This window comes from Anguilla rostrata, chromosome 4 (genome assembly GCF_018555375.3).
Source record: "Anguilla rostrata isolate EN2019 chromosome 4, ASM1855537v3, whole genome shotgun sequence".
In the NCBI taxonomy this organism is placed as follows: Eukaryota; Metazoa; Chordata; class Actinopteri; order Anguilliformes; family Anguillidae; genus Anguilla; species Anguilla rostrata.
This window is the reverse complement of record NC_057936.1, coordinates 60,658,871-60,717,539: the sequence shown is the minus strand read 5'-3', so window position 1 is coordinate 60,717,539 and position 58,669 is coordinate 60,658,871. Positions and strand designations below refer to the sequence as shown.

General features: G+C 49.0%; 1 protein-coding gene across 2 annotated transcripts; it reads right to left on the bottom strand.

Moving 5' to 3' along the window:
- Positions 1-6,277: 6,277 nt before the first annotated feature.
- On the bottom strand, positions 6,278-56,955 carry LOC135253885 (matrix metalloproteinase-16-like). Of its 2 annotated transcripts, XM_064333714.1 has the most exons (11): positions 56,466-56,955; positions 44,856-45,004; positions 43,443-43,457; positions 41,330-41,452; positions 34,902-35,206; positions 23,956-24,117; positions 21,782-21,996; positions 14,651-14,789; positions 9,741-9,891; positions 9,124-9,239; positions 6,278-8,628 (listed from the first exon to the last, which is right to left on the bottom strand). In XM_064333714.1, the coding sequence occupies exons 1-11, from the start codon at positions 56,589-56,591 to the stop codon at positions 8,258-8,260; spliced, it is 1,872 nt and encodes a 623-aa protein (XP_064189784.1). In that variant the 5' UTR covers positions 56,592-56,955; the 3' UTR covers positions 6,278-8,257. The 2 variants fall into 2 exon arrangements, with proteins under 2 accessions (XP_064189784.1, XP_064189785.1); XM_064333715.1 differs by lacking the exon at positions 43,443-43,457.
- Positions 56,956-58,669: the final 1,714 nt, after the last annotated feature.

Sequence of the window (58,669 nt, the reverse complement as noted above, 5' to 3'; positions counted from 1 at the left end):
AAAAATTCCACACACGGTTACAATCAGCACTGTTTCTGCTGAATGCATTCCAGTACCTGCTGTGAATATGGTGCAGCAGTTTCTCTGTCTGGCATCTTTCTATTTAACATTCACAACACATTTATTACTGTGCATGAAATACAGCCCAGCGAATCGGTGGTGAGAGCTTTGTTTAATTTATTTATTTTATTTTGCACGAGATATTAAGCCAGGATACTGACTCACTGTAGCCATCAGTGATCTCATTTGTGACAAAAAAACTACAAGGACCAAGTTCCCCAAGTGTCCTGGTCCGTATAGCTCCTAAATTCGGGCCATTCAAATAAATTATATGACATTGATTAATGGGCCAGAACTGGACTTTTTTTTTACATGGGTAATTCGATGAGTACAAAAACACTGTTATAGGTAGAAAAGTGGTTGTGCCATAACTCAATGTCAGTCAGCATTGTTGCCACGACGCAGGTCGACAAAATGTTTGGGGGGAAAAGACTGAAGATTCACGTCACAAACCTCATTTAGTTTCTCTCTCTCTCTCTCTCTCTCTCTGACCAGATGAACCTGTGTCCGCAACTCCCTCCCCCTCCCCCCCACTGTATTTTTTTAAATGCCAGGTTAAATCAGGTGGAGATTATCCAATTACCCACCAGGGGGAGCCATACTGGAGAATGAGGTTTCCACAGAAGAGAGAGGTAAAAATCCCATTAAGAGCTATGTGCTCTATCCCCGGTCCACAATTGACAGTGAAAAGAAGAAGAAAAAAAAGGTTTAAAAAGCCAATGTTGTAAAAGAAAAAGAAAAAAGTGACAGATGAAGTTGGCGGGTCCTTTGTTCCAGGACATCAAAAATGTAAAATCTTGAAGAGAAAGAGAGAACGACGAAATGAAAGGCGTAGGAGGGCTGACCGGGGCGGTGGATTAAAACACAATCGGGCGAACAGAACACAATACGGACTCACAATAGGCTGCTCCTCCGCATGCCCAAAATTAGGGAACGCTTTTGTGACCGAAATAATGGAGGAAAAAATTATAGAACTTCCGCTGTCAACTTCATATTTCTTATATTTATAATATGCTTCTAGTTCAGAGGCTATTCCATGGTTATGTTACCATGACGTTACTGTTACCATGTGACTCAAGGCATCCGGTTGGTTCATTTTTGGCACTTCCTTCCTCAGTAAGACGAAGGTAGAAATGCAGTAACGAAACAAACATATTATATTGATGTATTTTTAATTCAGTAAACAACATTGTAAATATTGTTTAATATATTGCTAATGCTGTATATAAAACAATTGTAAATAGATTTTTTTGTCCCGTATATTGCTAATCTATCAAACAACATTTCTTTTATTGTTAATATTACAATGGCAGTCATGGAAGCCATGATAATTTAACATATACATCTCACTTTATGAATCAGGGTGTGCCCATTTAACCAGGACCTCATACAGATCAACATGTGCCACGCCGGTGATGCCAGGCTTGAGTTTGCCTACGCTGCCCGTTCACCGACATCACATACAGAGCAAAATGTGCCCCACTGGTGATGCCAGGGTTGAGCATGTCAACACCGTTTACAAAGTGTTTAGAAACATTAAGAGCTTGAAGAAACTATGCTGATTAAAAAACAAATTTTAAAAACAAGCTCAAAGTCTTATGAAACAACCTTCTCAGTTCATTGAAAAAAAAAAAAAAATATCAGAGAGAGGCTAGAGTAATTTCCATTACTCTATTCCATTTTCATTTTTATTTATTATCCTCTGTTTAATAAAGAAAAAATAGTGTTTTGAAAGAAAGGGTTTTGTGTCTTGTTGAGTCTTCAGTTCTGGGGGGGCGGGGGGGTGTTGGGGGGGAACAGAATTGAAGGATTATTCTTTTTTTTGTGTAGAAGCAGGTGTTAAAACTTGGCCAGCTGAGGAGTTGCTGGTTTAAGGGAAACGTTTTCAGCTGCAAAGCTGTCTGATCCTGAGCAGCAAGCACCAGCTGGAACATCTGGACAGCCCACTTCTGACCTCATATGATCGCTCTCCCTGTCCTTCTCTCTTTCTTTCACACTCTATTTTTCTTTGTTTTCTTCCCTTTATTTTCTGTTCCCCTGTCTCCCCTCTCTCTCTCTCTCTCTTTTGTTTCTCTTTGGCTGTCTGCCTGTCTCTCTCTCTCATTTTTTCTTTCTCTCTCCCTCTCTCTCATTCTGTCTGGCTCTTTCTCACTCTTTCTTTCACTTGTTCCTCTAGTTCAGACGTGGAAAATGTGCACTCTCTCTTTCTCTCTCTCAGTTGCCTGTTATTCTTGTATCATGTAAGCTTTCAGGCCCCCTGTTCCCACACTTACATAGCCAGGGAGGGGAGGGGGGAGAAGAGAGGGGGGGGGGAGTGGTGTCTGTACAACCAGCCAGGTCTTCTGAGTGCTGTCTCTACCTCCAGCATGAGTCTGATTCCATAGCCTCTTGTTCAAAGCAAGGGCAGATCACACTTACCTCAGGCAGGCTCTGTACCCCCCGTATGGAGAAAGAGGGGCAATTATATACACAATCTTGTGTCCAGAGAGGCATGTGGCTGGAAAAGATGATTTGGTGGAGATCAATGGTAAATGGACTGCCTTTATATTTATTTATCAAAGGTATAAAATTGAGCCTCTATTCACCAGGAGCTAGTTCCAGGGTTAGAGTGTTTGCTCAGGGACATACGGTAGCGCGTAGGCGGAACAACGACCTCATGCCAGACAACCGCTCTTACCTCCTGAGCTATGTCGCCTCAATCCCCCTGGTTGGCCCCGCCTCTCCCCTGAATATCATTACCAGTGATGGAAAAACAGAGAGAGGGAGCAGCTGTGGATCCCCGGGCGTGTTTGCCGCTCCGAGGAGCAGCCGCGATCAGCACCGCCGTGGCGATGGGGAAAAGAAGGACTGGCACGCAACTAACACCCCCCCAATACAGAGCCAGTTTTTAAACCTCAGTGCAGCAATTTTACTTACAGTTTAAGAGTATTTAACATGAATGCAACCAATTTTGGGCATCTAATTATAAAGCGAGAGTCTTCCTGGTTTTAAACCACACTTCATAATTTCCATGTGAGGACATTATTATTATTATTATTATTATTATTATTATTATTATTATTGTGATTATTATAAGTATTATTAGTAATAATAATAGTAATAATAATATTAAAATGCAGCTATGCTGAGTGCTGACATGGAGCCTGTTTCCCTCCTTAATGCTGTACTAGACCAGCCCTTTCGGATTTGCCTTCGGTAGCGCGGTAGCGCGGTAGCGCGGTAGCGCGGAACAATGACGCTCTTTTCAGTCGGGCCCGTTCACAGACAGGCGTCTCCATCAGCGGCAGACCCGGTGGCGGTTTTTTTTACGGCCGTCGCCAGGCAGAGGCGCCGCCGCTCCACCGGGCCGCGGCGGCCGGAGCTGTTCTCTCCCCTCCCGCCCCCCCCCCCCCGAACGCGGGGCCTGGTGCGTGTCGGACGTTTAATGGATGGCGAAAGCTTTTTTTCATTGGACGTCCCATGCATCACGCTGATAGGCGGACATCAATCAGGCCCCTCCAGAAAAAAAAAAAGTTTTAAAGTTTGCCCTATAAAAAAAAAAAAAAACAGTTTATGGATGTTGGTGTCAACTGCAAAGCCAGACTCTTAAGTGTTTGATTTCAGATGCAAGGAGAGAATGGGGAAGTGTGTGTGTGTATACATGTCTGATTGATTGGGTGCGTGTTTGTGTGTGTGTGTGTGTGTGAGTGCGTGTGTGTATGTGTGTGCGTGTATGCGTGTGTTTATCTAAATCTCATAGGTTTATTTCCATCGCTGTGAAAGTATAGCTCAATGTAGCACAATGCTAACATTCACCTGCTATGTGCTGCTTATGGTAAAACTCACTGCAGATTTACAGTGTGTGGGATCAGGCCAGCATTGCCTGATTTTCGAGTTTTTTCTTTTTTTTTTTTTTTAAAGACATAGATGCATGTGACACTGGAAGAAAAATACATGTTTGTCTGTGTACCCATAATGCATTTCTTTACGCGAGAAGACGACAAGCATTGTGTGAGGCCCATGCGTGAGTACCAAACTACCTGTGTGTGCGTGTGTGTGTCTGCATGAGAGAGAGAGAGAGAGCGAGAGAGATGGATATGAGAGAGAATGTGGGGGCATAAGTATGCTTGTGACTGTGCTTGTATACATGCATACATTTGTCCATATGTATATATCTATATAAGTGCACATGTATGTGCGTCTACTGCGTGTGGTGTGCACGCGTGTCGTTTCGTGTGCAGGTGTATGCGTGCGTGTTCACGTGTTAATGTGCATCACACTTTGCAGAAGAACGTGGATCGATACCGTGATTAATGGTGCTAATTTGCACTCTGGCCGCGGGATCATTAATGTGGGGCGCGTGCGTCTGTGACGGCGTCTCCAATCACTGCCCAGAGGACCTCTGGCTCCCCTGCCGCCGCTGCTGTTACTTAAACCGCCGAATTTGGGGAGGGGGAGCGCACTCCCCAGATTCGCACCAATGATGGAAATGAATCAGGTTCATCAGCAAAAAAGCCAAATCCAGCCGCTCACGCATCATGTGACCCAGCGCACGACTCTGGGCCTGCCACACGCCAGACGAAGCCCTTGCAGACGCAGCAAAACTGGCAGCCAACACACGGCCGAGGACGACGTGCAACCCCGACACGTCTCCACCGGGTCGATCAAAGACAGGCTGGAGTCCGCGTGGAATCTGAACTCCAGAAATTGGAACTGAGAACAAGGGACGTGGAACCTACAACCCAGCGCTTAGAACATGGTGTGCTCGGTGAGCTCTTTTGGTCTTGGTAAGAAATCCTCTGAAGCATTATAGATAGGAGTGAGGAAAACGTGACCATGCTGAATTCATTTTCATCTGCAAAGAACCATTAACCACAAACAGTCAGAGTCTTTGATTCCATGTCACCGTCTCCCTCCCCCTCTCCCCCCCCCCCTTGGTCATATCACAGGGTGAGGATTCTCTGAGCATTGACATGGAACCTTATGAAAGCAAGAGCGAATAGAAATCTCCCAGTGTGCACCTGTGTTCCTGGAGGCACAATGTGTAATCTTCTCACTATCTTCTCAACGACCCACTCCTGAGCTGTGAAAGTCTTCCTCCCTCTGTGATTTGTGGCGTGAGCAGACCATAGCACCCCCCCCCCACCCCACCGCACACCATTAATCAAGCCGTCTACACCCTCTCTCCAGAGCCAAACGGAAGTTGCCATCAGCGCAGTTTCCATTAAACGTGTGTTAGCCGCTGCGGTCAGGGCCGGGGCTAGAGCCGGGGCATGATGTGGGGTTAAGGAACACCTCCGGAATGGCTGAACAGTAAACGGAGAGGGCGGCTCAAGCTCGCCTTGCTGTGCTTTCACCTCCGCGAAAAGCCCGTTTGTTCCTCTAGCACTTTCATGTTGCACGTACCTCCATCCAGCAATGTTGTGCTTCGTATCATTGTCTTGATGTTGTAGCTTGTCATGTCTCCTAGACTGACTTAGCTTAGGTTAGGGCAGATAGTAATGTTCACTGTGTGAACTGGACTTACCGTGTTCATGGCCATGAATAACAGGTACAAAATGATTATTGTACCTCATTGGACCTGTGTTTTGTAATTGTTCCAACGACCTTCAGTATGCACTTATTGTACGTCGCTGTGGATAAAAGCTTCTGCCAAATGAATGTAATGTACACGTAATGTTTGTCCTGTTTCCACAGAATACCCACCGCTACTGGCTTTTGCCGTGTCCAGTCACACAAGACAACCGCTTTCCCAGAATGCTGTACTTCTCATGTAGAATATGACAACAGAAGACGCCGAATTTGTTGTGGTAGGAGTAAAGCGAGAAGCGTTCGTCTCCTCAGTTCTTTAGGTGAGGTACAGCAAAGAGTGTTAGCATGTCAGCCTAATACGTACTGTATGTTCCTAAGCAATTAAGTCCACTCTGAATCCATGCTAAGTACGTCCTACCCGTGTAAAGAACTTTCTTTTTTTTTGCTTTCTCCACAGATTTATAATTTCCCTCCAGACCTGCCTTTCCACTGACATCTGACATTTTTAGTCGACACCCTCAGCTCCCCTTGTTGCTCATGTTTTGATTGATCTTGGTTTGGCCACATTGAAATAAAATGCGAGTCAACATTTAGAAACTTGATGCCTATGTAACCATTTCCCCTGGACAGCTTCGTAGATTCCCTCATATTTTCAGTAAAAAAAATGGGTGTAGTGATGATGCAATAATTTAAAAAGTTTAAGGCATTTTTTAATCATGTACTGATCAATTTATTAATTCTCATAGGACTTTTCCAAAGAAGGGTCCCAACTTGAGTCTTACATGTAGAAGTAGAAGTCCACATGTGTCCCTCTCAACATAAAAAAAGAAAAAAAGAAATTGGCATAAAACAGACACACATTCAAACAATACCTTCCATTCAACAGTGACACAGAGTCCCAGGTTGAGTGACCTCTTTTGCTAGCATCTCACATGCTTCCATATCTGAGCTGAGCTGAGCTGTACCACTTGAATGCTGAGGTCTGATAATTACTCATTTTGTTGTACCAGGAAAAATAAAAGTGGTTAAAAAAGTTTTGAAATGCAGCAGTGATGGATCTAGTCATGCTCAAGCAAACAAGAACCTTACTGGAAAATGACTTGACAACTTATTACCACGGAAAACCTTTTTTTCTCTCTCTCTCTCTCTTGTTTATTTTGTCTGTATTGTTTCATTAACTTTTTCTCCCCTCAAATGAAAGGTCAAGATGATGGGTGGGTGGGAAAAAAAACGTGCCCGTGTACTACATCAGACTGCCATGACACTCCTGGTCAACAGAGGGCGCCAGAGGGAAGATCCTTCCTCGGAATGGAGCTGAACGGTATTCTGAGGCTCTTTAACATTAAAGGACACTAACCCAAATCCCACCCCTCAAATACAAATATAAAACGATAAAACAAAATGTTTGACGGATGACTAAAGCACAACCCTAGACAAACGTCTGAAAGAATGGTCCTTTTGGAAGTGAACTGTGATGATTTTGTTGGGGGAGGGTAAAGAGAGGGAGGATGAGGAAGGTGAATCATCATCATCAAGGATTTGTTTGTAGTCGTTCTCTTTGACCTCGCTCTGTCTGTCCGGCATAGGGAGCCAATGCAGCGTATCAGGCGGGCGCAGTGACACTCCTGCTTGAGTTAGTGGCTTCTCTGGAGAGCGGCTGGGTGCTCTCCCTGGCTGCTTGGACAGATATATTTCACTTTAAGTGCAGGTTAGACCGGTCTCCTTCCTCCCCTGGGACTGGCGGGCCGACTCTGAGGTCCCAGGCACGCGGCCACAAACCGCCAAAGGCTGTCAATCAAAACAAGAGACGCCATGGCGACGGACCCACCAGGTCTTTCAACGAACAAACAAAAACAATGCAAAAACATAAAAAAAATAAAAAGCATGAAAAAGATGATCTGTAATTAAGGCGGTTAAAAATATTGCAGTTTTGGCCCCTGTTTTAAGACAGACTGCCACAACAGTCAGTTTCCCACTCCTAATCAAGGACAAACAGACTCAGAGTGGAGAGAAAAGGAAAATGAAAAAAAGAATGATTCAAAAATTCCGAAAAATGGTGATCCTCTTTGGACAGAGTTTATTTATTTGGCTTGGGGGTTTTTTTTTTCTTCTTCTTCCGGAGTAAAATGCTCTAAAGCAAAATAAAAAAAATATCGTCATAAATTGTCCGTAAAAATAAATAATTTCAAAGACGAGATAAAACAGGAAGCTGATGACTCGCCAAATTGTAGGCAAGTTCAACTCGGGCGTTTTGTGTTTTTTTTTTTGTTGATAATTTTCTTTTTTTTCGGAGCGTGCAGAAAGGCTTAAGACTGAGATGTACTGGACGTCCTTTTTATCAGCAAAGAAAGACCTGATGTGAATTAGGAAGAGAACAACAAAGCAGTGCGCCATGGGAAGTATCCGAGCTGAAAGCCCTTCCTCTCTGGTTCATGGATGCACTGAGCTGTACTGAGTGGGGTAGATGGGGGGAGGGCCGATGCCCCTCCCTCCAATTTCAGGGGTGGGTGCGTGGGTGGGGTCTAGGCCCACATCAACCACCCACCCACCCCTAAATGTGCCCCCCCACAAAAAAGTGGGCAAAGGGAGGTCAGTAAGGGCTATAGTCTGCAAATTCAACATGGAGGCCCTGGAGGATATGGGGGTGGGGACAGGGGTGGTGGGCGGGGTTTAAGGGGTCGCGACCTCACACCCACTCCTGCATGGAGCGCTTGCAGTACAGTATGTGTCTGGGCGTGCCTTTCCTCTTGAACTGAAAGACGGTGTAGAGGAGCACCAGCAGGCAGAGGGCCAGGACGCAGGGGATGACGATGGCCACGGCCTTCACCGTTCCCGCCGTGTTGTCCAGCTTGATGACGATGTCCACGTCCTCCTGCGGGGGCCGTCGGTCCCGGTCCCGGTCCCTGTCCCGGTCCCGGTCCCGGTCGCGCTCCGGGTCCAGCGTGTCGTCGCAGCCCATGAAGTCCCTCAGGATGGACCTGGGGTAGCCCGGCTCCACCCTCAGCTTCTGGTTGCTGAACTTCCAGTACTCCTTCCCCTTGTAGAAGTAGGTGAACCCTGGAGCGCGGGGAGAGAGGAACAGGAGAGGACATAAAGATGGCCGCCAGCGACCCGACTCATTCAACATGCTTCTCCTTCTGCTGTGTCTCACCCGCTCCTCTACCCTCCATCTCTGACCAGCCACCAGCCAGTGAGGCACAGGCCAGCATGGTGTTTCTGTTTCACCTTAAACCCTTTGCGGTGTGAGGTCACAAATACGCGACTGGAACGTTCCCACCTGAACATTCTAATGCCGATGTAACAATCGCTACTGGTAACTGAAAGCAGAGGAGTTCCAGAACACTGACTTTTAAAAAAAATAAATAAATAATAATAAAAAACAAATGACATTCCAAAAAGCCTACTCCTTGAATCGGTTAAAATCAGGGGGGAAATAGGGACCCAGGTGAGGTGAGAGAGCTGCCTTAATTAATCAAAATTCTCAGACATAACAATTCCATTGAAAACGATAAAGCCCAGCTAGTCTGTGGAGAGAGAGCGGGGGATCCGCACCGTTGGCTTTGTCCACGAAGGCCCCCTGGGGCGACTCAGGGACGCCCTTCCACACGGAGATGGGTCTGGGGTAGCCCGGGTCCATGGTCCTCATCTCCTCATTGTACCGCCAGTACCTGAAACCGACCACAGAGAATTGGGAGGGTAGTACGGTCAAGACCCACAACTTCAGAAGAGAAAGTGAGATCGTTATACATAACACACAACAGTGAGATTATGATCACCATCCTGGGCCCTGTTTCACAAAGCAGGATTACTGAGTTAGTTGGATAACTGCGCTGAGTAAAACCCAGAACCCTCCCAATTCTGGAACACGGACTGAAGAAAAACAGAGCTGATCCGTGCTTTACTCAGAAATGAACGAATGAGTCGACGGTTCAGAGAACAGAGAGTCAAGACGGTACAGGAATGAGTTAGCAGTTCAGAGAACAGAGAGTCAAGACGGTACGGGAATGAGTCGGCAGTGTAGAGAACGTAATGAGTTGGTGGTTCAGAGAACAGAGAGTTAAGATGGTACAGGAATGAGTCGGCAGTGTAGAGAACGTAATGAGTTGGTGGTTTAGAGAACAGTGAGTTAAGACGGTGCAGGAATGATCTGACGAGTTGGCTCCACAGACCTGTCTCCCTTGAAGAAGTACGTTTTGGCCACGTCCTCCCACCAGACGGCTGTCTCGATGCTGTGCGTGGGCATGCCGCTGCCGAACATGGAGATGTCCTGGGGGTACGCGGGCTGCAGCGTGGTGTCCTTGAACACCCAGAACCGGTTCCCTGGCAACAGAGAGAACAGCAGGATCAGCCAAACCAGCCAAACCCAGGAACACTCAGAATCAGTTCCCTAGCAACAGAGACAATGGCAGGATCAGCCGAATGAGCCAGACCCCGGAAACAGTCAGAACCAGCTCTCTGGCAACAGAGAGAACAGCGGGATCAGCCAAACGAGCCAGACCCTGGGACACTCAGAACAGCTTCCCTAGCAACAGAGACAAGAAGAGCCTCAAGCAGCCACGCCCGGAGTCTTTTTTGCACAGTCCATGGATTTGATTGGTTGACCTGGCAAATGACAGCCGGCCATTCTTGTGTTTTTTTTTCTTCTTCTCAAGAGCACTTCCTGTCATATTCTGGAGAAGTTCTAGTGAAGTTTAGCGCCTGCTCAACTCCCAAAGTTTCCTTGATGTTCACAGGGTGAGACGTATATTCATTTTTCGTTTTTGTATGACAGCCGATTACCTGTAAAATTGGTAAGAAGAAGCAGAGCGATGCAATTTCCTCCTGGTTAACACAAGTGCATAAATTTCATTTATGTTTTGACCGCCTGCACTCTGTTCACGTCAGTGGTAATTTGTTGAGATCACGCAGTTCAGGTCACGGAGAGTCAATGCAATTAAAGCAAGGCTGTTCCGTGAGAACGTTCAACTCTGTGGACGGTCCCTAGCAGCATCCAGACCGCTTTCACGAAAACACATCAGCGAGCAGAGATAGATCCGGCAGGTGTTCTAAAGTTTTGAAAGAGGTTAGCTTGTGTTATTTCTCTCACAGAACCAATGGGTGGGGACAGGGGAGTAGGAGGGGGTGGGGTGGTAGGGATGTGGGGGGTTGGACAGGGCTACTAAGGGGAAGGAATGTCAAGGTCAAAACCAGACTTCCAGACGATAAATACACATGTGCACACGATATATATAATTGATCATACATTACAAGTTTGCACGCAAGCTGAAGCTAGAAAAAAAAAAAAAAATCTACTTCAGGGCGTTTGACTGTAGACCAGGAGAGCCGAAGTGTCCGTTGGCTTCTTGTGTTCTCCCACTCAGCTGCCAGCCGCAGAGGTGAAATTGTTCCCAGGCGAGTCAGCCAACTGCTTTAATTGGCTGAAGTGCTGGGTTAGAGAGGAACTCATTCACACCCGCGGGACACCAGGAAGTGCTGGGTTAGAGAGGAACTCATACACACCACGCGGGACACCAGGAAGTGCTGGGTTAGAGAGGAACTCATACACACCCGCGGGACACCAGGAAGTGCTGGGTTAGATAGGAGCTCATTCACACCCGCGGGACACCAGGAAGTGCTGGGTTAGAGAGGAACTCATACACACCCGCGGGACACCAGGAAGTGCTGGGTTAGAGGGGAACTCATACACACCCGCGGGACACCAGGACCAGGGTCCGCCACTGAGCCGTACGACAGAAACGAAATCACTGGGCTCAGCTTCGTATATTTGCTCACCTCTGTCTCTTTGCTGTGTTTGTCGGCGTTTAAAATGAAGTATTACATCAACAAACAAAAAAAACCTATGGGAGTGGAGGTTCATCGTCGCGGATTCACAGGTTTTCCGTTATGAACACGCAGCCCTTGGCTCCGACGTGCATTAGAATAAAAGGAATACGTGGCGGGGGAGCATTGATCTGTTTGGTGTTGGATCACGGATCACGCCACAGCTCGGATACGCGCAGCTCGGTCCAAACGGCGGGTAAACCCGGGATTACTGTCACGGCGCGAAGGCGGCGATCGGTACAGCTGGGAAGGTCTGTCAGACCCAGCTGTGCCCACTCGCACCAGAAAACATACATTCACACACACACACACCTACACAAACACATACTCACACACACACACACACACACACACTCATACAAACACATACTCACACACAAACACACACCCACATACTCTCTCTCTCTCTCACACACACAAACAAACTCACAAAAACCCACACTTACACAAACATGTACACACATGCACACACACACACCAAAAACCCACACACACACACACAAACACACACCCACATGCTCCCTCTCACACACACACACTCACACAAACCCACATAAACATACACACGCATACGCAAACAGACTTCAAAGCAGAAACACACTCAGGCATCGCATTACGTCACAGTTCATTAAACGAAACAGTGTGCGAATAATTATTAACAGTTCTTTCTCCTGTTTGTCAGCAGGTCCTCACTCTAAATGCCTTTCACCCACAAGATTCCACATTCTTTTATACTGTGGTAATGTGCAGGTGTAAAAGAGGGAACATCATGTAAGAAAAACACAAAATAAAATATCATTATTATTATCATCGTCATCATCGTCATCATCATCATCATCATCATCATCATCATCATCATCATCATCATCATTATCATTACACTGTCAAATTTCAGCCAGCAGAAACAGATCCTGGGGTGGCGGAATAGTACTATATATTAGGGGACTGGATTTAAAACTCCAGAGGTTGCAGGTTTGACTCCAGATTGTTAGTTATAACCGGGCATGACTGAAATGAGAGAGACCTACAGTGCACACTCTCAGTGCACTCTCTAAGTGCACTTTCTCAGTGGACTCTCTTCTTGGGGCTGCATACTGATTTCTTCCTGTCACAGACTCAATGAGCAGGCTGCAGTGTCACAGTTACATTCGCTCATTAGTCAGTGATGCTGATATAAGTCCACCGTGAGCAGCAGGATTTTGTTGAAGGCTCTTACCTCTTGAGAAATTACAGGATATGAACATAAATCTAAGCAAAGTTGTTTAATGCTCTCGTCTGGCACACATAACAATAAATTAATAATGTGCTCCTTCTTCTCTTGTTTCCTTTCAGTAGACAAGCTACAATTTGTAGCACCAACACTCACTTTTCGCACTAAGAGGGAATTCATCAAAAATAAATGCGTGGCTGAGAACGAAGGCAGTTTATAGTGGTTTAAATGGGCATCTGAGTGCATGTGTGATTGTTTTTAGACAGACCATTTATAAATGTCTGAGTGTATGTGTATTTGTTTAGAGACAGAGCATTCATAAATGTCTGAGTGCATATGTGTCTGTGTGTCTGCGTCTTGATGTGTTTGTGGCAGATGAGTCATGTTCTTCAGTCTCTGTCTCTCTCACTCTCTCTTTCTCAAACACACACACACAAACATACACACACACACAGGCACACACACACGCACACATACACACACAGACACAGACACACACACACACACACACAACACACACACACACACAGTCTAAACCTGAAGACACATTATCTCTCTCGGACTAATGTCCAGTTAGCACGTTAGCACGTTAGCAGCCTCAAGGCCAGTGCTAATTCTCCTCCTTTCCTATGGTAGTCCCCCTTCAGTAAATCCTGTCTATATTCTCTGGAAACAGGAAGTGGTAAAATCCCTCCAGCCTGCCTCTGAAGAGAGTGACACGGAAGGTTCTACATTGTCTCTGCAAGTTCTGGCCCCGCCCAAAAGGAAGGCCAAATAAGGTCATGTGGGCGGGGTTTAGAATGGTAACGGGAGAGTAACTCTCCACAAACCCAACTGGGGTTATTAACTTACTGATACCAACCAATCAGGGTATTCAGCTACGGGGAGGAAAGTCATTCCCATTGGTTAATGGGCGTGATTGACAGCTTATTGTAACTCCACCCCACGGGGTTCACAGAGTCTCTTGTCACTTTCTAAGAAAAAAAAAGGAAGTAAATGAAAAAACCTTCTTTTTTTCCCTCATTCAGAGATCTCATCTGGTCATACATCTTTGAACAGCAGGCTGGGGACTAATGGAAATAAAATGAATTGGTGTGAAATGGTGTTCTGGGTGTGTGGTCGCTGACGAGATTGGACCAGCTTTTGAGAGTCTCATGACTCCCCGCCGGGCTGCGTCGGAAGCAGCTCGCAGAAAGTAAAAACCCTTCCCAGAATTCTGTTCCAAATCAAGGACACGCTGTGGAAACAAAGAGCGTAGTCCTGTCTGTTTTTTTTCTGTCAGTCAAGTCGCTAAAAGAGCGATACTCCAATCTGGCCCTCGAGGCCAGAAGCACCTGCTGGTATTCTTTCCTACCTGGTAGATAATTGGCTGATTACTTTCACTGATTGGCCAGAGAATTATCTCGCCTGGGTTAACTCACGCATCCTGGGTTTAAATCGGTCCTGATGAGACGACGGAAGAATGAAAACCGGCAGAGGGGCAGATTTGAGGGGCAGTCCCAGTGTGACGTGGTTTGACTTGAGGACTGAGCCTCTTAAAGAGCGCCTAGTTTGGTCAGTTATTTACTCTCCTACAGGGGCTGCTGACCACAATCCTCAACGGCAGGGTTCAGCAGCAGGTCACGGGCCCATCCACACGCAAGGTTCCCCAAGGGAACGGCCAGTACCCCACCTGGGATTCAAACCTGCAACCTCTGGATCCCAAACCATTACGTTGCATTTCTTCGGCACAGCATTGTTCTTTCAATGCTGTATTTGTTATTATCTAATGAATTATACTTCACGGATGAATCGATCTGCTAGTGACTGGATGTTTGAATGACTTGATTCATTCACGCGTCAGTTGTAAGTGTGCCCATTACTCAGGGTTTGAAAAACACTGTCAGCTTCCATCGGGACCTACAGGAAGCAAACTCAATGCGAGGAAGCGAGGGAGGAAGGAGGAACAGGAAACAGCGGTAACCTTGGTGATCATCCCTCCGGCGGTGTTGTTGGACACCCCCACAACCCCCAAGCCCCCAACCTCCCAACCTCCCAACCCCCCCGTACCTTTGAAGAAGACAAATTTCCCCTCGCTGTTCTCGTACACGGCGTCAATCTTGGGGGGCAGGCCCCTCCAGAAGTAGGCTATCTGCATGGGGTAGCCAGGCATTACGGCGTTGTCCCGCACCCGCCAGAACCACTGGTCCTGAGAGAGAGAGAGGGAGAGAGATGGGAGGGGAGACAGTCTCTAAAAAACAGTTCTTTCAATGCCCTTACATTTATGTACACAACAGCTGTTTCAATGCACAAATGTTACAAACATATATGACAGTTCTTTCAATGCACAACCTGTATTAACATGTATATGACAGCTCTATAAAAGTACCATGCTTACAAACATGTAAATGACAGCTCTGTCAAAGTATAACTCACTAGCATGTAAAAAGCAGCTTACGTCAGCTTGTAAAGAGAGCTAATCTCAAATCAGCGGGAAAAATCATTCCTCAACACGAAATATTGAGCCACAGTGCTGTTACCACAGGAAGTAGAGACCCTGATAAAGCCCGACACAGTTTCCCTTTTTAAAATTTTTTTTTTTTTTACAGGAAGTACAGATAGTCAAATAAGGCCTTAGTGAAAACTGCCAGGAGGGAGAGACAGCAAATGGAAAGTGTTTTTTTTAAAGGAGTTTTTGGAAGCATGCTGGTTTCCACAGCTGGAATGACAACACGGAGAAAGGGCTGACAGGTTCTGCCACAGGATAAGGATGACATTCGGCGTGTCTGCGCAGAACACAGAGTGACTGACAGGTGTCCGTCGTTCTGAGTCCAACAAAAGCTCAGATATGTGGTACGGTAGCCTGACATGATGCCATTACTGTATCTTACTGTATCTGATCACTGGTGCCCCAACGCAGCCTGGTGCTAATTAGCCAGGCTCTTTATTTACCCTGTCAGATGGAAGCCCAAACTATGCGAAACCGAGCCGATCCGCTCCTGAGGTCCGTCCGCCTCTCGCTCAGCGGCAGAACCGCGAAGGTCGGGGCCTTGGGCCTGAGAGAGGACCAGCTGCAGCAGAACCAATCATGGGATCAGGACCGGGCTCGTCGCCACGTCAACAGTGGCGCTTGTGTCCAAGTGAATGACATCACAGGCATTAAGATTTTGGGACGGGAGGGGGGGAGAGAGGAAATCCCCCTGTTCCACTTCCAGGCCTGTTCTGATGTTCCAGCCAGGACCCTGGATCAACCCAGTAACCCCAACCCCCCCCACCCTAAATCATTACTGTTTATTCCCACACTCCAGCTGACCATGCTCTGCTTCCTTCTTCTATTTTTTCATTTCACTTTTCCACAAAAGTTCACAGGGCAGCCAAAACAGAATTTTATTCCTCCCAACTCAATATACTCTGTTTTATTATTTCCCTCTCCACGCCAAGCAGCCAATCAGAGCCAAATTAGGTCTGTGTCCCATTTCAAAGTCAAAATAACATAAATAAACAAACAGTAAGCCAACCAAAGAGCAACTGCACCCTGTTTGAAAGAAAGAAAAAGAGCATGACTTCTCCTGACATGTGACAGGGAACTGTGCTACAGTGCATTACATCATTCAGCGTAGCAGGAAAAGCCCTTCCAGGAAAACACACACACACACACACACACACACACGGAGGGATCTGCAGTTTATTCAGCTGGTGTCTGTCTGCAGCCCTCTCAGCCACAGCATCCTTCCAGCTGAAAGAAGGAGGCTGTGGCTTAGGACATTACATTACATTACATTACATTACATTACATTACATTACAGGCATTTAGCAGACTTATCCAGAGCAACCTACACAACTTCTACATTGTATCCATTTATACAGCTGGATATATATACTAAAGCAATGCAGGCCATGTACAAGGGTACCACGGCTGTGCCCCCACCCAGGAATCAAACCTGTGGCCTCTAAGTTACAAGGCCAGCTCCTTACCCTTTACACTACACTGTCGCCCTAGAACTTCCACACACGGGCAGTGCCGGGGCCTAAACCGGGCCCTAAACTGGGGCCTAACCCGGGGCCTAAACTGGGGCCTAAACCGGGGCCTAAACCAGGCCCTAAACCGGGGCCTAACCCGGGGCCTAAACCAGGGCCTAAACCGGGGCCTAAACCGGGGCCAAAACCAGGGCCTAACCCGGGGCCTAACCCGGGCCCTAAACCGGGGCCTAACCCGGGCCCTAAACCAGGGCCTAAACCGGGCCCTAAACCGGGGCCTAACCCGGGGCCTAAACTGGGGCCTAAACCGGGGCCTAAACCGGGCCCTAAACCGGGGCCTAACCGGGGCCAAAACCAGGGCCTAACCCGGGCCTAAACCGGGCCCTAAACCGGGCCTAACCCGGGCCCTAAACCAGGGCTAAACCGGGCCCTAAACCGGGGCCTAACCCGGGGCCTAAACCAGGGCCTAAACCGGGGCCTAAACCGGGGCCAAAACCAGGGCCTAACCCGGGGCCTAACCCGGGGCCTAAACCGGGGCCTAAACCGGGCCCTAAACCGGGCCCTAAACCGGGGCCTAAACCGGGGCCTAAACCGGGCCCTAAACCGGGGCCTAACCCGGGGCCAAAACCGTGGGCCGAAACCCGCTGGCGAGGTCGCGGGAGAGGGCGCGGTGGCTCGTGAGATGACGCATAAACAGACCTTTCTGTGCTCAGCGCACTTTCACCTGCAGACGAGGGTGCTCAGTGGCCTGCGGTGATCTGTTCCCACCGCCGTGTGCTCTTCTGCTCTTACGCCCACGCCCACACCAGTCTCAGCCGAGCGCTGCTTTCGCAGCACGCACCGCATCAGCTACAGCACTCGCGCAGTTGCGTCGACATTTTAATTGCAGTAATTCATTTGCGACGTTTTGTTTACACAAAAAATTTTAATATTTAAAAGATATTAATCACGTGTTAAGTCGGTAAGCCCACCTCCTGTGGCACCCGCAATCCCTCCCTCCCTCTCTGTCTCTCCCTGGTCCCCCTCTGTCTTTCTCTCTCCCTCTCTCTTCCCTCTTTCTCTCCCTGGTCCCCCTTTCTCTTTTTCTCTCTCCCTCTCTCTCTCCCCCTCTCCATCTCGCTGAGAAAAGCACAGGTGTGTGACGGAGGGGGGGGGAGGGGACCAGGCGCGGGTCCCAGAATAGAACAAAGGATGAGTGCCTCACACTCAGGAGGAGAGAGAACAAAGTGACCCTCCGTCACCCACTCCAAACGCTCTCACAGAGAGAGAGAGAGGGAGGGAGCGAGGGAGAGGAGCAGGAGAAGAGAGGAGGAGGCAGAGTGGAGAAATAGCGGCAGATGGAGAGGTGTATTTAGAGAAGGGGAAAAGGGCAAAGTAAGTGAAGGAGAGAGGGCACAGAAAGAGTGAATGAGAGAGAGAGAGATGGAGAGAAAGAAAGAAAGAAAGAAAGGGGGAGAAAAGAGAGTCGGGAAAAGATGGGAGGGGAGGGGAGGGGTTACTGATGAAAGGCTCGACTGGCAACCAGTGACAGGAAGTGATCTCATCAGCCCAGGAAGTGCACAGATGCCTCCTTATGCTTGAAAACAGAACCAACAAATTCCCCCTGCTGTCCTCCAATCAGAGGCACTCACTGGTTTTCATGTGGTTTTAATGGAATAATTTGTATTGTTGTTCTACGAATTATGCAAATCCATCCTTTGCAAAAGACTAATTAGGACAATGATTGGACACATTTGTTTCTGTTTTTCTTACTTTTTTTTTCCAACTGCTGTTTACATGTTTACAGATGTTCTGAAATGTGTTCTGTAAACATTTGTGTACAAATGTGCTCAAAACACGTGTGAAATGTGTTCTGCGTATATGTATAAAATCAAGTCTAATCTAATGCCGATGGGAGTTAATCATCGAGAAAAACAAACAAAGAAAAGGCAAACAAAGAAAAGTAAAATCAGACAGATGAAGCCTAACTGGAGGTTGGTCCTCGTGCTGACATGCTCAGAGGACGTGTGAGGAGTTTGTTGGGGGTGCAGGGGAGTGCTGCGCCCCCTAAAACTCCAGACAGGGGGCGCCCCAGCGGAGCCCTAAATCTGCCCTCTCACGCCGGGAGGAAGGCTTCATGAATGGAGCGGCTAAATTTGGCACCAGGAGCTGTCTGCCTGTTCTGGAGCAGGACGGATGGCCTCCTGCGTGCTGAGACAGCCCTATAGACACACACACACACACACATGCACGCACACACACACACACACACATGCATGCACACACACACACACACACGCAAGCAAACACACACGCGCGCGCGCGTGCACACACACACACACGCACACATACATACACGCACACCCACACACACAAATACACACACACACACGCATGCACACACACGCACACACACACACACACGCACACAGACACACACATACACGCACACACGCACACACACATGCACGCACACACACACACACACACGCGCACGCACGCACACACACACACACACACACACACATACATACACAAACCCCGACCTACAGGCAGGCAGACAGACCGCGGTATCAGGAGCAGTCTGTTGGTGAGGTGGGTTCAGGGGAAGCGGGGTTGGGGTGGGGGTGGAAGGTGGGGTGATAGAAGGGCGAACGAAAACAGACACCGTTCTGCGGGTGTGAAATCAGCCTCGCGTCCGCAGAGAGCCCCGTCCAGGAGGAGACCCGCAGGGCGCACCCCCCTAAATCACGCGGTGATGTCATCGCGGCGGAGTCGGACTCCTCTCCCCACCGCCCCTGTGTGTGTGCCTGTTTGTCCATGCGTGTGTGCTTGTGCATTTGTGTGTGTGTTTGTGTGTGTGCGTGTGTATGTGTGTAGGTGTGTTTGTGTGTGTGTACATGTTTTTTTTGCATGTGTGTGTGGATATTTGTCTAACAGTCTGTAGATGTTTATGTGCATGTATGTGTTTCCCATGCCTCTCACAGTGTTATTTCAGGGTTCTGTCCCCCCGCCCCCACAGAACCAGGCTGGGACTGAGCGTGTCTGTGTGCCCCCAGCCCCCCCCCCCACAGAACCAGGCTGGGACTGAGCGTGTCTGTGTCTCTCAGCCACTGAAGCCCCCTCTCTCACCAGCTCTGCATGGCATTACTGTGCTTATTTACACAGGACCTGTGAGAGTCCTTATGTGCATTCACACACACACACACACACAAACACCACACACATACAAATGCACACGCACACACACACACACTACACACAGACAGCCTTTTCCCCTTATCCCGTACCCTGTCCATACATGCCCCTCAAACTCAGCTCCTGTGCTCCTTCTGTCCTCTGTCCTCCGAAACCACAGCAGAGTTCAGGCTGGTGACAGTGAGCTCCCAGTGCTGTCTTACACAGCCCCCGCTGCCACAGCAGCGTACGTAGCCACTCCCCCCCCCCTTAACAAACTTCCACTACAAGCACGCGCGCGGAGGGCTTCAGCTTCAGCCACTGAGAGGAACACAAGCGATCCCGTCCCCGGCTCGAGCCCCCAGCCGAGCCTGAGACCGGCGTGAGGGAAGGAGAGCTCAGCACAGCAAAGCCTCCCGGCCTGGCACACATAAACATCCTGTCCCCAATCCCAGCGCTCCCTGGGTGAAACAGGACGGCGGGGCCGGAGGCGGGGTCGACTGATGTACGGCGGGCCCCAGCCCGAAGCCGCCGCTACAGAACACGGAGGATGGGGCGGGGGAGAGAGAGGAACGAGTGGAGCGAGGGGTGAGGAAGAAAAGGAACGAGTGGAAGAAGCAGAGGAGCGGGTGAGTGGGCGGGGCTCCAGACAGAAGAGAGAGATAACGCTGCTAATACGCCTCTCCCCGCTCTCCCGTGGTGTGTGTGTGTGGTAGTGTGTGTGTGAGTGTGTGTGCGTGTGTGTAGTGTGTGTGTGTGCATGTGTGTGTGTATGTGTGTGCGTGTGTGTGCGCATGTGTGTGTGTGTCTGTCTGTATGTGTGTGTGTGTGTGTGTGCGTGAATGTGTGTGTGTAAGTGTGTGTGTGTGTGTGTGTGTTGCGTGATGTGTGTGTGTGTGCGTGATGTGTGTGTGTAATGTGTGTGTGTGTGTGTGTCTGTCTGATGTGTGTGTGTTGCGTGTGTGGGTGTGTGTGCTTGCTCTACACACAAACACGCTGATTGTTGCAACAAAAAAAAACCACGAGGCCTGAGCAGAAAGGCTGGAGTCACAGAGGCGCAGCCGAAATGTAAGAAGGGCTCTGCGGCTCTCTCCTCCAGGCCCGCTCCGTTTATCCCACGAACACAAACCATTTCAGACCTATTTATAGCCAGGAGAGTTAAAAAAAGCCCTGACTGAGCGCGCAGCCATCGTCTCTCTGGGGGGAGGAAACAGCAGCACCTTTGTGAGGGCTGGAGCCGCCGGCCGCGTCCGGCGGGAGGCGGAGCCGCGATGGCGGAGGAAACGGGCGGGGGGCCGCGCGCGCGGACAGAGGCAGGACACACGCGCGCGCGTCACGGGATCCAAAGGTCGCCGCCGCCGCGGCCAGGACACGTGAAAACGAACGCGCCGGGTTTTTTCTCCCCCCCCCCCCCCGACGAAACCGACGTGACCCCCGCTTAACCCCTGCTTCCCATTCCCCCGCGTTTAGAGTCGCTCACGAGCTGTCACACACGCACCATTAAAGCCAGGGGGAAAAAAAAATCTGTTTCCTAAACTGCATTTAAAATGGACGCCTCATGCAAGGATGACGGTCGGAAACGTCGGCACAAACATTTCAGCGGGACAAACCGTTCCAACGGCACCGCACAACGTCAGTCAGGCTGCTTTTATGAACGCTCAGCGTGAGCGGAGAGCAGAAATATAATCAGCGCTTCTCAGAACTCAGCGTGCCTGATGTTGACCATGTGGTTGCCATGACAGTAACCGTTAGAAATGCGGCTCAACAGCCCTGTGCGGGCGGTACAGGTGGACGCGGCGGCTCTACCACTCGGTCGCTCTGAGAGCAGCTCTTCAGCATGGGGGCAAGGACACAGGCTCTGCTGTCTGCTTCCATTATGGGTCCCCTTCCCCCCGCTCCCTGACCTGTCAATCAGCGAACGCTGAAAGCCACCCTCTGTGTCGGTCTCTCTCTCTCTCTCTCTCTCTCTCTCTCTCTCTCCCTCTTGCCCTGACCCAGCGCCCTCCTAAACCTGTGGACCGGGACGTTGGCTAGCCCCCGCCCTGCCCCGCCCCGCCCTCTCCTCACCTTAAACACGAACATCTCGCGGCGCAGGATGGCCAGGGTGTTGAAGCCGCCGTCGCAGATGTCCGGCTTGCCGCTGGGGTAGGCCGGCCTGTCGCCCGTGGGCGGCCGCGGCGGGCGGGTCTGCCGGTCGTGCTTGCGGGGGTCCGAGGCCGGGGAGCGAGGGGGCGGGGCCGTGGGCAGCGGCTGGGTGGGCTGGGGAATCTTTTCGGGGGGCCCTGGAACCCAAAACAAAAAAGAGAGAGAAAAGGTTTTAAAATGATCGTGGCATTCAGACCGCTGCAGAAGCGGATTGGTCTTGGCAGGCTGGTGATGAGAGCACACGCACCTGGGCTGCGTTAGCTAAATCAGCCCAGGTGCTTACAGGTGTGCTGCTCTCCACAGTTCAGGGCAGAGACCGGGAGATCATACCGAGAGCATGTTTCTTTACTTAGTTTCTTTGTTTAGTTCTTGTTTACCTGTTTAACAGAGCACAGAACGAAAGTAAACTGGCAGTGCAAAGTAGGAGTAGCGGGTCTGGCTGGAGAGCGGGCCAGCTACGAGTGGAGAAAGCGTTCGTGCCGTGTTACGTTCTTTAGTGTCTGTTATATTAGTTTACTGTTTTTGCCCGGAGCCCGTGAGGAGGAAGGGTGAAGGTGTTCGTTCACTTCATTTTTGGGTTGACGTGGGTGCGCTCTCTCTCTCTCTCTCCATGCGGCAACCAACGGTGCTTCCCGGAACTGCCGCATCTCCCACCCATGGGTGTCATGCTGGAGTGTGACGATGATGTAATCCTGTTTGTCTTTGTACTTTTGTCTCTTTTTATTTTTTAACTGAAGCGGTGAATGCAGTGCGTGCCTGCTCAGTCCCGTGGTGTAGAAGGGGCCTGGCTCGATCACATGTTTAAAAAATAAAAAAAAACATATAACTCTTATAGATGGTGGTAAAATCACCAGTGAAAGAATAACTTTGTTCTGAACATTGGTGGAAACAGATGTTTCGTTTGAAATCATCAGTTAGCTGGAGGACTTTCACTGGTGTCTAAAAGAACTGAAGTCTTTCTAGCACAGCCCCAGGTGTAGTCTACAGAGCTGCCGGGTTAAATAAAGCTGCCTGTCTCTCGTAGTGGAGTGACTGCAGTATTCAAAGCTCAGGAGCTTCACGCTCTTCTCAGTGTAAACAGCTGCTATGTGGTGGGGGTTAGAGCGAGGAGAGCCAGGAGAGAGAGGAGAACCACAAAGTGGAGGAGACCTGGAGCTCAACCAATAACCACCCTAACCCCCGCTCTAACCTTAAACCTGAACGTTAACCATAACCCTGTCCGCTAACCATAGCTACCCTAACTCCAGCTCTAACCATAACTCTGACCACTAACCATAACCCTGACCGCTAACCATAACCATCCTAAACTCCACTCTAACCATAAATCTGGCCACCAACCATAAGCACCCTAACTCCAGCTCGAACCATAACCCTGTCCGCTAACCATAACTACCCTAAACTCCATCTCTAACCATAACCCTGACTGCTAACCATAGCCACCCTAAACTCCAGCTCTAACCATAACCCTGACCACTAACCACACCCTGAAGGAAGCTGAGATCTCCACGCTGCTTCAGTGCTTCCCTCCTGGTCTTCTCCCTCACGAGATCAACATCACGGAAACAAAAGCACCTCCCCATAAGCTAGCGAGAGCAGCACAGCCGGAGTACCGGAAACCCTCGCCGTGAGCTGAAGACCAGCGCTTTCAGATTCTACGATCAAAAACAAGCTCCTCGGAAGAGAGAGGATAATTACTCTGCGAATGTAATATTCGTTTAGGCGTAGTAATTAACAGCGCGCATTAACAATGCACGAAAGCGCTGTCATCACCATGGCCATATCAATTGCGTCAAATTCCAGGGTCGTGATGTGCGTCCTTATTGCATTAGCCCTTCAACCCTTGGAAGAAAGATTTTTTTTTTTTTTTAAATCGCATCTTCTTATCGACAGGGAGAAAAACTGAGATTTAAAAAATAAAATGAAGATGGAGAGAAATGGAGAGTTGCTCTTTAAAATGTTTAAAGAGCGGGGGGGGGGGGGGGTGTGCGTGCATTAGGTATCCCTCTTTGCCCCCCCCCCCCCTTTCTGTAAACACTGACTCCGCCCTCCGTACTGACCCATAGAGTTTGTGGGGGTTAGTGGGGGGGGTTCCCTACCGTATATCTTCTGGATCCCCTGCAGGTCATCAGACGGCAGCTTGAAGTTGTCCGTGTCCATGTACTGGTAGAAGGGAGCCATGATGGCAGTGGGCTCGTTGGAATGCTCCAGCCCGAGGGCGTGGCCGAGCTCGTGCACCGCCACCAGGAAGAGGTCATTTCCTGTCCAAACGCAACACGCACACACACACACACAAAAACACACAAACAAACACAAACCTTTAGCCACACCACAGTATAGACAAGTGCCACAGACCATGTGGGACGTAGGAAGTACGAATGGCCGGCGTTTGGGGGGAAAAGGGGGGGGGGGCAATGGTCTGTGAACTTGTAAATATTATTGCAAATTATATAATAATGTCGTTTTGACCTCGAGCCGGGCAGCCCTACGTAAGATGCATTTCAGTAAAACACAGTGACATCTCAAACACAAACACCGGCACTCAGACGCAGGGCAACAGCGGGGTTAGCGCTACGGCTGCATCTGAAAACCCGCTCAGCGGAGTTCGGACGGCAAAAAATCCACACAAATTATACGACAAGGCGGAGAGACATGTCATGACACCGGCGGAGTCGCACAGCATGCTGGGAACACCGCGTGCCGTGTCCGGATCAAACCCGCGGGAGCACGTGGGATGGGTCCAGAATGTTCCCGCGCAAAGACCACGCAGTTCACATCAAAACGTCTGTAAACATGTTAAACGGCTGTTTCCATAGCAATGATTTATCGAGTCAGTTGCGAGGGCCTGGATTGCGTGTGAGCTCTGGACTCCGGGTCCGACGTGCTGAATCCACAGCGGCTACCAGCAGTCAGGTTTCCTCCAGAAAACTACGTTCTGGTCTGGACTGGCCTTAATGCCTGTGCAGTCCACCCGTAGAACACAGAACACTGTAACAATCGGAAGAACCCTCTTACACTGCCAGTAGAACACAGAACACAGTAACAATGGAAGAACCCTCTTACACTGCATGTAGAACACAGAACACAGTTACAATGGAAGAACCCTCTTACACTGCCAGTAGAACACAGAACACAGTAACAATGGAAGAACCCTCTTACACTGCCAGTAGAACACAGAACACAGTAACAATGGAAGAACCCTCTTACACTGCATGTAGAACACAGAACACAGTAACAATGGAAGAACCCTCTTACACTGCATGTAGAACACAGAACACAGTAACAATGGAAGAACCCTCTTACACTGCATGTAGAACACATGACTAAAATAGGAGTTTGAAGTCCCTCTAAGAGCAGAACTTGATTGACTCTTAGAGGTGTAGGTGAGCTGGAAGGGACTGGAGGGTGGGGTTGGGAGGGTGGTGGGTAGGGACCATGCCCCCCTCCCCCCCCCCCGATTCCTGGCACATTGCGGCTTGCTAAAGTCGCGGTAAAGTCCCGTTTGGAGTGTCGCGGCTGTGGGCCGCGGTGTTGCTGGCCCGGCAGCACTTCGCCCCAGTCTGCAGCTAGCAATCACCCCGCCGAAATCCCTGGGTTTTATGCCGAGCGATCTTTTTTGAATCGCTAAAAAAAGACCCGTGGCAGAGAACCCTCGAGTCACGGTCTTCCCGGTTCCCAAACCAGAGGCTGGACCGACCGTAACTCGACCACACGGAACCGGCAACAGTTCACACAGCCACATCACCGCCACTCTCTCTCTCTCTCTCTCTCTCTTTCTCTCTATTTATTCTTCTCTCTGCCTCTCTCTGCATGTCTGTCTGCATGTAACTGCATGGCAAGAACCAGGACTGCGTTTTTTTGCCAAAGTATTTTAAAACACATAATGACAAGACACGCGCTCTGAAAGTAAACACCGCTGTCTCCTCCAGGCACATCCCTCCCCTTAACCCCTTAAGAACACAAAACCAGTGAAATATTACAAAAATACATACAGATCGAATTTCTGCAACTGAAAAGCACAAACCTGAAAATATTAACTTTGAAGAATAATCTCAGAAATTTGCAGGAGTGTTTCAAATTTGACCAGAAGAGGTGTTTATCTCTTTCTGCTACTCTATCTCTATATCTCTCAGGGATAAGATTCATTCTTTTTTCTTTTTTCAATGCAATACTTCTCTCCAGGTGTAAGATTAGACCCATGTGTCACATGACTGGCAGCCCGGGTGACAAGGTGCCGGAGCTGTTCAGCGGAGTCATGTGTTCAAGAGGGGCGGGGCTGGTGCCGAAAGACTCCGCGGGACGATTCTGTTACCCAACCCGTGTCACTTCCATTCAGCCGGAGGAAATGGCCAGGAAGAACGCAGCGTCTGTCTGACGCTCTCTGTCACTCCATCAATGGATCAATGGGAGAGACAGAGAGAGGGAGGGAGTGGTGAGGGAGAGAGAGAGAGGGGGGAGGGGGCAGAGAGGGGATAGAAGGAGAGAGGGGGAGAGAGAGGGAAAGAGGGAGAAGACAGACGGAGAGAGGGAGAGAGAGGGAGAGAGAGAGAGCGTGTGTGTGAGTAGTGGAGGCATATTGCTATGCAGATGTTGCATTAGCTCTGCCTGCTCTGCTCTGATTTGTCCCCCTGACGACAGCTGAAGAGGAACCTTACAGACAGGGCCTTCTCCGCTGGCCTGGCACATGCAGCACGCGCTGACACACCGATGCACACACACACTCGCACATACATGCATGGATGCACTCACACACGCACATGCACGCACGCACTCACACACGCATGCACACATGCATGTAAGCATGCACGCACATACACACACACACACGCACACACACACTCCTTTGTACATTAATTTGCGATGAGGAGGTGAGAACAGAACAGAAAGACACTTCTGCAGTGGGTGGAGATCTAGGCTGTGCAGATGAACTAGACTAAGGCACCGTTTTCCCATTCTGACAATGTAACCGTGCCAAAAACCGACAGGAACAGCCCACAGCAATGTCCTACTGCTGAAGAGAGAACGACTGAGACCCAGCCTCTCTTACCCCCTCCCCACCACCCCCACGCTTAAGGAGGGGTCACTGGGGGGCAAATCACGGGTCAGCACCCCTGACATTTCCCAGGGAGGTAGAGTGTGCTCTGAATGTGCTGCAGCCACGAACACAGCAGCTTTGCTTTTTTCACCGAAGCAGGGCAGCTAGAAAATAACACAGCAACTTCATCTATTTTTGGAATTGAGTACAAAGAGCTTGACTCCCCCCCCACCACTCCCCACCACCCCTTCCCCCCCACGCAGAATCACACTCTCAACCCTCACACTCTTATCCAGGTGGAGCTCCTAACCCACAATTCCCCAAAAACACAACACCCGGCTCAAAGTCCCGCCGAGCCCCGCCCAGTCATTTCAGCCAATTAGAGTACAGCTGACCGGCAGACAAACTCAAGGTGCTGGGGAAGAGAGAGACAGACAAAGAAGAATATTGCAGAGAAGGTGAAAGAGAGTGAGAGTGAGAGTGAGTGTGAGAGAGAGAGAGGGAGAGAATCATTCAGGATGGAAAAAACTGCTTTGGTGGCTGTTTTGCCAAACAAGTAAAAGCAATTTGCTGGCGCCTCTCCGAGGTAAATGTGTAGCAGAATCCTAAAGGGGATCGTAGCTGGTGAATCAGTCAGGGAGTCGGGGAGAGAGAGGGGAAAACCATCAATTTTAGGGGGCAGAGTTGTCCCAGAAACCCAGAGACACAGGAAGCTAAGGGTATAAACTATCTGTATGCGGGAAGACCTCATTTTAACACCATTAACATATATGCAAATGCAAGTTGAAATAATTCACACTGGTAAAAACATGTACAATATAAATGTTGAAATCCCTATCCCCCCCAGTTTTGCTCTTCCTACATTTTTACTTTCTTGCCTTGGTTTAATATTTTTGTGAACAAATATATAATTTTTGCCCGTTTTATCCCAGCCTCCTCCACCAAAAAAAACCGAAAACTAAACAGAAATATTTCATTTCCTTTTATATCTGACCACTTTCCCGCAAAGCCTTTTTGCCAGCACAGATGTGCTCTATAACAACGATTAAAAACTTAGGCCAGACCAAAGTGATTTCAAGCCCGTTGCACCCCCGCCCAGGAGAACCAGGGGCTATGTAAGACGCGACGTTCGATCAGAATAAACTCTTCTCTCTCCTGCCTCACCCGCACAGATCTGCTTTAGGGCATCTAATTCACATTTCCATATTTCCCTATTTTCATGCATTCATATTCCGCTCATACGCGGAGATATTTCTGGTGGACGAGCGTAGAAGCAGCAGGAAGAGACTGAAGGCTTAATATCGCCTTCATGCGATATTAAATGAAATGAACAAATGCACATCGAATGGTAACCTACGATGCTCCTGTACCTCCTGAGCTCTCCGAAACGCCAAGGTCACATGCTTCACACTAATTTATAATTCCACACACTGGCTCTGCTTGTGCAGATAGCCATCAGGAGAAGGCGGGGAGGGAGTGAGGGGGAGAGAGAGAGAGAGAGAGAGACAGACAGAGGGAAAGAGAGTGAGATAGAGAGGGAGGGAGAGATGAGAGGAGAGAGAGAGAGGAGCAGACAGAGGGAAGAGAGTGAGAGAGAGAGAGAGAGAGAGGAGAGGAGGAAGAGAAGAGAGGGTGAGGAGAGAGAGAGAGAGAGAGAGAGAGAGAGCAGAGGAGAGAGAGAGAAGAGAGGGAGGAGAGAGAAAAAGAGGAGAGGGAGAGAGAGAGAGAGAGAGAGAGAGAGAGAGGAGAGAGAGAGATAGAGAGGGAGGGAGAGAGATAGATAGAGGGGGTGAGGGAGAGAGAGAGAGAGAGAGAGAGACAGAGGGAGAGAGAGTGAGAGAGAGAGGGAGAGAAAGAGAGAGAGTGGGGGGGAGATACTGCAGCCCTGCAGTTAAACTGAGTCTTGCCTTATCTGCTGAAGGCTCAACCTGTCCATCAAACACTAGGACCTCGGCTAAAAATAGCCATCAAAGGACACCCCCCATTCCTGTGAAGCTCTGCATGAGCGCACCTATCCAAAGCAGGTTCCTCCACACCCAGGCAGAGTTTGGCCCCGGAGCCCAAGGAGTCTAAATAAAGCATAAGACCTGCACAACATCCCGAAACCGTTTAACCCCGCCCACAAGGGGACAGCTGATCACATGTGCGGCATTCCAGTCACTTCCTGTTTACAAAGCTCTGGTGCATTGTGCAGTACATTCAGGAACCTGATGGAGGACTCTGTGTGTGTGCGAGTGTGTGTGTGTGTGTGTGTGTGTGTGTGTGTGCTTCTCAGCCACGCAAAATTCAGTGCTCTGTATGCACTGAGAGTCTTTTTTCACACACGCACACACACACACACACAAGACAAGTCAAGTTCACTTCTAAAGCACGACTACCGTCAACCAAAGTGCCACACAATTATATTACACAAGCGTGCAAAACAAAGGATAAAATTGTAAAACAAAACATAAAGAAACATGGCAATAATATGTAAGACTACAGAAGAACGAGGACAGACCTGATGTGGAATTAAAAGCAAGGGAGAAAAGATGAGATGAGAGAAGAGATTTAAATGTGTTAAAGGAGGGACTGAATGAAAAGAGTCAGGCTGTACCGCAGCCAAGACCCAGTCACCACTCAGTTCTAACCGACAGTTTTAACCGGCAGTTTTAACCGACACCGAGGAACCTCAGCGACCTGCGTGTGGAGCAGAGGTGCAGAAGATCAGAAATGTGACGCGGGGCCAAACCATTAAGTGCTTTAAAAACAACAAAAGCGGCAAAACCTTAAAAATCCATTCTAAAACTGGCCGGGTCAGGGAAGCAAGCCAGTGCAGGGAAGCCAGAATAGGTGTGACTAGGTCTCTTTCCTCGTGCCTGGTGATGGCCTCGCTGAGACATTGTCTCCTGGGGTCAAAGGTGAGGCTGACGGAGACCGAGGGGCGGGGAAACGCTGTAGCCGAAGCGGGATGTAATCAAGGCGAGGACGACTGTTCCCGGGTCCTGAAACGACGGGAAAGGGGCGGGGCTTTGGCTCCGAGATGAAGGAACCTGGCCGTTACAGCCGAATTCATTTGTTAATAAAGTTTGAGAGCGGAATCCGAGCTGACGCCAAGGTTTTTGGCTTGAGCAGGGCAGTGACCCACGGTCATTAGAGGAACCTCTGATAGAGAGAGACAAGCCGAGTAAGATTACACACACACGCACACACACGCACACACACGCACACACACGCACACACACACACACACACGCACACATGCACACACACACACACACACACAGCCATTCTCTCTCTTTCACACACACAAACACACTCTCTCTCACTCACACACACGCGCACTCATACACATACACAGACACAGACACACACACTCACACACACATGCACACACAGACAGACATTCTCTCTCTCTCTCTCTCTCTCTCTCACACACACACACACAGTTTCTCCCTCCTCTGTCCTCTCCCGACCCGCAGTGCTACACCGCTCTAACCAGGCCATGGAGCTCACCACCACCAGGGACTCCTGCCCCGGCTCCTCCCCCGGTCAAGGGGCCACTCTTCCTGGGGAAGGGCTGAGTCCGGCTGACCCCCAAGACCCAGTGGAGCTCCGAGACAATGCCTGAGCTCTCAATCACCCCACTGGCTCAGCGGCCGCAGTTAGAACAATGCAGCTGACCGCATCGCATTTCCCCCCCCCACCCCGCCGCAACCACCGGGTCAGGCGAGCAGTCAACATCTATTTCATTTGACCTCTTCAAAATGCCGGTGAAAATGTAAAAAAAAAAAACCGTCCCACAGATGCCTGTAGCGAACTTCACGTCAAACACGGTGACTGACCCACACTGTACAGGCACATGAAAGAATGTTGGTGAAAAAAGAAAGAAAATATGCTACTTTTCTTTTGAAATTGGCAGCGATATGGCAGTTTAACCGGTCCTGAAAGGGTCATTCAATGTCGAAAGTATTTCAAGTAAAATATTTGACCCAAGCCAGATTTCCACACGGCTTCATTTTAATTTTCCAAAAAAAGCGAAGCATTATCACGGCGTATCGCACAGGTTTACAGATGGCTAGAGAAGAAAATGTCATGACAGAGTGGATTTTAACAAAAAAAGCAAATAACACAAACAAACCACTTTGGTCATGAAAGGTCGCTGGGTGGTTCTTGGGTCGGAACCAGGCAGCTACTCGGATAATTTGCTCCACAGCATTTCCGACCGGGGCCAAATTTAACCTCTCAGTTTACCAGCATTTCGGGCCACTCAGTCTTCAGTAGTGTTTATGAGGACACAGGGAGGAAGAGAGACAGAAATGGGCTTAATTAAATTTAATTCATTCATTCATTTAAAAAAATGTAATTCATAAGATGGCGCCCGATATGCGCACATACATTTCCTCCCACCACCCCCCCCCCCCCCCCCCACCCCTCCAGTTTAGCACAAATTGTCATACAGCGTGGCATTGGGCCGAGCATAAGGCGCTAACCCGCTGTTAGCTGCTGATGCAGGAGTTCTCTCTGGGAAAATCTGCCCTGCTGCAACGTTGGCGCAACGTTGTAGGAGCGCTCTTCGAACCCCGGGCATACCCTTGACGGTGTGAAAAAGGTCCTTTCCTGCCGCGCCGTAGCCATCGCATGAACGGCTGGAGAGCTGCCAAGCGGTTCTGGCAGAACCTCCGGCGTCCCCAAATTAAGACCTTTTAACGGGACAATGAAGGCCAGTTTGACTTTCCGTCTAAATCAAAGCAGCTGAATAATTCACGCCATGTCACAATTTGCTTAGCGGATGCTTTTAAGAGGTAACGCATCTCACATTTTTATATGCTTGTTGTTTTTGTTTTTTTAAGGTGTAAGATCACAAATATGATTAGAGTGTTCTTAACTGAACATTCCAATGCTGATGTAACTCACTGCTGGTGACTGAAAGCAGTGGCATTCTAGAACACTGACTTATTATTGTGAAGAAAAAGAAAAACATTCCAAAAATTCTAATCTTCAAAGGGTTAAATATAAAATACGCATTTCTTTTGCTAGGTGTATTGATGTCCAGGAAGCAATTCAAGGAGTTTTTGTTACTCAACATTCCTGCCCTGCACAAGAGGGGGGCAGAAAAACAGACTTATGGGATCCTGCTGCACTAGGGTTTCCCTAATCTAATCTCCATTTCAGTTCTGGGCCGGTGGGGAAAAGGCAAAACACACACAAACCTCCCCAGGCGTGCTTTGGATTTTTCCTGTGGGGGCCCTGTTTTCTTAACCTTAGATTTACAGGCAGTCTGGGGCCGAGGACTGGAGATTCAGGGGTGGTGGGGGGTGCTGTTGAGGGGTGGGCATGGGGGGTGGGAGAGCCCTGGAAACTTATTTTTAATTTCCTGGACGAAGATACACTGCGCAGGTGTGCCATATATTTTCAGCAGTGCTCCCTGGTGGTGTCTGAAACCCTGTGACTGTCTGACAAGGAACATAAAAATAAAATAAAAAATAAAAAAACACAGATTGTGTATGTATTCCAGCCCTTATAAGTTGGGGTGGGGGGTCAAGGGGGGGCCATTTACACACAAATCAAAACTGTTTTGTCAGTAATTGGCTTTATCTGGGGCTGTGCTGGCGTATGGTGAACGACAGATCAAACCCAAGGTCACGAATATTTATACGTTCGCGACCTCCTGCCCGCGTTTCCATGGGAACCTGAAGGTCTGCTTAACGTCTGTACCTCAAGGGAAACGTCGCTGCTGGAGGAAAATAAACGGCGTTCAGTCTCCCAGTCCCTGCACTGTCCCCCCCCATCTTCCCTCAGAGCCCCTCGAACCCGAACCCCTGCACACCTGCAGCGTCAACACGTTGACACGACTCAAATCTCCAGTGTTAATCCTACTCCAACAGAGCAAAGTCCACAGTGCTTAAAATGTACTCTAGCAGGGTGAAAAAAAAGCATTGATCAGCACTGATTCCAAGAGAGAAAGAGCTATGGGTATATTTAAACATGGCCTACTAGTCCGCAGACACTGTACCACCGCAGGCCTGTGTTTTATGCATTAACGCTCTGACCTACTTCTCCCTCCTCCTCCTCCTCCTCCTCCTCCTCCCTGTCCTTTCTCTGGCAGGACGCTTCATTTCGTAAGCCTGTCTGGGACAGGGTGAATGAGACTCGCTTTCTGCTGGGGGGAGGGGGGGGGGGGGGGAGCAGGGGGGTGGCGGTGCCGTGCCAGGTCAAGGCACTAAGGGACGCACCTCACAGACACAACAAAACAAAAACAGAAAAAAATTAATAAATAAATACAAGGGGTGACATGTGTCCCAGCACCACCATCGCCAACAACAACAACAACAACAACTTCGTCTTGCCTAGCAACAGAAACGAGATTCAGCACAGACAGAGGCACTGACCCTACCCTAATGGCTCACAGACAGAACCACCGACACGCACTCGAAACCCCGGCCAGGCTTTTCGGCAGCGTAGGGCAGCCGGACGATTACAGCCACCACGAGGGAACTGTCCAGAGCAAAAACGTTAGATTCGGTGCAAATGTGCACTGCATGGGCGCGAAGGCCAGACTGACTCCGTCCTTTGAACGCTGCCTTGCAAAGCGAAATGCCCAGCTGGAAATGAGCCCTGGTAGCATAAATTTTACACTGTAATTTAAATAGAAAGTACAACTCCTTCGCTGACATACCGAGAGTGGCTTTTATGTAGTGAAGGCTCACAGTTGAGTCAATCACCGCGCGTTTTAACGCGTGCCATAACGTTTGAGAACCCTCGCTTTTGGACGGGAGAGGGACGCTCGTTAAGGGCCGTCGGGGGGGGGGTGTGTGGCGCGGACACACGGGCGCAGCATAAATTTCGGTCTGGACTGTGCCGTACGGCAATTTAGACTTCTCCGTCCTCGTTAGACGTCCTCCCTACTCCTCCCTGTCTCAAAAAGCGTGGCGAGTAATTAAACGATCGCTCAGGGTTTTTTTTTCTTTCTTTGCACTTCCCCTCTGGAGTTAGTTAGACCTCTACAGCATGCAAAAAAAAAAGACTCGGGTAACAGATTCAGAATATTGAGCTGAGCTCCAGAGAAAGCCGTAGGCTGTGTTAAAACACACTGTTTGCATGCAAATAGCGCTGGATGACAAGAAGAAGAAGGAAAAAAAAAAACAAACTTGCTATTTTGCTATGATTTTAGACAACGGATGCGAAATCCAATCTGTTTCCATGAGCTGATGCATAATTAAAATCAGATGTTTAATTGGGATGTTTTCATTAAGGGGAACGGCGTATTATGAATCGCGCGCGGCAACGGGGGCTTTTGAGAACCCAAATAAAATCAATCTCATCTCCCTCAGCAGTCATAACGCCTTGTTTACCTAAAGACTGGAGAGAAAAAAAAAAACCTTTACTGTCACATCAAACCTAATGATCTGGATGAGCGGCCTCGCTTTGCATTGATTGGTCCCCGCGTTCGATTGGACCCGCGTCCGATTGGCCGACGCTCATTGGCCATTCTGTAAATAATCTGTCGAGATCCCGCTCGTTTCTAGCATCGCTTCAGGACATACGAAGACCCTTGCCATCACTGTCGTTCATTTTCATACCCCCCCCCCCCACAAGCCAAGTAAATAAAGATCAGCTCGGCACTATGACCACAGAGAAAAACCACAACCGCATGTTCTACCAGAGCAGAACCCAATTATACTGAGGATCTATCAGAACAGAACCATAATTGACCACTGGTCATATACAGCCAGGGTCAACCAGAACAGAATCTTATTATACTCGGGTCACATATACCCTGGTTCACCAGAGCAAACACAGAGTACACCTGAAGGGCTGCAGATTCTGACGAAAAGAAGAAACGATATATGACAGACAGCCATACATTATTCATACTGTCCTGGCTGTTCTACAGGCCAGAAAAGTACAAACTTTATATTTTCGGGAATGTTCGGCCACGGCTTCTTTCCTATTAAACACACACACAGTACAGCCCAGCCCAAACCACCGCAGTTGCACGGCAGCCATTTTGAAAACTCCGCTTCTCACCGTCGTGGTTGGGGTTCCCCAGGGTCCAGGGCTCGTCCGAATCGAAGTGGGTGTCCCCGCCGATGCCGGGCCCGGGGAAGTAGGCGTGCGCCAGGAAGCCGCCCTCCCCGTCGAAGGGCGAGCTGTCGCCGTGGAAACCAGAGGCGAATATGATGGTGATGTCGACGTCCCGCTTGCCGTTCTCCAGGGCGCTGTACGGGACGGCCTCGAAGCGAAGGGGCGTGACGTTCTGCCACACGTCGAAGGCCCGCCGGATGGCGTCGTGTGTCTCCACGGCGCCCACTTTGGGCGTGACGTTCTTAATGCTGCGGGGGGGGGGGGGGGCGGGGGCAGAGACATGGTCACAGAGTGGTTATGAATGATCACAGGACAGTCATAGAGAGGTCATGAACGGTCACAGAGCACTGGCAGGGTGGTCATTGAATAGTCATAAGATGGTCATAGAGCTGCCAGGAGCTCAAGGAACAGTCACAGAGTGTTCATTGAGCAGTCATAAGATAGTCACAGAGTGTTCATAGAACAGTTATAGGATATACATGACGCAGTGAGTGAATAGTCATAGAATAGTCACAGAGTGTTCATTGAACAGTCATAGTATAGGCATGACATGGTCAGTGAACAGTCATAGGATAGTCACAGAGTGTTCATTGAACAGTCATAGTATAGGCATGACATGGTCAGTGAACAGTCATAGGAAATCACAGAGTGGTAACGGAACAGTCATAGGAAATCACAGAGTGGTAACGGAACAGTCATAGGAAATCACAGAGCGGTAACGGAACAGTCATAGGAAATCACAGAGCGGTAACAGAACAGTCATAGGAAATCACAGGGTGGTAACGGAACAGTCATAGGAAATCACATGGTGGTAACGGAACAGTCATAGGAAATCACAGGGTGGTAACGGAACAGTCATAGGAAATCACAGGGTGGTAACGGAACAGTCATAGGAAATCACAGAGCGGTAACGGAACAGTCACGAATGGAACACTCTCGGAACAGTAGCCGAGATGCATGCCAGCCGAGGCACAGATTGCCGGAGCCAAATTTTAAAAGCATTTCCAAAAATACACTGCTGACTCCTTTACATAATACACTGTGCTGAAAAAGGAAAATATCGATATGTTCAATCTCCAATAAGGCGCGCAAGATCATATTTCCTCCTGCACAACAGGCCTTGGTGGTGATGCAGCAAAGTTGTTAGGATCATATGCTAACAGAGATCCATTCATTCAGCATCTGATCGGATATTCTGGTTGTGACAAAACCTCCTTTCTTCCTCACATTTCAGAGCTCACACTGTAATGCCACATAAAGGTTGCCAGTTCAAATCCAGGAAGAGCAACTGCATTTCCACCACTAAGCAAGGCACACTGCTTACTTTACAATGCTTACCCTAACTGCCTTAAAATCTACTGTAAAATCTTATCTACTGTTAATCTCTCTCTCACTCTGCCTCTCTCTCTCTCTGATGAACAATAGCATTTTGTTTAATATCGGAAGTGCCAGATACAGTATGTGCTACATCGTTCATAAAAATAACGCACGGCTTCAAACGTAGTACTAGGCCCGCATTCTGGCTACTCCCACAACTGATACAGAATGTTGTACTGGAGGATGGAGATATTAAGCTTTTCTCTCTCTCTCTCTCTCCATCTCTCTCAGTCTCTCTTTCTCTCTGTCTCACTCTCTGCAAAATGTATTTTTTTGTGAAATATCTACGCCTGCCTCAGGGGAGGAACAGATGCGAGAAAATTTCAGAGTGAATGGCACACCCCTCCCCCCTCCCTACCCCTCCCCCCATCCCCCATCGCAGCTTCACTACACTCAGCTTCAACATTATCATTCCTGTTTTTTTCCCCTCTCGTCCCTCGTTGGATGAATTCAAAGAAATTGATATGTATTCTTTCCTGCCGATGCTGGGTGCGTGATGTGTGTGTGTGTGTGTGTGTGATGTGAGTGTGTGTATGTGTGCAAAGCCAGCCCTCTGTGGCCTGTCCCCTCCTTTAAACACAGAGAACTTCAGATAAAATCAACCGTGAAAATAATTTATTCTGAATGTAAAAACTGGAAAAAACACAGTTATCGATCCCAGGTTAACACCCACACCACCCTGCACCACACACACACACACATACACACGCACGCAAGCACGCACACACACACACACACACACACCCGCATGGTTATGGTATGAGGTGAGGGGGAGGGGAGGAAATAGATTGTTTTTCGCCACTTAATATCACATTTTTCCTGAGGAAGTCACGAGCCACCGATCAAATTTACAGTTCAGTATTCTGTCGGAGAGGATGAGTCTTGAATCTTGGCAAAGGGAATCTTGGAGCACAAATCTGTGCCGATTTCTTTCTTGCTAAATACCTTCTAAAGTCACAGATGTGCAGATATTCATTATAAACTGTAACTGTCATCATTAATTAATGTTAATCATCAGTCATTTCATCTTCACTATCAAACACTCTGCTGTAATTCCACATTCAGATACATATTTTCATCCTCCTTTGTTCTTAAGATACGGTTTTATTTCACGTTTACCCGCAGATGTAAAAACAAAGTTTTAAGTGGGTGCAGACGCACAACACAGACACTTTTTACGCTGTCTCGTGGATGCGATGTCATCTGAGGTGGGTGTGATGTCATCGGACCTGAATGCAATGTCATTTGAGGTGGATGTGATGTCATCTGAGTAGGATGTCATGTCATGTCATTTCAGGCGGATGTGATGTCATCGGACCTGAATGCAGTGTCATTTGAGGTGGATTTGTGGTAGACGCGATGTCATTTGAGGTGGATGAAATGTCATCTGAGGTGGATGTGCAATGTGACATCCTTTACGGATAAGGCACATCCGTAGGATATTATTTTCACTGAATGAAATGCGAGGCGTGATTTTCCCCTGCTTTCAGTTATCATGTTATCTAGTCAGATCCATCCCAGATGATTCACAGGCAGTTCATCTGATTGGCTAACCGTGAATCAACATGGACCAGAGCGAAAATCGCCTTCACCTTGTTAACATGGCATAACATGATTTTAATGTTAAAAAAAAAAAAAAAACTCATAGCAATTAACCGAGCAAATAATTGTCTCATGGTCTGGTGATTAGATGAAGTAAAGGATGCCTTCTTTAATGAGGGAATATCATATCAGAAAGAGAGAGATGCTTTTATCACGTGCACAGATAGAAGAAGGAAACAAAAAAAGAAAGATGTTAACTGATGCCAGCTGTTTCTATAAATACTTTAGACCACCCAGATGGACAACTCAATATCCTTAACGCTGAAAGTTATTTATATCTTTCCAGTAACTGTCGCAACTTATTACTTTTCACGAGGGGGGAGGGGCCAGTTACCATAGCAAAGTCGATGGATGTACAGTCCTTGGACGTGCCTCTTCATGAACACATATGAGCAGAAATGCTGCACTCTGAGCTGCTGTATAAAACCAGAGTGTCCTTGTGTCTCAAAGAGGATAGGAAGAATGCAGCACCTGACAATCTGGTTACGATAGAATATCTATGGCATTTGTCCATTCCTCTGCAGAGAACAATATATAATCTCTCCAGAGCCACAGACAGGGAGGGTGAGTCTCTGTGTATTGTGTTTTCTCCCCTGTTGTAACATTTTGAAGATTTTTGAAGGGAACCACATCTGTGATTTGCTATTGAGGCACCGACCCACCATTTTTAACTACAGGTCAGGAGAGAGTGCTGATTCATTTTTAATGAGGGAGTTTGAGCCTGACATGCCTTGACTTCAGCATCTACTGTGGTTCTCATGTATGCAGGTAAACCAATGCAGTCAGGGACGTTGTCAGTCAGGAAGTGCAGAATAGCAGTACAGTAAAAACAAAAAAAAAAAAAAAAAGCCCACAAGCATCTCCATATTTACGACAAAAGCAATTCCGTTTTTACTCTGCAAATCTAACTGGACATGGATGGCACATTTTTATAATGCCAGAATGACAGTAACTACGTAACTGTAAATACATTTTTTACACCCTCACCTCCCTGTGCAATCCGCCTTCTGTTCCCAACTACAGTGTAGCTGTGGACTGGCTGATTTCTCTTCTCTCACTGTACACAGCCCTGTTTAGTGCCCAACGAGGAGTTTTCTGTTTGGGAGTGTTCAGTACTGAGAATATCCCTTTTTTCTGTTTCCTTAACCCTTTATGGTGTAAGCATTATCACAAATAATGTTCCTAACTGAACATTCTAATGCTGATGTCACAATCACTGCTGGTGACTGAAAGCAGATGGAGTTCTAGAACACTGACTTAGAATTAAAAAATTATTCCAAAAAAACATTCCAAAAAAAAAACCTATTCTTCAGTGGGTTAATTTAAACACGCAGCGAGTGTAGTGCGGCAGAAGCTGGGTGAATCCGTGGGGACAGGGAGAGGGAGGAGAGGGTACCACGCTAGGTCTTGAGTGAGGGGAGAGGGTGAAGGGTGTGGGACAGGGAGGGAGGAGAGGGGTACCACCTCAGTTCTTGGTGAGAGGAGGAAGGGTGTGGGTCGGGGGAGCGGGAATTTCGACGGGGAACATCTGCGCCCGTCCCATCTGCTCGCCCCAGCTGTGGGAGAGCGAGGCACGCAGACACATGTGCATGCACATTCTACGCCCCTCCTCGCCTCACTCAAAACTGAGCTCTGTCCCCTTACAGTAGTATAAGCAGGTTTAACTCCAGTCCTGGAGGACCACAGCGCCTGCAGGTTAAACTCCAGTCCTGGAGGGCCGCAGTGCCTGCTGGTTTAACTCCAGTCCTGGAGGGTCGCAGTGCCTGCAGGTTTAACTCCAGTCCTGGAGGGCCGCAGTATCAGCAGTTTTAACTCCAGTCCTGGAGGGCCACAGTGTCTGCAGGTTTAACTCCAGTCCTGGAGGGCCGCAGTGCCTGCAGGTTTAACTCCAGTCCTGGAGGACCACAGTGTCTGCAGGTTTAACTCCAGTCCTGCAGGGCCACAGCGCCTGCAGGTTTAACTCCAGTCCTGGAGAGCCGCAGTGTCTGCAGGTTTAACTCCAGTCCTGGAGGGCCGCAGAGCCTGCAGGTTTAACTCCAGTCCTGGAGAGCCGCAGGGTCTGCAGGTTTAACTCCAGTCCTGGAGGGCCGTAGAGCCTGCAGGGTTAACTCCAGTCCTGGAGGGCCGCAGTATCTGCAGCATTTGTCTGTTTTCCTATCAATCAGCAACCTGCTTAGAACTTGCGGGATGCTTTAGCAAATCGATGAATTAAACAGACCTCTTAGGAGCTGAAACACAGAGAAAACCAGCTGATACGCCAGATACCTCTCACCCCTTGTCTGTTCTCCCTGGCCATCTCTCCTCCCATCTGTTTTGCTCTATTAACACTTCCATTCCTCCTTCTTGCCCCCCCCCCTCCATTTCTCCATTTCTCCTTCACTCTCCCTCTCCATTTTTCAGCCCTCTCTTCCTGTGCAGACCCTGTGCTTGACCCTGGGGTAATGAACTCGGTGGCCAATGTGATAAAGGCACCATACAGTCAATTGTTTTGGCGTAGCGTCAATGACACGCGCGCACAAGAGTCGTATTCACGAGAGTCACGTGACGATGAAGTCGTCATAACGACGTGAGGATTTAGGGCACGACCTCGAAGGGGACGTGGGGCAGGAGCAGCCGCCCTCTGGCCCTCCCTCTGCGATGCATCGCCTTTTACTCATGCGGAATTCCCATAGCGGTGCCCTCAGTCGCTGCGGCTGTCCGGGACACCGGGGCGAATGGAAGATCACACAGAGCCGACCTTTGACCCCGAAAACAAAGTAATCCTGGCTTATGTAGGCTGCACAGTTTCATTTAACCTACATTACTGCTAAAGAGCAACGCGTGGCTGAGGAAAAAAAACACTAAAAACACAAGCAACTAAATATATCCAAGGAGAGGGAGGGAGGGAGAGATGGAGGAAGAGAGAAGGACAGGCAGGTGGAAGAGAGGTGGGGTGTGAGTGTGTGAGAGAGAGGAGTGGGAGGGAGAGTGGAAGAGAGAGAGAGCGTGAGGGGAGAAAGAGAGAATGAGTATGTGAGAGAGAGAGAGAGAGGGGGAAGAGAGAGAGTGACTGTGTGAAAGCTGAGAGAGAGAGAGGGGAAGAGAGTGACTGTGTGAAAGCTGAGAGAGAGAGGGCAGTTCTGTATGGATATTGTTTACAGAGAGACACAGCCTGGCTGTTTGTTTGTGGGTATAGGCGAGCAGGCGGACGCAGAGGAATCTGATGGGTAACAGCGGTGTTACAGACACAAGCACAGTGCTGTTACAGACACAAGCACAGCGCTGTTACAGACACAAGCACAGCATTACATCACGCTTTCCAGTGCCTGTGTTCATTTACAGCAGGGCTTCAGGCACTAAGCTTGCAGCTGGAATGCTTTCATAACAGACATGTAGTCATGACGACAACTCACCTGTACGTGATGTGCCTGTGCTGCCACCTCTGCCCCGTGAGGGCGTACCGCCGTCTCCGCACGTTGAACTTAGAGGCCCCCCCTAGCTGGTCTGGAACCCCACATCGAGGCTTTTTCATCCAACTGCACGGCACAAGACAGAGGTATCAGAGCTGGGTCCCCCAGCCGCGCTGCTTGATGATATCACAATACAGTGTGTCACTCCCTGGGGAACACAGAGGCGCGCCCTGATGACATCACAATACATCATTCCCTGGGGCCTATTAGTGGTGCATGCTGATGACATGACAACACATCACCCGCTGGGGTTCTGGAATCAGGACGACATCACTCTGCATCACAATGCTTTGCGTTTTGAAACCAATTCCTGATCACGTACACAACACTGTACACTGTAACTTGTACCCAGGGGCTACTCAGGGTTAGGAGAACAGCCTTCTCTTATTTAGTGCCCTGGTCGTGGAATAAACTTCAGAAGACTCTCCATTTTAATAATCTTGCCTCTTCAGGCTAGTTCAAAGCCATGATCAATGGTTGTGTAACTGAAGAAGGTACCTGCTTTTCCGAAGCTGGATCTAATATTGCATGTCTGTTCTGCGTATTCGCTATATTTAATAAAAGATTTTTTTTACTTTTGAAGGTTTGCAATGGTGTGCTGTCTTGGCCAGGCCTCCTCAAAAAAGGGGTTATTAATCTCGAGGGACTTTCCCGGTTAAATAAAAGTAAAATAAAAATCAAATCGAATAAATCACTCATCGCTCCCTTCCATCTCACGTGTTTTTCATTATGTATCCACCGATGAACAGGCCGGTCTCAGTAACAGCAAAAACCTGTGATGTCACAGTGGGGTCTCCTGTACCCAGGGCTGGATGGAGCCATGCCAAGCTGTCAATCACGCGCAGATTTGAACCAGAGTTCTCTTCATCGCTTCATACGAGTCAAGAGATTGATAACAGATGTGGCGAACATCCGCTACAAGATTCATGAAGCCTCGGCTGATGTTTTAGCCTTGAGGGTTATTTACTGTCTCAGAAACGGCGGGGGTGGCATGACGGGGGCGAATGAACATCTCCAGAGTTCTGCGAAGCCTGAACTCTACAGGGATCCTAAGGTGACCCGGAGGCGATTCGTGTTGGCGTCTCACAGGTTTTTTAAAATTTTGTTCCGTCTCTCACCTTTCGGGAGATTGTGTGAAAATACAATGATCCCTCAGTCGACGTTTCAAGTTCAAGTTCCAACACAGAGCGGCTGCTATCGAGTCACCAGTAGGATTACGCATTCTGCGTCACTTCCTGGTTCAACTGAGGAGTGCCTGCTCCTATCCAAGGCCCATGGGCAGGTACAGGGTCTCCTGGTTTTCATTGTTATCAGACCCTGAAAGTAGCAGTCACTCAGACCGATTAAAGCAGTTCATTACACATTAATGGGTTTAAACCACGCTCTTATTTTTCAGGTGACAACAAAAGCCAGCGGACTCTGCACCTCCCCAGGCTCAGCTCCGAGGAGCGCTGACGTAGAGATCGGCATCTCGGGACCATCGATGATCAAAAAAAAAAAAAATCAGAAATGAGTTAGAGGTTCGGTGCAAAAAATCTACTTCGATAAGAGTCCATTTTGAGGATCCTGTCGAAATGTCGCCGCCCTCAAATTTAGCAGAATGCATCACTTGCAAGCATAATAGTGGAGTGCTAGCACTGCTGCCTTCTGAACCGGACCGGACTCAGACAAACTGCTGAACTGACGCTACAGACGTCACTCAGGAGCTGAGAGGAAGGCGTGACAATCGCACTCCCGCCTCCCCGTGTGCCTCTGCGGCGGGCGCTAGCCCTGGATAAGGCGCTCTAATGAGAGTTGGGAAAGGAGGCCTGCTCAGCCAGAGACTAATGTCTGTCACACTTAACGCAACCGAGTCACCAGCATCCACATAATCAACCCTGGCGCCCCTCGCACGAGCTCATTGCCCCCGCCGCACTGCACACAAAAACATATCATGTTTTCATTTTATTTTACAGTTATTTTTTAAATTTTTTTACAGCAAACATAAAATAAATGAATGCACAATTAAAAAAAAAAAAAAAAAAAAGACACGGTAAATTTAGAAAAGGGTCCTCACCTTAACGTGTTTTCGCTACACCACCGTACAGAAAGCAAAGGGAGAAACAAACAGCAGTTAAGACATTGGCTGGATGAGGTTGGGGGGAGTGGGCGGAGCAGAGGGATGGGGCAAGGGGGGCGGGGCCTCGTGCTGAGTGACAGGAGCTGAAGAGCAGTCTAATCCCTCTGTGTTTACCATGTAAATGGCTGGATCATAGTGCAGAAACCTGACTGGGTTTTTTCATTCTGACTGTGACTCAGAGTGTGTGGTTGAGTTCTTTAATTCTGACTGTGACTCAGAGTGTGTGGCTGAGTTCTTTAATTCTGACTGTGACTCAGAGTGTGTGGCTGAGTTCTCATTCTGACTGTGACTCAGAGTGTGTGGCTGAGTTCTCTCATTCTGACTGTGACTCAGAGTGTGTGGCTGAGTTCTCTCATTCTGACTGTGACTCAAATTGTGTGGCTGAGTTCTCTCATTCTGACTGTGACTCAGAGTGTGTGGCTGAGTTCTCTCATTCTGACTGTGACTCAGAGTGTGGGGCTGAGTTCTCAGACATGCGGTCTGCTAGCCCGTCCAGCTTGGGCAAGGCCGCAGGCCCTCACAGCTGAATACATGCAGTCTGTATCCATAAAGCATCTCGGCGTAGGATCACACATCCATATCCTCACCTTATCCATTACCAGTTAAAAGATTAAACTGATCTTACGTTGGGCCCAGTATTCATAAATCATAAGACCCGGATCCTGGATCAGTGCTCCTACTCAGATGCTTTATGAATACTGACTGTCCCTAACATAGGACCAGTCCTGCATGCATAATGAGCTGGGTTTTGCAAGGTTTGGAAAAGATCAGCACTCATCTTTTGCCTAAACACAAGTGTCAGTTTCATTCTGGCCAAACACTGGGGATCTCTTAATTTTTTAAACGGGGGAGAAAAAAAAAGAAACTGAAAATGCACAGCTGCACTTCACTGTGAGCCAAAGTTAAGGTCCATTAAATCCAGGCCTTAATTATGGACGGTTAATTGCAGCTGAGCATTGCAGTCCACCACAGCAACACAGTGAGGGTAGGTGTAACATGAGGAGGCGCATTTGATGCAGTGCACCATTGTAATAGAGTGTTAACGGGTGTGAGAGGGTGCGAGTAGGTTGTGAGTGGGTTTGAGTGGTTGTGGGTGGGTGAGAGTGGATTTGGGTGGATGTGAGTGGTTGTGATTAGGTGTGAGTGGACTTGGGTGGATGTGAGTGGTTGTGATTAGGTGTGAGTGGGGTGTGAGTGGATTTGGGTGGGTGTGAGTGGGGTGTGAGTGGTTGTGAGTGGGAATGAGTGTGTGTTAACGGGTGTGTGAGTGTGAGTGGGTTTGAGTGGTGTGTGAATAGGGCGTGAGTGGGTTTGAATGGGTGTGAGTAGGCGTGATGCTGAGAGACTCACTCGATGGTGTTCATGTCCAGCGACCCTGTGATATTCAGGCCATACAGACGCTGCATAGCAGCGATAGCAGACTGCATGGTCTGTGCGGAGCGCAGGACTGACATTCGGGGGTCAGTGGGGGGCAGGTACCCGTACCTCTGGAGCCAGGCCTGTGGGGGGGAGGGGGGGGAGCAGGGGGTTAGAACTGAATACTTCCATCAATGACAAAGCAGAAACTACACTGGGCTTCAGTCCATGAACAGACCAGACTTCCTGATTCTGTCTGCGTCCGTCTGTCTGTCAGCTCAACTTCTCCTTCCAGAGCTGTCTCCACTCATAGTTATGTTCATGATCTTCACCATCACCATCATCATCATCATGACTACGACTGTAATCATCAACATCAGTGCTATTATCATAATCATAACCATCATCATCATCACCTTCATCGTCATTACCGTCTTCAATATCATTATCATCACCACCATCACCATAATCTATATCGTCATCATCATCATCATACTTCTCTCGCTCGGCCACCACCAGCAACACTTGAGATCATGCAGACCACTGAAGTCACATGACACACAGGAAGTGATCCAGGCCTCCGTACTGGTCCCGATCTCACTCAACCTCCCTTCCCCTGAAACAGCACTTACCGACCCACAGTGTTGTGCAGTGCTGTCTGCCATGCAAATGACACTTGGTGCGAGGGGGAAGGGGGGGGGGGGTTGCAGGGGGTTGGGGTGTGGGTTTTTCCGTCCAGGGTGGAGCAGCAGCACCACAGGATGTACCTCGAAATGTCATTTCCAACAACGGAGTCACAAAATACTTTATCTTGGTGTAGTGGTTATTGTTTCTACATGTACTCTTCTACTGCCATGCAATGTGCTCATAAATAAAAGAGAAAACATTTAAAAATGATTTCAAAGGCTTTCTTTTTTGTTTTCCCCTGCTAGGAACCATTACGCTCAGACCTTCTATTTATTTATTTATTTGTTTTTTTTGTTTTTGGCTATTTGATTTTTTTTAGTTTTCAAAGTTTCTAAGGCTGTAATGAAACTATGGTGCCATGCAAAGGTTTTCAGTGCCAGTGGGGATTCTGTCCTGCATGATCGCTGTCACACAGGGGTTCTGCTGTCTTTCTACAGTCCGAGGTCTTGACTGTGCATCCCTGTTTGTGAGTTATGTGTCATGTCTGTATCCATATTGCAGTGAGTTTACAATGTAGCCTTGGTCTGTAGTTACAGGGTCGTGGGTTTACCATGTAGCTTTGGTCTGTAGTTCCGGGGCTGTGAATTTACAATGAAGCTTTGGTCTGTGGCTACTGGGCAATAGGTTCACTGCTTTCCTCAGGGCTGTAAGTAAGAGAATGGTATATTTCTTGTGGTAGGAGGTTATTGTATATTCCTCTGATGGATATCTGGGTTTGTGGTCAAGTGAAACCTTCCTGTAGGTCAGGGAAGCATGCAAGGCATCCATAGTGATATCATCTCTCTCTCTCTTTGTCTCTCTATCTCAGTGTCTCTCCCTTTCCCTCTCTCATTACCTTTCTCATTTGCTCCCCCCCACCCCCCCTCCATATCACCTCTTTTTTTGTATATACCCCAGGAGTGAGGAGAGGCGAAGGGTTTCTAGGGAGTGGCAGAGCCCATAAACCCTGTGTGTTGCAAACCTGAGGTCAAACACATCTCCCAAATACCTCAACTCTTTCAGTACCTGGAAAAAGCACTTCTGCGAATCCCAGATTGCTTTCAGCGAAACGCGTTTCAAATCGAAACTCACAATCACGCAGTAAGCAATTTCTCTCTGAATAAAGGGGAAAGTAATTGCCTCTTTTAAAATCGTTCCCTGCAACCTGCAATGACGTTTCCTGGTGTCTAAAAGGATAAAATGCTACAGCTTTCAGACCCCTGGTCTGGTGACAGGTCCTTGATTCAGCCAGGCCCAGGTCCAAACACTCCAACACTTACTGCTCGACACCCGGCAATACCACAAAATAACGGCGCTTAATTGGAAAAAAACTATTTAATAAATAATCCCCTGAAGTTCAAAGAGAGAAAAGAAAAGAAAATACACTGGAAGACGTAGCGCTAACGCCCACGCCACGCTAACAGCATCCGATTAAGCTCGGTAATGAGCGGTTTGAAAGGGCAAATGTGATCTCTAATAAAGCAGTTCTACCTAGAACATTACATCCACAGTGGAACAGAATTCTAGAGCCCGACCGCTCTCCAAGATCACAAAGGAGACTCTACACACAAACACAAACACAAAAATTCACCTGGGAAATGAATCGCAAATGTATTGCTAGTATATATGCACAGCAGTGAATATACAGCATGTGGGCAGTAATGCACACTATTAGACCACACCCCGTAATGCAAAATTAAGAACAGGCTCCACCCAGAACTACACTCATGCTCCTGCTGCTCCTGCAACTGTACCTGCTTATAAAAGACTTTCAGACTTTCTTGACTTGAGTTTGATCACCCACCCCACCCCCACCCCCACCCCCACCCCCTTTCAAAAAAACAGAAATGAAAGCAGAGAACACTCCTAGCATGAGCGCGACGACTCGTTTTAAGAGGCGGGGAAGGTGTGTCGGCCACGCTCGTCTCCCACAGCCCAGAGAATCCGGAAAGCAGGAGCTCAAAGGCTCAGAGCCGGCAGTGCAGCCCACAGCTGTCAGTGGAGGGGAGCAGATTTATTGATCGTGTGGGGTGGGGGGGGGACTCCCAAGGGAAGTTCTAGAACAGACGAGCACATGACCTTACAGCCGGCCGGGTGTCTGGGGGTGGTTCGGGAGGGGGGGTGGGGGTTTGACGGGGGGTGGGGGCTGGTGGATGCAGCAGTACAGTGCCTCTGTCAGCTCTCAGGATTTATCTCTCTGCCATAGATCACTCCTGTGCACAGATACTCCACCTCAGAGCAGCCATTACAGACCTGGAGGTGAGCCTGCAATTTCACTCCCTTTAGGGAATCAGGATGCATGAGAGAGCACTCACACACACACACACACACACACACACACACACGCACTCACACACACACACACACACGCACGCACTCACACACACACACACACACACACACGCACACACACACACACGCACACACACACACTCACACAAATACATACACACACACACGCACACACACACCGTCATCCATTCCACACACACACACACGACACACACACAGCCAAAAAAATACAGATGAATACAGATGGCAATGAACTTGTATGAATCTCCTCTTAAATGAACTTGGTACACCTTGTTAATGGGGATGTATAAGAAAAAAAAAGCACCTGACAGCTTAACAAGTGGAAAAGGGCTTAATTAGCCTTAAGGGGGCAGCGTGAGAACACCGCCTCATTAACGAGCAAGGCCTTCGCCTGGGGGGGGGGACCTAGGGGGAAGCATGTCCATGGAGACACGCCCAAAGCTCTGTTTCCAACGGCAACAGGGACCACGCGCTGCCGTGGGAATCCGGAACGCGAACGCCACACACACACAAAAAATTGGGATCGTGGGATACGGCAAGTAAAGCGCAATCTGATTGGCAGGCAGAGCTGGGAGCAGAAACCTCACCATAATGGCACGCAGACTGAAGGAGGACGTGACGTGTTCCACACAGGAAATGTATTTGGCATACATATTTTTTTTGTTATTTCTGTCTGCGGCATTCGGTCCGGCGGTGGACCGGATTGGTCTCGGCCGGGCTGGCTGGTGGAGAGAGCACACGCACCTGGGTTGCGTTAGCTAATCAGCCCAGGTGCTTAAAGGTGCGTTACGCTCCCCACAGTTCGGTGCCGAGACCGGGAGCTCACACTGAGAGAGCGAGAGTTTTGATTTTCGTTTAATTTTGTTTCGTTTGTTCGAGCACCGCGAGGCAGAGAAAGCAATCCGCTGATGAAAAGCAGGAGGGGCTGGTCTGCCGAAAAGCAGGAGGGGCTGGTCTGCCGAAAAGCAGGAGGGACTGGTCTGCCGAAAAGCAGGCCAGCTATGAGCCGGGCCCTGAAAAGTTGCCTCTCAGTTTTGCTTTCTTTTGTCTTTTTTATTTTAGTTTGTTTTAGTTAATTTTTTTCCCCCTAAAACCTGTGAGGAGGAAGAGTGAAGGTGTTTGTTTATTTCATTTTGTGTTTGTGTGGGTGCGCTCTTTCTCTCTCTCTCTCTCTCCATGCAGCAGCCAATGGTGTTTCCAGGAACTGCCGCATCTCCCTCCCATGGGTGTCAGCCCGGCGTGTGACACACTGTCACTTTTATTTGTTTTATCTTTTTCCCTCTCTCGTGTGTCCCCTCTTCTGCCACCCGCAAGCTTCACAAAATTTGCCTGACCTGTTGATCTTTGTTTTAAAGAAAAAGACAAAAAGTGCATGAGGAAACATGGATGATCACGCTCTCTGTTACTGACTGCTGCTCCAGCTCCTCAGGGGGGGCATCTTAGAGTTATGGACAGGCGAGTGTGTCCATGTCCTGCTGCGCCTGCTCCTACTGCTGCTCCTGCTGCTCTTAATGCCGCTGCTCAGGTCACTGCTCCTGCTACTGATGCTGCTGCTGGTCCTTCTGCTGCTGCTGCTGCTACTACTGCCCCTGCACCTGCTGCTCCTTTTACCACTACTGCTGCTCCTGTTGTGGCCGCTCATGCTGTTCCTGCTGCTGCTCCTGGTCCTCTCCCTGATCCTGCTACTGCTGAACTGCTCCTGCTGCTCCTGTTATGGCTGCTCCTGCTGCTGCTCCTGCTGCTGCTGCTCCTGCTACTGCTTCTGCTACTACTGCTGCTGCTGCTGCTCCATCATAACCAATTTCATTTCACACACTTAGCACAATGATTCCATCCACTATGATTTTCATTAGAGGGCAACGAGGGAATCTCCACCTAGCCAGGCGCTTGTGTGAACTCCGACCCCCCCTGGAAAATGAATTTATTCTTAATCTCTTCTCGCCACACGGTTAAACACCTCAAGCGAACGCACTGTGGGGCCTCAGCCAATCGAGAGTGTGGGTGCAGGCGTAAATTCCTGGGTTGCCATGGCAACAGAGCCAGTGGGGGGGGGGGAGTAGGGAGACTGGGGGGAGGGGTGTCCATGGACAGGATCAGAGCTGATGGCGCCTTCGCAATCGCTTACATTTTTATTTCGGGGGGGGGGGGGGAGTCTAAGCACTGCTGTATTTGACCCTGCTGACTGAAGGTAAAATAATGAATAAATAAGACAGGAGAAGTAAGAGTGCAGGTCCCCAGCTAGCTGCCCACCTCGGCTCGGCTCGGCTCGGCTCGGCTCGGCTCGGCTCGGCTCGGCTCGGCTCGGCTCGGCTGGGCCCACCTCGGCTCGGCTCGGCTCGGTTCGGCTCGGCTCGGCTCGGCTCGGCTGGGCCCACCTCGGCTCGGCTCGGCTCGGCTCGGCTCGGCTCGGCTCGGCTCGGCTCGGCTCGGCTCGGCTCGGCTGGGCCGCCGAAGCCGCTGCTTTCATCAGTTTCAGAAGCCCGACAGCAGACAGCTGGGCTTCACCAGACCAGGGGAGAGAGAGCCAGAGGAGGAGAGGGGAAGAAGGGAGGAAAAGGCAGAGGGTAAACCTCCGCAAACTTCGCCGCGTCCACGCCAGCAGGCCACGGCGGGAATAAAAGCGCGAGCGGAGACGAGCTGAACGCCACGCCGCCGCCGACTCCGTCAGGCCAGAGCTGCGTCTCCTCTCACCCTGTGCCGTGGGGGGGGGGGGGGGGGGGGGGGGGGGGGTGTTCCAGCACCGTGTCCCAGCACCGTGTCCCGTATACTTAGCAGCTGGTGGGAGTAAACGGTCAGCTCAGAGGGTCACTGGTGCTGGTAGCTGGATGCTGTGGCCAGTATACTTAGCGGCTGGTGGGAGTAAACGTTTAGCTCAGAGGGTCACTGGTGCTGGTAGCAGGATGCTGTGGCCAGTATACTTAGCGGCTGGTGGGAGTAAACGTTCAGCTCAGAGGGTCACTAGCGCTGGTAGCTGGATGCTGTGGCCAGTATACTTAGCGGCTGGTGGGAGTAAACGTTTAGCTCAAGGGATCACAGAGGTAGCGGATGTGGCAGTATACTTAGCGGCTCGGTGAGTAACGTTTAGCTGGCGATCACGAGGGAGACGGGATCGTCGATGCGACGCCAGCAGCCGAACGCTGGAACCGTTCCCAGGGCCGACGGCATGGCGGGAATCCGCACGGCGGGAATCCTCCGAGCCCGCGCTGCCTTTCAATTACTCAGTCTGGCGGGGGCGGGGGGGGGGACCGGGCGGTGGATGTGGGGGTGGTGGGCGATGGGCAGGGAGACCGGAAAGGGAGACCGGCAGTCGACGGAGGTTGGGGGGGGGGGGGGGGGGCAGGGGGGGGGACTGGAGGCAGTAACCCGAGCGGAGTTCAGCGAAGTCTGACGTTACCCTCGGGCCGGAGCCAGTTAACGGCAGCAGCTTGGACCGGTTAAAAATGTCCAGAAGTGCTGCAGGGCTGGGGGTGAGGGGGGGGGGTGGGGGGGGGGGGGGGGGAGGAAAACATTTTCCAGCCACCGCTTCCGGTTGGTCCGTCTCTCTCATGCCCTGTGTTTGGGATCACGGCTGAAAGAGTCTGATTATCTGGCAGAAGGAGCTACAGCCTTTGGGGGGGTGAAGTGGGGTGGGGGGGGGGTGTCCCAGCCTGAACCCACCCACACACACACACACACACACACACACACACTCACACACACTCTCCCATCTCTCTCTCTTTCCCTCTCTCTCCCGTCTCTCTCTCTTTCTCTACCCATTATGCCATTAAACATTAATGGTGAGATGCTGTCCAAAAAAACAAAGAAATAACAGTGCAACGTGACTGCAGTTCATCAAAGGCAACGGATGCAGTAACTGTTCACGGGCATACATGTTCACGCATACATATATACATACGTGTGCGTGTGTGTGTGTATGTGTGTCCGTGTATGTGTGTATGTGTGTCCGTGTGTGTGTCTCTCTGTCTGGTGTGCTTGTGTGTGTGTTAACAGGAGTACGCGCATAGACACGTTTGTGAATGCGTGTGTGCTTGTGTTTGAACATGCATATGCGTATGCGCCTGTGCATGCGGGTGCGTGCCCGCACACATGCACACGCGTGTACTCACAAGTGCACGAAGCACTCCGTGCAGTTCTCAACTTTTCCTTCCTCGTAACTCCAGCACTGAAGACAGGGCAATGCCTACGACTTCAAGGTTAATCTATGGCATCTTGCCAGCCGTTCTACAGACAACTTCCACCTTCCTCAAAGTCTGTGCCAGTCTTTCGAGAGAATCTGCCGGATGTCACTGAAAATAAATAACAACCCTGCAAACGACGGACTTAATAACGAACTGAACAACGGGCTGGCCGATAGATCGATGCCACTCAGCCACTTCATCTTGTCCTCTGTTTTTTAGAGCCACGGGCATTGTCATCAGCGATGACAGGAAAGGGGAGGACGTGCAGCACAAGAGCCTTAATCAACTAAAACTCGCAATTAAAACATCAAAATTGATTTTCCTTTTCCTTTTCTAAACAATTCGACAAAGTTCAACTCATTTCATGCCATCTCTGCCACAAGTTTAATTACAGTAATTACAACGGAAGAAATGTTAAAATGTTAAAAGAAGGTAATGAAAAAATGACTTCCATTCATTAACATTTTTTAGTGATTTCTGTGGTCCACTCAACAGTCAGTCCCGCTTGTGGATTATAGTATGAAAGTTTATTGCTGCCTCAGGTCTTACAGAGTTTATATTTTTGATGAAAGCCTTCCCATACCGCAGACACAGGCAAAAAAAAGAGAGAACGAAGAAAGATTAGATCCTTTGTCCTTTCCTAATTGTTCTTCCTTTCATACAAATCTTTTCTTTTTTGGCAAGAGTTTTCTCACATTAGAAAGCTTTTTGGCATAACAGTTAATGCCTCCTTTGTCCATTATGGATAATTACTGATGTCAGACAGAACCAAAGAAATGAAGAAAAAGCTTAGGAATGAGGCAAAGGCACTGTGATGTCACTGAAGCATTATAGAGTCATGAAGGGAAGGTGAAGCAAAAGCATTGTGATGTCATTGAAGATTACAGACCCATGAAGGGGAGGTGAAGCAAAACATTGTGATGTCACTGAAACTCCAACCCCACCTCACAAACCCCACCCCCAACCTGGAAGCTCCACCCCACCTCATAAACCACACCCCATCTCATAAACCCCACCCCAACATCAGAAACTCCACCCCCACTACATAAACTCTGCCCCACGTCAGAAACTCCACCCCAACTCCAGAAACTCCACCCCCATCTCATGAACTCCACTCGCACATCAGAAACTCCACCCCCATCTCATAAACTTTGCCCCCACATCAGAAAATCCTCCCCTGCCTCATAAAATCCGCCCTTACCCCAACTTCATAAAATCCACCCCCTCCCTCACCCCATCCTCCTGACCTCACCCTCCCTCTGCTCCTTCCTGTTTCGGCTTTGTTCTCTCTCTCTTGCTGTCTCAGCTGGTTCCGTGTCCTCTCATCCGCAGTCCTCCCCTCACATTCAGTAAAGCACCTCTCTCTCTTTCTCTCTCCCTCTCTCCCTCTCTCTCTCCGTCTCATCTACTACCTCTCTGTCTTATACGCCATCTCTCTGTCTGCTGCTTTTCTCTTCTCTTCTACATGTGTTTGTGGTGTGAGGGAAGGAGTCTTCTGGCTGAGGGGAATTAAGCTGGTTTTATTACGCAGTTTATCATACAGAGCCGGTTGTAAAGTACCAGAGTTTCATGCACATGTCATACTGGATCATCAAAGAAGATGAAAAGGCCAGTCTTATTCTGTCTAATGTCTCTTTTTTTTTTTTACCGCTAGCTCACGCCCACGGGCGTCACGGGCATCGCTGGCACCCTGTTCCCGAAGTTCCCGGTCGAGCCGGGGGGGAGCACGGCAAGTTTTCCCGAATTGAATGCGGGACGGCGTCTCGCCGGACACGACGCGGGGGGCGGAGCCTCTCCCTGCGGCCCACTCAGCTGGGTCGGGACCCTTTTAGTGCGCGGCTGAGGACGGCGAGGCACTGGTTCGCGTACGGCACACAGCGAGATGCGTCTCTCAGCCACGCGTGCAGGCGAGAGAGAGATCACACATCCCCTGGGCCAGCAGTCTTAGCCAGTCTCACAGGCAACAGAACAATATGGGGCAGGGTGGGGCTTTGGGAAGGGGGGTGGGTGGGGGTGGGGGGGGGCGGGGCACGTGGAGTCTGTGTTGCTTAGCAGCTGGGCCAAAAAACTAAAATAAAAAATTGTGATAGGGCAAGAGCCTGGATAAGGCTCTGGCTTAAACAACATGCATCTCTCTCTCTCTCTCTCTCACTCCCTTTCTTTCACACACACACACACACACACACACAGAGTAAAAGAAGAACAGCCATTTCATCCATGTTAAAGGACACAGGTTTGAGAGATAAGTCCAAATAAGAAGCATCAGGCACAAAATAAGGACAACACCTTCTTGACACAAGAACACAGGCTAAATTTCAGTGTCTGGCTACAATAGCCGGACTACAGTGCGATTCAGAGATGTCTATTTACACACGTGCTACATGAGAGAGGGCGTTTTATCTTCCTCTTACATTTTCTTGCTTTCAATGCTGGCATGTTAAATACAGGAGCCCGTCCCAAACAGTCCAGACTTCACTGACTTCCAACAGTGAAGTCTGGACGTAACTGAAGTTAACTGCCTCCCAGATGCTTATTAAGGGCTAAACACCCAAACTCGCTGTGGAAAAATACCCTAAATGCTGTACACAGCAACTGGCCCTTGGCTTCAAGACTTCTTCGGCAAAAGTAAACAGGCAGCTTACTTCCTTCCTGAAATTACTCAAAAAATGGGAGATGTAAGGACCGGATTTCCTCCTTCCAATTCTCCAGTCACTGCTATTTTCCCCAGTTTGTTTGTTTGTTTGTTTGTTTCTTTGGTGACTGTTGTGGTCAGCCTCGTCATAAAGCACATCTGTGTGTACCTGAGAGCACACATTACAGTACATTAGACCTGTCTCAACTGCAGGCGTGAGGCCATTGTGAACTACAAAACAGAGAGAGATTGGACTAGCCCTCCTGACGGCCTCTCTTTGATCGTTTTTTTTTCCACGCAGTAGCTACAGTAGGCTACATTAATCTTGTCAACTGACCGACACGAACACTCGCGCTGCTGTGGACGTACGTACAACGGTATTCATAGTATAGCTATAACAACAACAACAACAACAAAACTCTGAATGAGAATTTTAGAATTATACAAGAGATAAGTGCGTCAAGCACAACTGAAAGGTTATGTCTTTAGCAGCTGCAATAAGATACTGCTCTCAATTCACATTAGTCCGTCGTTTTAACTGTGATTATTATTAATAATCATGCTGTCGTGTCGCTTTGGACAGTGTACCTTCAGCGCGATAGACCACACCGACACCGGTGGGCTCACCATAAGTTTTCTTTTGTGAATGGGTCGTTTGGTGCCGTTCACACGGAAACGCGACCAAGACGTTTTCCGTAATACTGTGAACCTGAAATGCTGATCTGGCGCCCGGGGACAGCGGTTTCAGCGATCTTGCTCAAGTAGTCTTAAGAAATAATTAATTTCTGGGTGACAAGGTTCATATTATAGAAATAATGAACATTAGAACCGATAAAGGCAACCGATAAAAGTTTGCTTTACATTGAACAAAAAAGTGCCCTTTGGCATCTACGTTGATTGCAATGTGCGTCTTCAACTTGTTTTCATGAGACAGTAGTGAATGGGCTAATCATTTCAACCGGCTGCACGAGCACTACACGTCGTGGGCAACGCTAATGCACTCAGTTCAATTTGCAAGAAGAGCGCTGCACTCACATGCACATAAAAATAGCTTAAGCTAGTGGAACACAGGATCTCGTGTGATGCACGAGCAATTCAGAGAAATGTGTATTCTATTCCGAGTCGTCAATGCCATTCGCAAAACTGCCGCACGAGAAACGGTTTATAAAGTATTCACGCACTATAACGTACATTGATTGACATCGTGTAAATTAATTCTAGTTAGAGTTAGCAGCTTGGACAGACTTGATTTGCAGACGCAGCCCAGTGTAGCCTACTGTAGTTAAATCTGTCATTCCGAACTGGAAAGGGAAAGGAATTCCGACAAAAAATAATATTAAAATGGAAACGACCGAAACGCATACCCTTACCAAAAGCGGACAAGCCTGCAACCCGACCCCCGACATTTGAACGCTCGAAATCCTTAACCTTTTCAACCCGCTGTCCATAACACACCGTGGGGTCGAACATATCTGCGCGGTGCCCGGACGGTGACAGATTGGGGTTATACTTCATCGGACGCAACGCAGGTAAAATGTGGACAACAGTCCTCTGTTTGGTCGAGTGTGGTGGCCAGCTCTTCTGGTCCCAGATCGAGGAATTTGCCTGGCCGTGCTGAACCGGACACGACTTCGTGTCATTTTGGATTCCGGCTGGTGCTGGAGACAAAAAGGATGTTGCTCGCGCTCAGGAGGAAAACGTTCCTCAGTAGTTCCTAGCTCGCACAGACACATACGTTTATTACTTCAGCTTGTTTTTAATAAATATTTATATTGCATAGAATGTTGTCATCAGAGCATCGCTGCACCGTCTTACCTCCACACTGAAAGGCTGGTCCTCTCCGCGCGCGGTACATAAAATCCATAGAAATGATTGCAAGCACAACGCCCCTGGATAAAATATAGTCAAGCGTCTTCTATCATGGAATGGTAATAAAAGCATAATGACCCGTTTAGTTTTTGTTTATTTTATTTTAAAAAATATATATCAATAAAAAAAATGATATGGAATAAATCCCCGCGGATCAGAAGGAGAAAAACATCGGTCGAGAGAATGTCGGTACCCAGGTCATGAATTCATCGACACAGGGAGGAGAAAAAATCCAGAGGAATACGATGCACCGATGTTTTCTTCTCGTCGCTTCCCTCTCTTTTGTCCTCCGTCTGATGCGATACCGCGGTTGAAGATTTGATGATCTGATCAGTCACATTTAGCTAGGCTCCTGTGTTTCAGCAGCATCGCTGCTCGTTTTCAACCATACCTCGCAGCACGGCGCCTGCGCTCTCCGCACTCCCGCGGCACGGTCGCATATATATAACAGCACTCCCCTTCTGGACTGTGCGCGGCGCCGCGTCATGGAATCTTGGCTGGCGAACCAAGCTATAGGTGGGAAGGGTGGGAACCGTGAACATGAGAATATCAGCGGCCATCACGCTCGAGAGCAGATTCGTCCGTGCATGACATTATTATTATTATTATTATTATTATTATTATTGATAGTAGTAATATTACTATAACATTTACCGGTGCTGATAGTAGCAGTATGATGCTGTTTTACTTGTGGTTGGTAACTGCATGAGGGTTTAAGTTCATTCATTTTGTTTCCCATTTTTTATCCCCTCTCTTGTGTCGCAGGTCGCCACCAGAGTCCACCGCACACCTCAGGTCGCACGAGCGCTGAGTGCAAGGCCATTCATTGCAAATCAGGCTCAGGTTGCACGCTAGAGGGCAGTGATGAATCTGAATTCAACGGTTTAATTCTGAAACAAAACAGTATTACTTACAGTCGTGTTCTTTATTGAGGGGTTCATTGGGTAAGTGATAACGGGTTAGCGCCACCGTTTTAATTAATGAATGAATGTACCTCTGTTACATATAGCTGTTAAGACAAAAATGACAAAAAAATATTATAACATGAATTGTAGTTCTATATGTGATCCTGTTCCGATGAAAGAATTCCCGGTCTGTGACATACACATCAAAATAGCTTACTTAATGCTCATTTGGATTTTAAATTCAATTACTGACTCCCGCCATAAATATCTGGAATTGCTACAAGGCTCATGAACCAACCGAGAAGTAAATCAGTCTGAACGACATCGTCATTCCACGCAGGCGATTGCTGCAGGCGCCCTCACATCTGATTTATTGGAATTTATACAATTTTCCTTTGAAATCAATTCTGGCGGGTTGCACCTCGGCCATCGGTCGGATTTCCAAAGCGAGACGCGGGTAGCGGAGGAACCAAGCCTCGCTCCTTCACCTGTCCTCACCTGTCTCCACCTGTCTCCACCTGTCCTCACCTGTCTCCACCTGTCCTCACCTGTCTCCACCTGTCTCCACCTGTCTCCACCTGTCCTCACCTGTCCTCACCTGTCTCCACCTGTCTCCACCTGTCTCCACCTGTCCTCACCTGTCCTCACCTGTCTCCACCTGTCTCCACCTGTCTCCACCTGTCCTCACCTGTCTCCACCTGTCTCCACCTGCCTCCACCTGTCTCCACCTGTCCTCACCTGTCTCCACCTGTCTCCACCTGTCCTCACCTGTCTCCACCTGTCTCCACCTGTCCTCACCTGTCTCCACCTGTCTCCACCTGTCCTCACCTGTCTCCACCTGTCCTCACCTGTCCTCACCTGTCTCCACCTGTCCTCACCTGTCTCCACCTGTCTCCACCTGTGTATTTTGTTCTGACAAACATCGCGGGCGCCTTTTGCGCTTGCGTTGCAGAGCTGAACGTTCAGAGCCTCAGCTGTGGGGGGCACCTGATGTTCATCAGCTGTCACATTAAAATGTTTTTTTTTTTTTTTTGGTTGTTTTTGTTGTTGTTTTTTTTGTCATACTGTCAGTTCAACCTCATGTGCACAGGTGTCAATATTTTATTTACAGTTTGTGAAGAGGAGGGAGAGAGAGAGAGAGAGAGAGAGAGAGAGAGAGAGGTAGGGAGATGACCTAGCTCTCGCTTTCAATGCAGATGAAATTCAGTGCACTTAGCTCAAAAGTAAGAAAATTATTTATATCCT

Coding starts and splice junctions, on each gene's coding strand:
- LOC135253885 (XM_064333714.1), bottom strand. CDS start 56,591: ATGCTTTTATTACCATTCCATGATAGAAGACGCTTGACTATATTTTAT. Junction 45,005..56,465: donor ACCAGCCTTTCAGTGTGGAG/GTAAGACGGTGC, acceptor TCCCCCCCACAG/GCCTGGCTCCAGAGGTACGG. Junction 24,118..34,901: donor GGGGAACCCCAACCACGACG/GTGAGAAGCGGA, acceptor GCGTTTGGACAG/GAAATGACCTCTTCCTGGTG.